General features: G+C 42.4%; 1 long non-coding RNA gene across 1 annotated transcript; it reads right to left on the bottom strand.

Annotated features, from left to right (window-relative positions):
• Positions 1-17,234: 17,234 nt before the first annotated feature.
• Positions 17,235-67,457, bottom strand: LOC142494471 (uncharacterized). The gene is made up of 3 exons (XR_012801459.1): positions 67,300-67,457; positions 18,398-18,516; positions 17,235-17,455 (listed from the first exon to the last, which is right to left on the bottom strand). It is a non-coding gene; the product is annotated as an uncharacterized LOC142494471 (long non-coding RNA).
• Between the last annotated feature and the right edge of the window lie 4,632 nt (positions 67,458-72,089).

Genomic DNA, 72,089 nt, shown 5'->3' with positions numbered 1-72,089 from the left:
CCAAGTGTTTCGCACCTCACGTGCTTCATCAGGGCTGAAGCATGTAAGGTGTGAAACGCGTTAAGGTCACGTAATGTTGCATTATTCTGATAGTCATGTGGCACACCTGTTTACCTTCTGGAGGCTTACACAAACTGTGTGTGTGTATATACATGGATAAGAAATATATAGGATTATTTTTCACCTGTTTATGTCCTGTCATTCTGTATCTGCTGCATCTATAATCCTCTTTAAACGCCTTCTATTCATTCCCTTTCATTGTATGATCGTTGAACATCACATATCTGTGTCTAAGCTCACCCACCAGTTACTGGACAACCACAAAATTATTGTTCCTTTCTACCCATTGCCTTTTGGAGGCTGCTAGGCAGAGCCGAGCTGCAGAAATATATTGCCAGGATTCCACCTCCATAAGTGGTTACACAAATGCCTCGTAAGTGTGAAGCACTTTGTAATTAAAAGATGTAATAGAAACACAATACCTCCATTATTAAAATGATTGTTTTTATCTCTTCTTTTATGGTTGTGCATTGCATGTCTTGTCTTGCTTTGCCTGGAGGAGGCATTTGCCTTTGAGGAGGTTGTGCAATGTATGGAGGATGTGAAAACTGCTCACATGCTTCTTCCTATGCTCTTCCAGTCTGCTCGGTAGACAAATACCAGTGTTGCTCTGGAATGCCTCAAGGGGCCTCAAATCTGAAGTTATTATTACCCCTTCACTGCTTGAAAAACCAGTACATGCTCTCTGCCAAGGAAAATCAAGAGAATTAGCAGCCCTCTGCTCAAAAGGCTTCCTCACTGCTATACAGCTCGATCACTGCTGGAGAAGCTCACACACAGACATTTATGGGTTAACTAAATTATTGTGACTGCGCTATAGAATAAACACAAGTGTAAACCGTTGCGCATGCTCCTCAGTGTCCCCGTACTTTGCACATGCTATTTTATCTCTGGTACAATCGCCATTATTAGATTGTAAGTGCGTTGGGTAGGGATTTATTGCATTTAAAATCTATGCACAGCACTTTGAATGAAGTTATTGTTGTATAACGAGAAAATGGTCGTTAGCATTGCAGGATCACTGAGATATGACTAAACTAAATCAATGCATTGTTGTCACCTCCAGCCGTGATGTTAAATTGTTAATCCCTTCCCAAATGCATTTATAGTGAAGCTCATATTATGATGCTGCCTTGTTTCATAATTTGCTTGCTTCCTTTCAAATATTCCAAGCTCTAAAGGAGTTATCAATGGCCAAGAAAGGGAAACGAAGATGGTGAAGAGAGGTGGTCTTGCAAAGTCTCTTGAATTTGTGGTCAACGGAGATAAAGTCTTTCAGGAGGCAGTAATACAGACAGTGAATTGCATAAATAAGGGTCGAGAGGGAAGCATCTTTCAGAGAACAAGGGGTTTTAAACTGAAAGGTGAAATGTGAGATTGTTCTTCTCTGAATGGCACATTTGGTCGAGGTCGTGTCACCGCTACCAGATCGCCACTGGCGTTCAGCTGACCCTCTGCCACAGCCGATCCACCGCTGGACACTGAGCCACTGCCCAGTTCTAAGAGAAGGTAAGTTTAAGTGGTTGGGGTAGGGGCTTAGGGAAAGGAGGTTAAGGGGCCCCGTTAGTATAAGGAATTTTTAGGGTAAGGTTAGGGACTTACATTAGCGGTGAAGCGGCCGGCAGCTGAGGGTCCTGGAGGCAAAGTGAGTTGCGGCTAAGCGCCAGCTGTCATTTAGTTACGGCGAAACGGATAAAGTCTATGATTTTACTAGCAGTTGGGGAAATGATCAGTCTTGGTAGGCCAAATAGCCCATGTCTACCATCAATTTCTATGCTACTTGGATATTTTTTATTTTGTCCCCCATGTTATATTATCATTGCAATCTCTGCTGGTAATTTTAATCCATCGGTTGTACAGTTGTTTAGGGCTTTTTATCTGGAAATGGAACGTTGCATGAAGACAAGTGTTAGGCTAAGGCCCCGCTCCCTCAGTCAGCGTGCCCGCACTTCAGACAGGCGGCGTGCGGACAGGCAATTAACCGCTACCTGCGGTCTGTAGGGAGCGGGAGAGGCGGCCGGGGGGCGTGGTTTGAGCGGAGGGACCCGCTACTCTCCCCCTCCCTCCACATGCCCTCTCCTGCTCCCGTAAACCCCCCCCCCCCACGGATGGCTGCAGCGGGGGGGGCGTCGGTCTCCCGGGCTGCAGGAGGCGGTCTGAATCAGCTGAATCAGGTTACCAGCGCATCACTACGGCCGTATTCATCGTCTCCGTGCTGACACACACACATACACACACACAACCCCCCCCCCCTCCTACCTTGTGGAGGAAGCTCTCTGACAGCTCCCGCTCTCGCCGCTGATAGGCTCATCAGCGCACCACGTGATGCGTCACCTCTCGGGATCGCAATTTTCTTGCATCCCCTGGCGGCTGACACGTCACAGCGCATTGTGAGCCGTGCAGCGAGGGGGAACTGGGACCGGCTCAGAAGGATACCCCTGCTGGTGAGGAACGCGCACGCGGCCGCGCGCACCGCCGGACGCAGCACGACCAAAGCCTAAATTATGTGCAAGAGTGTAAGACCAGAAGTTTCATAAGATGCATAAAAATGTATAGGTGAGTTTGGTAGATCAGCTTTCTCCATGAAGCAGCATCCTATAGTAAAGAATGTTACCTAGTTATATAGTGTACAGAAAATGAAAACATGAGGTCATGAACTCAGGTGCTCCTTCTAATATGAACCTTGTACGATTTTGGGTGTCTCTTTCCCTGCGACTCATTTTACATTTGCAGTAAATGTTGCATGGTCAAGTATCATAAAACACTAATCCTCCTCGGGCTTTAACACAATACAGAACATTTATTGGGCTAAAATGTTTTTGCATGAAAGGAACACGTAATGTATAACAATGGCAATCTTGACACACAGACACATTGCAGTCGAAGCTTAGGAAGGCACTGTCACTGGAAATGTGCTGGACGGTTTTCCAGCAAGTGGTGGCTGCACGCAGGTATCACAGTTCATTTGGATCGTATCTGGATAAAAGAAATGGTAGAGCAGACAATTGTTTGTTAACAAGACACAAATGATGAACCAATCGCCTTTTTCTATTCATTCAGGACGCATATGGCATATGAACCTCCTTACTTTCCCACTGTAATTGAAACCTCATACCTGGATTGAATTTCCCAAGGGGAGGGCAGGCCTCCCAATCACTCAGGTCACATGACAGTTAGCTTGGAGAGGGGAAACATCACCTGTGCATCATAGTCCTAGTCCTGCATGGCATGGTTAGGAATTGGAGATCTCAAAAGGGCAAGGACAAGTTTATTTCATCACTGAGACAATGCAGGGAGGCAAAACATCTCCTACATGTTCTACATGCTTGTATGGATCCATGTCTCTGAGGAGTGAGGTGAAGTATGAGAAACATACCCCATGTCAAGGTAAGGAGAAAGACAAAAAGGGAGTGATTGGCCTTGAATCAATAAGAAGCAACAGCAATGGATAATAAGGTGCATTTGGAGCCGGTACATTTAAGGTAGGAGACCATACAGTATAACAGAACTGGAGCAATTCTGGACCAGTAGATGTTCAAAAACAGTAACACGGTCTCCGTCAGTTATTTTGGAAAACTATATTTTAATATAAGTGTATATTTCCTGGTCAGCTGTTTTGAAATAACTATTGAGCAGTTTCAAGTGGCTGAATAAGTAGCACAGGTCTATTGCAGCACTCAACTGGGTTAAGAGACATTGTTTTTTGTTCTCGAACTCCCTGTGAATAAGAATTATTTCAGAATTAGCTAGGAAGATATTACATTAGAATTACTTATACAGTACTTGGCTAAAGGGCTGTTCTATTCTGTGCTTCCATGAAACAAAATATCTGTGTCATTTTGTTAATCTCTGCAGATTTCTAAGCTTCCATGTAGCTCCGTGAGGCCTTTGACATTTTATCTCCATGATTGTACGGTAAGCTATTTGTTGCAGGGATTTATTGCACCTGCAGAAACTGCACTATACAAGAAAAAGATTGTGGTTTAAATTGTGCAGCCTTGGTGTGACCACAGATGGAAAGTGATACTTGGTGTTTGAAAAGCATTCATCAGCAGGGAAGAGGTTAAAGATGATACCTTTCTTTACTCTTGGTATCTGGTTACATCCTAATTAGAGATACAGCAAGTGCATGGCAACTTATGAAAGCCTAGATCCAGCATCGTATTACCAGGTGTCTCATAGCAAGATCCATGTTAATTCTTGGGTTACAGCAGCTTTTACTGTACTGTACATCTGGTTATTATAGCATAAACCTGGAGAAAATGATACCCAAGATACTTTAATGCTCTACTGTTTTGTGTACAGGATTATTCTCATCTGTGTTCTTGTAGAATGTCACAAATTGCTTTATTACCATGGGTAAAAGAGCCAGAGGAATAGAACTGATCTTATCAGAATAATATGTTCACAGCAGTCCAAGAGTTCAAGCTATTATGTTTGTCCAGGTTAAAACTTGGAGATGGGGACAGAATGTAAACTATTTGTACTATTTAGAAGCTTCTAAGACCTAAAAGATCAACAATTTAGATTACAGTCTAAGAATGTATTGTAGGATAGTTTATTTATTCGAGATGTCTGTATTTGCAAATGGTCAGTTAATGTATCTATCGGTTTTCAATTAGCTTTATTACATTACAGACACTGAATTCCCCTATCAGTGTCTGTGCAGGTGAATCACTTCTTATAGAAGCTGAAGCTATGTGGGGAAATGAGCTTTGCATTAGACAACATAGAGAGATGAGCCCATTATTAGACATTTAATGATGAAAAAAAGTAAATTATGGGTATTTTACATTAAAATGTGTGACATTCGTTTTAAAAAAAATCAACTGGAACGAAGATATAGCAAGTTACACCTAGAGGGACAATGTATGGGCTAATCGCAGAGTATGACGTATGTGAAGCAATTTGCTATCTGCCAATGACGGGCCAATTATGGTAACTTGAAGGCTAACCTAACGTCCTGATCATGTAGCTTGGCGGTCCGTGGTTTGTGTTCGATTCAGCACCATTGCGACTCATTCTCCAGCCATGGCTATCTTTGCAGAAAGTGCCTCTTCAATTTGTATCAGACAAACAGATGTGTGTTAGGTGAAACCTCTTGAGTGCTGCATGACGTACAGTAACTGATACTGACCTAAAAGTCACAGAGTGGGCCTGCATAACATAACAGTTGGGTCATAGGAGGTGGCGCTTTTTTACCAGTACCTCCCAAAATAAACGGTTACATTTATGACTTCTGCTGGGGACGGAGTCTATAGGAAGTCCTATAACAGTTTTATCACTTTGGAGACACGTGAACACTACTGAAATAAGAAACACGTTTTACAAAATATATACATTAATTGAGTGTATTTTCTAAAAATTGCTGAAACTTTCTTTTCTGAAAATTTTCTAAACTTGCTGAATTTAGGAAAACAGGTTTTTATTTTTACCATTAGATGTGTTTGTCACCATTTCTAGTGCTTTCATACTGCAGAAGTAATTCTTTATAAATATGCTTGATGGGTGGGGATCATAATGGTGTATACATTGTGTAAGTATGTATGTATATCTTTATTTATCTAGCACCATCTGTGTATATAGCGCTTCACAGCAGTAATACACGTGACATAATCATATAACACATTATGGGAATACGCGCTTGAGACATAAAAGTAACATTAGGAAAAAGGAGTCCCTGTCCCGAAGAGCTTACAATCTCAATGGTAGCTAGGAAGAATGTAAAGAGATATCCCGACTCTTGCGCTCTGATCAAGCATGCCTTCTCTCTATCCCTGTTGTATCTAAAGCCCTCTCCCGCCTTAAACATTACTCAATGACTGCCCCACACCTCTGGTATGCCCTTCCCCTCAATACACTTCTAGCACCCTCTCTATCCACCTTTAAGACCCGCCTTAAAACGCACCTGCTTAACGAAGCATATGAGTAGCACCGTGGCTAACACTATACACCTGATACATAAACCTTGGCTCCTGGCAGACACACTTACCTGAACACCCTCCTACTGTATCTGATCGTTCCTGCTACGTACCAATTAGATTGTAAGCTCCTCGGAGAAGGGACTCCTTTTCCTAAATGTTACTTTTATGTCTGAAGCACATATTTCAGTATGTGTTATTTGTATTATTTATTATTTATATGATCGTCACGTGTATTATGGCTTTTAAGAGCTTTGTACATTAATGGCGCTATATAAATAAAGACATACATAAATACATACAAGCATGTCTACAAGGGCCCAAGGGGTATGAGGTATATAGTATTAGCCATTGAGCGACCCGTATGCCAAGTGTGATATTGAATGAAGGATGCATGCAAGTTTATATTTACTTAACTTTATTCAATTGAAGAAAAGGCATTTTTTAAGCGTTTGGGCTGAAATTTCTATAACGTGAGAAAATGACATGAAACCATGGATAACATTTGAATCTACAAGTTATGCAGAAAAAAAGCATTTATGATTTCCCTAGATTTATATCAAGAATGTTATCATTATTGTGGCTTGAACATTGCCAACCGCAAAATTGTATTCAGCACTCAGGGGTACAAACACCCTCCGCACGCAAAGGGTTAAAGTGTAATGGTGGAAGGTGATGATCGAGAGTAGTTGTCTCATTACATATTATTTTTCATTTGCAACAATAGGTAAATTAATTAATTGAAAGCTGCAATCGATAAGGTGGTGGAATACAAATATATTTATATACACTTCTGTGTATGTGTGATACAGTATACTGTATATACATACACACATCAGGGGTTATTACACCCGCTAGCATGTTATGGTGGGATATTCTGCGTTATCACTGTCATTCAATGGAAAATCGGAGATATTCTGCAGTCTACCGCGATTTTCTGCGTTATGAGTGGGTGATTTCATCCTTGCTGCATCTGTATACAGTATGTGAAAAGAAATATGTATCTAAGGCGCCTAACATAAATAATAATATAAAAGGATATAAACAGCCGAGCCTGTTAGTAGTGCAGATCTCGAGGTGACTCCAGATGAAGTGCTGAGTGCTTCAAAAGAATAAAAACAGTGCATACCTGTAGCATAATACTGTTTGATATGGTGACAAACAAAACATACAACACAAATGACAAACAGCTGAGGTGATCAACAGGTGATAATTAAATAAATGAGCATTTAATAAAAACATAGATTGGACACATAAAAAAATAATAAAATGGTACATAAAACAAAATGTGTTTGGTCAGACTGACAAACTGCTGCAATGATAGAAATGCCCACTCACCAGATGGATGATAAGGGCAAGCAGTGGATACAGTAGAGGCAACGTTTATTCTAACATTTGCTGTAAACTAGCCGGGTTACATTCAGGGTATGTGCTGGGTATGTTCTGGGCTAGTTTGAGGCACGTTTAAGGCATTTCTGCAATGACTAACGACCCATAGGATTAACACAGCAGGGATCCCTGGCAGTCCAATTCAGTTTGAATGGGACTGCCAGGGACCCCCGCTGTTAATCTGATAGGCCATTAATCAATGCAGAAATGCTGGGGCTAGTTTAAGGAAAGTTTAAGGCATGTATTCAGAATGTACCTGGGTGCACCTGGGTCTTTTGAGGAATTGCCACTGGTTTTTGTTAGAATAAGAGTTGCCTCTACTGTATATTTGAGAGTATCCCCTCTCCTCTGTGGCTGGCTGCAGCTGGACACGTTATCCTCCGTTGGTGAAGAGTTGCACACACCGGCTGGTGTGTGGGCGGATCGCCTCGCTCAATACACTGGTGAGAGTGTGCAGCTTGTCCGCGAACGACGGCAGCAGATTCGCCAGGAACTGGATGCTAATTTCTCAGTTCGTATGAGCAGATTCGACACAGCAGTCCGTGGAGGGGGGGGGGGGGTACCCCTGAGGAAGGAAGCAGCGCTTCTGAAACGCGTAGGGTGGTCACGCTGACCTTACTGCCGAAATTTTGATTCCCCCCCCCCTCCACGGACTGCTGTGTCGAATCTGCTCATACGAACTGAGAAATTAGCATCCAGTTCCTGGCGAATCTGCTGCCGTCGTTCGCGGACAAGCTGCACACTCTCACCAGTGTATTGAGCGAGGCGATCCACCCACACACCAGCCGGTGTGTGCAACTCTTCACCAACGGAGGATAACGTGTCCAGCTGCAGCCAGCCACAGAGGAGAGGGGATACTCTCAAATATATCCACTGCTTGCCCTTATCATCCATCTGGTGAGTGGGCATTTCTACCATTGCAGCAGGTTGTCAGTCTGACCTTACACATTTTGTTTAAGTACCATTTTATTATTTTTTATGTGTCCAATGTATGTTTTTATTAAATGCGCATTTATTTAATTATCACCTGTTGATCATCTCAGCTGTTTGTCATTTGTGTTGTATGTTTTGTTTGTCACCATATCAAACAGTATTATGCTACAGGTATGCACTGTTTTTATTCTTTTGAAGCACTCAGCACTTCACCAGGAGAACCTCGAGATCTGCACTACTAACAGGCTCGGCTGTTTATATCCTTCTATATTATTATTTCTGTTAGGCGCCTTAGATACATATTTCTTTTCACTCTGTCTGTTTCTGACCAGGGGGTCAGAATTGTATCAGTGGCAGCCACTTATATGGTTGTAATATACATCTATATATAAGGATTTGTTTTTATTATATATACTATCATTATTCATATTGTATTACCATATTCAATCTAGTTAGCACTACCTATCTTGTTTTTTGCTGTATACAGTATGTGCCATTATGAAACGTTTTTCCCCACAAACATATGTGTTCGTTCTATTTTGCATCAGTATAAAAGCTTGATGTAAGCAGAAAAATATATATTGTGCACTCTGTTGCACTTGCTAGGTAGTCTAAAAATATAGATGTTGTTATGATTTTAGACCTTGTATGTACAGAAATGGTCTTTTGTCCCTTGTAAGGTTTAAAAATAAATGGCATTTTTCTGAAATATAACTTGCCCCCTCCCTTGACACAATGCGTCCATTTTTTCACTTCTAGACGTCAATTAAACGCAAGCCTTTCTTTGTTTGTACAGGAACTGGCACATTGCCATCATTGTCCCACTTGTGTGATGGCCATTACAACAGCTTGGTGGGGCGTAAGAGATTATTTTTACTCTAACAGGCTATAGTTACTGTAATAGTTGATCTAGTTTGCAATCATGAATGTGGTGCTACAGTATAAGTGCAGAGTAAAGTGGCCTTTAGACTTATTATTTTATTTATTTATGCAATGTTTTTTTTTTACCAGGAAATAATACAATGAAAGTCGCCTCTCGTTTTCAAGTATGTCCTGGGCACAGCGTTATGGTGACAATACATGGTTACATTAAATGGACAGAGGTTATACACTATACAGACATTTCATGTATAGTTACAGATTTATGATTATGGCCTATGTAACAGTTGCAGATAAAGTCAAAATTGTGTTAGAAGAGGTAGGACAGACCTGCAATGATGTGTGCTAGAAGACTTTACTCAACCCAGTAACCGAGCACCAAACTGCTGACACCCTTTGCTGCCCTTCGGGTGCAGCCAAAGGCTGTCTGCCTTTGGGACGACGCAAATGTAGGCTGAATGGGTTCTGAATTAATTCAGCTGGGCTTTGCAATTCCTTTGTCCAGTCATAAACACTACAGGGGTGTTGCTGACGAAAGACATTGCAGCCAGAAATCCCCGATGTTAACCCTTAGCACGCTGGTTCTGTGCAGAGGGGAGCAGTTCACGGGGATCCCTTTCAGACATCCGCCTTTGGGGCGACGCAGATGTAGGCTGAAGGGGTTCTGAATTAATTCAGCTGGGCTTTGAAATTCCTATTTTATGCTGTGTGGGAAGCGTGAATGGTTTAGAAGTATAACATGCCACCCACAATTTTGTTATTGAACTGAACAAGGATAATTTTTTCTATTTCTGGCACATGCAACTGATTCACTTTTAATGAGCTGACATGAGCTGACTTGCAATTAATTCTAAGAACTATTTGCATTTACCTGTGTTACTCATAAGTGTGTATGTGTGTGTGTGTGTGTGTGTGTATGTGTGTGTGTGTGTGTATGTGTGTGTGTGAGCTGTTTTGAGACTCGTATATGTTTGTGTATATGTGTGTGTTTTTCTATATGTATGTTTCTGGAAGATTTAAGCCAGCAATACAGGAGAGGCAAAAGCGAGCTGTTTTATTTAAAATAAAACATAGATTTTAATAGTCCTTTAAAGTGATCTACAGGTTCTTGTGATCCATTTGTGCTCTTCTACAGGCCTGTACTAAACTGATGTAGTTACTGTATGTGTGTTAACCTGTGAGGATGTTCCATTGACTACCACTGCTGTATGCATTCTCCATCCCAATGCCTTTCCATTTCTTCCTCCATTTTCCTCTCCACCTGCCTCAGCTGTTCCTCATCCACCTCCTTTTTCTCTTTCTTACCGTATTGTTTTAGCATTGTTTACTCCATATAACACACATCTTTCACATGTTTTTCTTGCCACTTCTAATTTTGTTTATTTTTCTCAGGTGTTCTTTCTAGAGCTGAATTTTCTCTCTGTCTCTCTTTATTTTCCTCTATCCAATCTATCTGCTCTACTCCACTTCCTCCAATGAGTTTATCCTGTTGTTTCTTCATCATAGGCTCGTCTGTGGTGGGATTAGTGGGCGACAGGGAAATCAGTCTAAATCCCAGTTGTTGATGTTTCTGGCCAGTCGTGGGGCCTACCAGGGTTGCATAGTAGATGAGGTTGAAAAAAGACGTACGTCCATCAAGTTCAACCTATGCTAAGTTTCGACAACAGATACTTTATCCTATATCTATACTTACTTATTGATCCAGAGGAAGGCAAATAAAAAAACCCGATTGTTATGTCATCCAATGATATCTCATAAGGGGAAAAATAAATTCCTTCCTGACTCCAAGAATTGGCAATCGGATTAATCCCTGGATCAACATCCTTCCCATGTATATTTATTTGGTATATCCCTGTATACCTTTCCCATCTAAAAAGATGTCCAACCTTTTTTTGAACAAATCTATTGTATCTGCCATCACAGTCTCCATGGGTAATGAATTCCACATTTTAACTGCCCTTACTGTAAAGAACCCTTTCCTTTGTTGCTGGTGACATTTCCTTTCCTCCAACCTTAAGGGATGCCCCCGAGTCCTTTGTACTGCCCATGGGGTGAATAGTTCTTTTGAAAGCTCCTTGTATTGTCCCCGAATATATTTGTATATAGTTATCATATCCCCTCTTAGATGCCTCTTTTCTAATGTATATAAATCTAACTTAGCTAGCCTCTCCTCATAAATTAGATTGTCAATCTCCTTTATTGATTTGGTGGCTCTACTCCGCACTGTCTAGTTACAGAATGTCTTTTCTAAGGAGTGGTGCCCATTGTACTCCATGCTCAAGGTGTGGTCTTACTAATGCTTTGTAAAAGGGCATAATAATGTTTACTTCCCTTCCATCCATTACCTGTTTAATGCAAGAGGATCTTGTTTGCCTTTGCCCATGACTTTGGGCCTTATTGCTAAGCCTGCTGCACTCCCAAATCCTTCTCCATCAAGGATTCCCCCAATTTATCCCCATTTAATTTGTAAATCGCTTGTTTATTCTTGCATCCCAAATGCATAACCTTATATTTATCTGTATTAAACCTCACCTGCCATTTACCTGCCCAAGTTTCCAGTCTCTCCAAGTCCTTCTGGAGAGAAATTACATCCTGCTCTAATTCTACTACCTTAAACAATTTAGTATCATCAGCAGAGATGGAGACTTTGCTCTCGATGCCAACCTCAAGGGCATTAATAACCAAGTTAAAAAGCATTGGACCAGTACAAATCCCTGAGGTATTCCACTCATGACTTTAGCCCAACCTGAAAAAGTTCTATTTATGACAATGCTCTGTTGAGCCCAAATTGAGTCAAATTTTCTTTATTTTGTACACCAACCTCTTGTCTGGAACCGTATCAAAAGTCTTTGCAAAATCTAAGTAGACCACATCAACTGCATTACCCTGGTCTAAATTCCTACTTACCTCCTCAAGGAAACAAATACGGTTAGTTTGGCATGATCTATCCTTCATAAATCCATTCTGACTATTTTAATAATGATTTTGTTTTCCATTAGGTATTCCTGAATATTATCCCATATTAAATCTTCAAGTAGTTTCCCCACAATTGAAGTCAGTCTTATTAGGTCTGTAATTCCCTGGTTGTGATCTAGCTCCCTTTTTAAATATAGGCTCCACATCTGCTTTACGACAATCTTATGGTACTGGGCCTGTGGAAATAGAATCCTTGAATATTAAATGTAATGGTTTGGCTATTACTGAATTTTACTCCTTGAGAACTCTTGGATGTATGCCATCGGGGCCAGGTGCCTTATTTACTTTAATTTTTTCAAGCCGCTTATGAACTCCTTATGAACTCAGCTAACCAATTGTTCATTAATATAGAGGTTGTGGCTTCCTCCTGCGGCACTACTATTGAAATTGATTCTTCCCTAGTAAACATAGAGGAAAAGAACTTGTTTAATACCTCTGCTTTTTCCTTATCTCCAATAATCTGCCTGCCCATCTCACACTAAAGGGTCCTATATTTTCTTTTCTCGTTTTTTTGTTATTAAGGTACTTAAAGAACTTTTTAGGGTTGACCTTACTTTCTATTGCAATCCTTTTTTCATTATCCATTTTTGCTAATTTGATTGCCCTTTTGCAATTTTTATTACATTCCTTATCATTATGATACAACGTCTCCGTCCCTTCTGACTTAAAGAATCTAAATGCATTCTTCTTCTTGTCCTTTTCCTCCCCTACCTGTTTATTTAGCCACATTGGTTTTGACTTATTTCTTTTATACTTATTACCCAAGGGTATACATATACCGGAGTGTGCTTTTCTAACACTTTAAAGTGTGCTTTAAAGACTGCCCATTTATCTTCTATATGTTTCCCTGCAAAAACATCATCCTAATGAATTACTTGTAGATTAGACCTCAGTTTATGAAAATCTGCTTTTCTAAAGTTTAAGGTCTTTGTTGAACCCAAGTAATCTGTTTTTTGATAATTTATTTCAAATGAGACCATGTTATGATCACTGTTACCCAAATGTTCCAGGACTTGAATATTTGCTATTACTTCTACATTGTTTGATATGACCAAATCCAGTACTGCCCCTCTCCTGGTTGGTTCCTCAATAATTTGGGTCATATAATTGTCTTTAAGCACTCCAAAAAACTGTTTCCTTTTGTTGTAACGCTAATCTCATTGCCCCAGTCTATGTCTGGATAATTAAAATCACCCATTATGCAAACATGATCTAGTTTTGATGCCTTTTCCATTTGCAAAAGTATTTTAGCTTTCTCAATCTCACAGATATTTGGTGGTTTATAGCATATCCCTACAAATATTTTCTTTATACTTTTACCTCCACTGCTAATTTCTATCCACAAGGTCTCTACATTTTCATCATTCCCTTCATAGACATCATCCCTTATAATAGGTTTTAGATCCGGTTTAACATACTGTATACACATACTCCACCTCCTATTCTATTTGCTCGATCCTTCCGAAAAAGGGAATAACCCTCTAAATTAACTGCCCAGTCATGAGTTTCATCCCACCATGTTTCAGTAATGCCTATGATATCATACTGCTCCCTTGCAGCTATTAATTCAAGCTTCCCCATTTTATCTGTCAGGCTTCTTGCATTAGCACGCATGCAGTTGTTTTTTTCAGCCTGTACTATTATCTTATCTGCTCTTTCCTTTCTGCGCCAACTTGGTTTAGTCTTTTGAAGTTTTCTAGTATTATCTGTATGTACTATAAGTGTCTCACTGCTTGTCAAACTTCCACTTGCCTCTATTCTACCTCCATAATCCCTTGTTTCCTCTTCTATTCTATTTAGTTCGTTATCTGTTTCAGTCCCCTCCCCCTCCATCCTAGTTTAAAATCTCCTCCCCCCTAGCACAGAAGACCCCTCTTCATTGAGGTGCAATCCGTCCCTGGAATATAGATGGCACCTCTCAGAAAAGGAGTCCCAGTGCTCTAAAAACCCAAATCCCTCCTTCCTACACCACTTTCTTAGCCATGCATCAACCTCCCTGATCTCTGACTGTCTCCCAACGATAGTGCATGGCACTGGTAGTATTTCTGAAAATACTACCTTGGAGGTCCTTGCCCTAAGCTTTAGGCCTAGATCCCTGAAATCATTTTTGGGACCCTCCATCTTTCTCTAACTTTGTCATTGGTGCCAACATGTACCAAGACCGCCGGATCAATCCCAGCCCCCCTCCCCCCAACATTCTGTCTACCCGATCCGCAATGTGCCGAACCCGAGAACCCGGGAGACAAGGACCACCAGGGCTTTCCCCAGTTCCCTGGTGGGACAGTCCGACTGTGTATTGGCCTGCAAAATAGAAAGTATACATCTCAAGGTTCTTCGGCAATGGAGCATCTTTGTATTGCAAAACCTTCCAGAAATAAATATATTCCAGAAAATATTACGGGTGTTAAAATAAGCCTTATTTAGCACACTTTTTGCTACATTAGGCCAATAAATATGTTCTATGTCCTTTCAGCAGAGAGGGGTTAACAAACTCTGAGCCTGTCTGGAGAAAGGTGTAGTTGTCACCATCTTTTCTTTCCACTGGCCAAATATTTACGATCACTTCAGTGAAATATGTGTTCCTCAGCAGAGAGGAGAAATGTCTAAGTATCTGGGAGGAAAAACAAAAAAAACAGAGGTATTTGCTAATATTTGGATTCGCCATGCCAAGAAACTGACATTGTCCAGATGAAAAGACCAGTTTCCTGGCTGTTAAGATAGCCCATTAAAGGAAATATTCTATTTGACAGCCGCAAGGAAAGCAAAATGGACTCGAATCGAGTCTCTATGTTAACTTTAATGTTCCTTCATGCCCCACTCTACAGCTCCATTCCTCAGCTGACAAAATAATCAACAATATGCAGTTTTGGACAGGACTACACTAAAGCCGTAGAAAATTATATGAAATAAACGATTCTCTAGCAGAGACTGAAATAAATAGACCCCTTCAGTAGTCCCTCTCTTATGTCGGGTTTCAGAGTGTGTTAATATTATTGAGGACCATTATTCAGGTCACAGTGTATCAGCTGATTCTAAGAAAGTGAAATGTGGAACGATTTTGGCATGTAATACTGTGGCATGCTTTGCCATGTTGCATTCAGATCATTGCATCCCAGGTAGGATCTTCCCCTGTGAAGAATATTCACAAAGCCACGCTAATTGAATCATGTGCAGTAAGGTTATTGAAATGAATAGGCCAAACATGCTACAGCTAGTGTTACTGTGTATATGTCTCTCTCTTAAGTGGGCGATGGAAGAATAACAAGTACAAGGCATTTAATTATTAACCCCCTTCCCCACAGAGCCATTTTAAAAATCTTTCTTCAGATGACTCATGACTTCAGTATTTTTGCCAACTTACCCTATGTGGTTGTATCGGTTAGAAAACTAACAATTGGCCCAACATATGTGGGCAGGTTAATGAACATATATATTCCTATCCCTCTGCTCTGATTAAATCAAAGAATCAGAATATTTGTCGATAGCTGAAACTATAAAGCTTCAGGATTTATAGGGGCCCTGTTTCCTAATGAGACAAGTAATGTTTGCGTCTTCGCTTCCACCAGCTGCGCTTTGTATGTTTTTGGTTTAAGATGGGATGTCTGGATTTCTGTGTGTATCTTAAAGATGCATATGTATACCATTATGATAAGTATGTATATGTATTATACATACAGGTTATAGACCTGCCAGAGGATGGTAATTCACTTTTTGAGGAATCTCTGCAACTGCAGTTGAAAAATTGTGAGATTAATAGATAATGTAGTTAAAGCATCTGAATTATCAATTGACAATGTTGAAACAGACTTGTGGGCAATGCATTGCCCACCTTCTTGGGTGTGGACAAACAAACTCCACTGTTGGCAGGGCAACAGTTGTGCCAGTTGTATCCCTGCCATATCCCAGAAGTCCTTAAATTCCTTGCAATGTGTTGCAACTCGCGTGTCTTAAAAAAAATCCATACAACACAGTATGATCGTAAACAAATTAGAAACAGCAATAAAAGGTATATATTACACAGGTTCCTCTCTGGTTAATATATATTCAGCAGCACCTACAGAAGTACAGAGACAGATTGGGAAGGAAGATGGTTGAGGGGGGAAAAAACAAACAAATGAAATGGTGATTCCAAGAAGCTTAGAATACTAAAATCAAGTGCAGGGGACGGGGAAGGAGCGAGAAATTAGGCCCATATATGGGTTCACAGTAGCATAAGTGATTGTAAGTGCTGGAAACCACAGAGTAACGTTTGCAGAAAGAAATGACACAAAAACATTGCTCATCGGCCTTATTATAAGGGTTATTGCATGTTACTTGTCAATCTTACCAACAATATAAAGACTTAAGACCTCTATTCAATATGTTGTGAAGCTGCCTTTCGGTGAATGGCTTAAGAATGATATTTGGGCTGTAATTCTCCCTGGCTATTTTTTGGTTTTAACATTAGCAAAACAGGTACAGTATGTCTCAAAAGGCATGAAAACCATCAATATCAATATTGTTAACATTATGGTGAGACTCTGATAACAGATGCAAGAGTCAGAAAAAGTAATTGAGGAAAGAAAAGGGTAAGAAACAGGAGAGGTTGCTTAATAATAATATGTTCTTGTATAGTGCCGCTAGTTTTTACATAGCGCTTTACAGAGACATTTTTGCAGGCCCAGGTCCCTGCCCCATGGAGCTCACAATCTATTTGTTAGTGCCTGAGGCACAGGGAGATAAAGTGATTTGCCCAAGGTCACAACACCAGGAATTGAACCAGGTACATGCTTCAAATTCGGCACCAGTCAGTGTCTTTACTCACTGAGCCACTCCTTCTCCTTAAGTTGAGCAACTGAAAGCCAAGGGTTTTGTCAGATGCTATGGCTATCAAAGCCTCTTGCTTGTTAATGGTGCCAAACGTTTGGCTAGCTCCAGGCATCGATATCATTATAATAATCACTGGCTTCTCTGAAACCACTAGAATTACTGAATGATAAACATCGTTTATTATCATCAAACTTTATTTAGAAAGAGCGAGCACGCAGTACTGGGCAGATACAACGTGCAATAGTAGCACCTAAGATGACATGCATATATAACAGTGCAATGGACAAAGAAAACCATACTCAGGATAACACTTTCCTGATTTCCATGCGGAATACAGTATGTATTCAACCGCTGTATTTTAATATTACCCCATAAAACATAAACATCACAATGTATACAAAAATTCGGTTAGTATGCATATGTATGTTTACTTGAAAGCTTGGCGATTTTTGGTCCATCCTGGCCTCACATTGTTTCCTCTGATTATACTGTAAGAGAAGCAGGAGTGATAAAAGTCATTTTATTTGCTTTTCATTCTAGGGTGCAGCACATGCACCTTATTAAACACAGATCGTAATTGTTGTGATATTATTACAGTAACTGGGAAGGGTTATCATGGGTCATTATTGCAATATTTTCACCAACTACTAGTATGCAACACAATGGTTCCAATACATCTTTATTCACCCAATACAAAATGTAGAGTTCTGCCAGCAGCGCAATTGTTAATTTCAACTGTGTGTTCCATTAGCAGAGCTCTGAACAGTCTGCTGGAAGAAAACAATTCTTGCTTTTATGTTCTTAATTTGACAGCTTTGTTCCTTTTCATTGACAAGACACAACTGGTGTCTGTGGTATTCCGCATGGCTGTTTTTGCCAAATGCAGTTGGCAAAATCTCCCGATATTGAATGATTGAAAAAACCACATTATATTACTAGGTATCTCCATTTATAAACCTATATAAGTGTACATTGTGTGTATGTGTACACAGATGCAGTGCTATGGTCTGTTGTGCGGCCGCAGAGCATGTACGGGTGCACGGTGTGCAAAGCCTTTACCGTCCGCAGCACAGTGCATAGCAGTTGGTAATGGCCCATTGGGATTAATACGGCAAGCATCCCTGCGTCTGAATGGGACTCCCGCTTTGTGAATCTTACCGGGCTGCACCTATCTGTAAGAGTGAGACTGAATCAGTCACTCTCCCTGCGCGCCTCTAACAGGCAATCACGCGGCTTTCATTTTAATAACACAGTATTGAAGCAGGGGGTCTTCGGAGCATTAATTTCAGCCTTGGGAACCCCCTGCTTCCTGTGTTTAAGCCTTGGTATGGGGTTCCAGTATCGCCATGCTTAAATTCTCCCGCGTCACGGCCCACGTGAATGGGACATTTAAACAATGTCAAAGGACAAAGGAAAGATAAAGAACTTACAGCAGATTCCTGTGCAATCAACTGAGGATCATGGACTTCTTCACATCATGCTGTTGAAGATCATTGAAACGTGGGCAAGAGTTGGTGCCACAGTTGTATGAGGAGGGTGAATGTTCATCCTGGCAAAGGTAAGAAACACATTAATCGTATTTTATATAAAAGTGTATTTTTTTTAGGATGCTCATTGACTGGAAATGTGTTTATCTATGCCCGTTTCGGGGTATAGATAAGCAAAGGGACAATCAAAGCATTTTGTGACAATCAATGCATTTTTTGTAATGTATTTAATTTTTTTAGATTTTTTTTAGGTTTTTCATTCCTTACCATTGGGGCAATCAATGCCCATACAGTAGCGGCAGCTTTTATTTGAAGTAATGCCGGCGGCATGCCGGGATCTACTCCGGCTGCCGCCAGTCTAAACCGCGCGCCACCGCGTTTCCCCCACGCACCCCCCCTCCACTTCGCGCGCAATTTACCCCCCCTTCCCAAACCCGGCTCCTGCTCTGCCCCTCTGCTTCCCCGCACCCCCGCTTACCTTACTTTAATCTCCAGGGGTGTCGGGGAAGCCCGGGGAAGCCGGGTGCGCACGTGACTGTGACGACACAGTGCGCCGCAACGTGCCGCGTCACCACACTTTGCACCCGCGTCCGGCCGGCGGCATTACTGCAAATAAAAGCTGCCGCTACTGTATTGTGGGCATGGTTTACTACAGTGAAGATCAATGGTAGAGGGGGTGTGGGGTGGGGGTAGTTGTCCCTGGGGAGTGTGGTTTAACCCCTTAATTACAATAGTGGTTAATAATCGCTACAGTCTTTAAGGGGTTATAGGTCAGTATTTAGTTTCTTTTTATTTCCCTGTCAGTGCCCACTGACGACGAGGAGGACAAGGACAGCTTTAATCCTAGCAGGGGTAAGTATAACTTTTATTTACTATATGTTGGCTGGGTAATGTTTTGGTACAGTATTTTTTTTTTTTTTTACTTATATTTTTATTGAGATGTTTCAAATATAAATGGGGAGGGGTACAGAAGGAAAAAATGGGGAGGGAAACAAACATTTTGTAACAAAATATTCTTACAGTCATCAACAGTCACATTACATCGCGTACGTCATTTTATAAACCACATATCATATTTTCCTCACTCCCAAATACTCCTTTCTATTAAAATCATATCTTTATCCCACATCCCAAGGTTCCCATATTGTATCAACATTTCTTGTGATATGATTCAGAAATGAGGTGAGTCTCTCCATTAGTTGGACATCGTTAACCCTTCTAATAACCTCTCTTCTGGAGGGCGGAAGAGTCTTCTTTCACGTTGCTGCTGCTACAGCGCATCTAGCCGCCGTTAGGATATGCATAATTAATTTAACTGTATAGTGGTTCTGTCAGGAATCGGCGTTCTCCACGCTCCCCACACAGAGCACTCCCTCCCCGCAAGGTGCCCCTGGACACACAAAACATTCCTGCCTTACCGGCCTCCACGGCTCCCCGCCCCTCCTGCCGCCGTGGGGGGTCATTCCCCTCGGCGATTCCTCTGCTCAGCGCCGGGCGCGCCCACGCCCTCCGGCACACACACCTGCACCATCCACTGGCTCGGTTCACACGCGTACACGCGTTACGGAGCACGCTCAGTCTGCACACTCTTCTTCCCGTCCCCCGGAACTCAGGCTCCGCCCCCGCACACTGCACGGGCATACTCAGGTTACCAACAAGACTCACCTGGCCTGTTATGCCTGCACCAATCTGCAGTGTCTCCCTGTAGCTCTTCCTGTCCCGCCTCCGTTCCTAATTGGACCTTCCTGCTTTATCTAGCTCCTCTCTGCTCTCAGTCTTTGCTCGACATAGTCTCTGTATGGAAGTACTTCTGGATTCTCTCAGTGTTTTCACAGGTTCTGACGCAGCTCGTACGACTACCCCCTCTGGCTCTCGATCTCGGCACTCCTTGGACAACGCACACTCTGGTAACCCCTTGAACATGGCTTTGACTACGACCTATCTCCACTCTCCACTCCCTGACTTCGGCAAGGCATCCTTCACTCTATCTCTACAACCGGTACCGGCAAGTATTGTCTACCTTACTACACCTGGCCTGGCAACGCTTCATACCACACTCCGGACACGCTCCCTTTGCTGCGGGTGCGTGTATTACCACTTCCTCCTTCAGCTCAGGGGACGGGTCTGGTCTGTGGGCAGCACTGGCGTAACATTATGTCGAGCCCACAAAACGCAGACCAGACCGAACTTCAACAGTTTCTCTCCAATCTGCTTCAGCAAAACCAGGCTATGGCGGATCAAATTGTGGCACTTACACGCCAGGTCGCAGTACTCTCAGACAGGGTACCGACCGCGACCCGCCAGATGTAAGCCCCCACTCCGCAAGCGCAGTTAGCAGCTCAGATGTAAGGATTCCTCCCCCCAAGCCTTATGGCCTTATGCAGGTGAACCGCAAGATTGTAGGGGTTTCATAAACCAGTTTGAGGTGCAGTTTGAAATGGCCCCCCATCTCTACAATACTGATCGCAAGAAGGTAGCCTACATTTATAACCTCCTCACTGGCAGCGCCCTGGCTTGGGCTTCCCCGGTTTGGGAGCGACGTTCTGACCTTACCCAAGATTACCCGGCATTTAAAGCCGAATTTCAACGAGTATTCGATTCTCCCGCTCGTTGAGAGATGGCATCTGTTTCTCTCCTCCAGATCACTCAGGGACGGCGAATGGTGACACCGTATGCTGTGGAATTCCGGACTCTAGCAGCCGAGACTAACTGGGGACAAGATGCTCTCGTCTACGTATTCTGGCAAGGCCTGGCAGATCCCATCAAGGATGAACTCTCTCGCCAATCCAGGCCGGATCAATTGGAGGTCCTCATTGATTTGGCTGTCTGAGTGGATCAACGTATCCAGGTACGCCGCTCAGAGCATCAGCGCACTCGCTTCCATAACTTTCAAGTTCCGTTCTCCAGTACTCCCAGCAACACTCCTGCTTCCCCAAGTGCTACCATACCTCTTCGTCCTGCACTGGAGTTGCCAGAGCCAATTGGGGGTACAACGCATCCGCACACCGATACGGCAGTTCCGCCACGCCGGGGGATTGTGTTTCTACTGCGGATCCATGGAACATCTGGTTCGGGAGTGTCCACTGCGTCCGGGAAACGGGAACACCCAGTGAGTACAGAGGGGCTCTCTCTGGGTGTAATGTCTCCACGTCCCCTTTCTAAAGCTGAACTCCCTAAGAAACTTACATTTCCAGTCTCCCTTTCAGGCGATAAGTTCAAGACTTCTACCGCTGCTTTCATTGACTCAGGAGCTGGAGGAAACTTCGTGGATCTTGAATTCGCCAGGTTAAACCGCATACCACTCGTGAGAAAGAAGGTTCCCATCGCACTCGTCGGTATCGATGGACGTCCTCTTACCCCGGCCCACATCTCCTTAGAGACGGCACCCTTGCTTCTGTCCTCACATCTGCACAAGGAGATCTTAGTTCTCGATGCCATTCACACTCCTGGGATACCCATCACCCTTGGTCTTCCTTGGCTACAGCTTAACAATCCTCTCATTGACTGGACTTCCTTTGCTCCCATTTCCTGGAGGCCGAGGTCAGGCGAGACTCATCAACTGCTGGCCAATACCTCTGTTCCGGAAGTTATTCTACCTTCCGTTTACCATCAATTCCGGGACGTTTTCAATAAGGTACAGTCAGACCTCTTGCCGCCACACAGGACTTACGATTGTCCGATCGATCTAGTTCCAGGTTACTCCCTACCCAAGTCCAAGACCTACCCCTTGTCGTTACCAGAATCTCACGCTATGGATGAATATATCCAGGAGAATCTCAAGAAAGGCTTTATTCATCACTCCAATTCCCCAGCAGGGGCTGGGTTTTTCTTCGTCAAGAAAAAGGACGGGTCGTTGAGGCCTTGCATCGACTACAGGGGTTTAAACCACATAACTATTAAAAATCGTTACCCCCTTCCCCTTATTACCGAACTGTTCGATAAATTACAGGGGGCCAAGATTTTTTCCAAGTTGGATCTACGTGGTGCCTATAACCTGGTGCGCATCAGGAAGGGGGATGAATGGAAGATGGCCTTCAACACGCGTAGTGGACACTCTGAGTATCTTGTAATGCCTTTCGGCTTATGTAATGCTCCCGCTGTCTTCCAGGATTTCATCAACGACGTCTTTCGTAAGGTACTCAATATTTTTGTTATTGTATACTTGGATGATATCCTGATTTTTTCCAAAGATCTCCAGGACCATATACGCCACACCTCCTACGTCCTTTCCCGTCTCCGTGAACACCATTTGTACGCCAAACTGGAGAAGTGCACCTTTCATCAGACCTCTACTCCGTTCCTGGGGTACATCATTTCCGATGAGGGGTTTATGATGGACTCCGGTAAACTTCAAGCAGTCACTGAATGGCCAAGACCCAACTCTCTCAAGGCCATACAACGTTTTTTAGGGTTCGCTAATTATTATCGTAAGTTTATACAGAGTTTTTCTACCATTGTGGCAGCCCTTACTGCGCTCACCAAAAAAGGAGCTGAACCTTCTGCTTGGTCATCCGAGGCCATCTCCGCCTTCGAGACACTCAAGGAAGCCTTTATATCCGCACCTATTCTCCGTCATCCCAACATTGAACTTCCCTTCGTCCTGGAGGTCGACGCTTCTGATTACGGCGCTGGTGCCGTTCTTTCCCCGAGATCCATGCCCCAAGATAAGTTACATCCCTGTGCATATTTTTCCAAGAAATTCTTGTCTGCCGAGAGGAACTATGACGTGGGTAACAGGGAACTTCTGGCCGTGAAGATGGCTCTTCAAGAGTGGAGACACCTGCTGGAGGGGTCGAAAGAGCCGTTTACTATTCTCACGGACCACAAGAACCTTCTTTACATAGAGAACGCTCGACGCCTTGGTCCACGACAGGCTCGTTGGGCTCTTTTTTTTCTCGATTCGATTTTCACCTTTCCTATATCCCCGGGACCAAGAACGTAAAGGCAGACGCACTCTCCTGAATACATTCTACTGAAGAGAGGCCAGAGGAATCTTTGGAGACTATCCTTCCGCTTGAGATGATTCTCGCCACGTCTTCTTTCAAGAATCTTGACAAGATTTTACACTCCCAGAGACGCATTCCCAAGGACTTGGTCGTTCCCGACAACAAACTCTTTGTACCTTCCAAATTTGTTCCAGAGGTCCTGTCTTGGGGTCACTCCTCTAAATCTGCAGGTCATCCAGGTTTTAAGAAGACTACTGATCTCATTCGTCGGAATTTCTGGTGGCCAAGGATGTCTCAAGATATTCTGGAGTTTACCCGCGCCTGCCCCACGTGCGCTCAAAGCAAGACTCTCCGTCAAAAGCCTCAGGGTTTTCTGTTACCCCTTCCAGTTCCCGACCGCCCCTGGTCCCACATTTTGATGGACTTCATCGTGGAGTTGCCCAGGTCCAGAGGAATGAACACTATCTTAGTGGTCGTGGACAGGTTCTCGAAGATGTCCCATTTCATTCCACTTAAAGGATTACCCACCTCGCCCGCCCTTGCTGATATCTTTACGGAGCAGATTTTCCGGATTCATGGGATCCCTTCATCTATTGTTTCTGACAGAGGTTCTCAGCTTGTATCCAAATTTTGGAGAGCTTTCACGAAGAGATTGGGCATCTCTTCTTCTTTCTCTTCCGCCTATCATCCTCAGTCCAATGGACAAACGGAGAGAATCAATCAATCCCTGGAGAAGTACCTGAGATGTTTCATATCCGATTTCCAGGATGATTGGGCTCAACTCCTCTCTTGGGCAGAGTATGCCGTCAATTCTGCCAAAAACGAGTCCACCCGGGAGTCGCCCTTCTTTATAAATTATGGGTTCCACCCTCCCTGTCTTCCCATCCCCAACATTCCTTCTGGAGTACCAGCCGTAGATGAACGCATTTCTTCCCTCCAAACCGCATGGTCCAGGATTCAGTCTACCCTTCTCAACTCCTCCCGCAGATCGAAACTACAGGCCGATCGTCGTCGTCGTTCGTACCCACATAACTGTACCAGGGGATACCGTCGTATCCACATAACTGTTCTGTGTTTCTGAAGAATGTGTACTAGATAGATTATTGGCTTTCCCAATAACAGGCTAGAGGAACTTTTTATACCAAACCTCAGTCTGACATTCAAACATTAACAATTTTAAGAAAATACTTTTTCACCCACATAACTGTACCAGGGGATTTGGTATGGCTCTCCTCTAAGAATATTCACCTCAAGGTACCATCTCCTAAGCTGGCACCTAAGTTCCTGGGTCCCTTCCCTATTTGTGAACAAATCAATCCCGTGGCATACCGGCTCCAACTACCACCCAGTATGAAGATTCCCAATGTCTTTCATGTGTCCCTCTTAAAACCATTCATCTCCAGTCACTTCTTTCCGGATCAGACTCGTAAACCGGATCCCATTACTGTACAAAATAACGAGGAATACGAAGTTCACTCTCTTTTGGATTCTCACCTATCCAGGGGTCAGCTCCAGTTCTTGGTGCAGTGGAAGGGCTTTGGCCCTGAAGAGAGATCCTGGGTACCTTCAAAGGACATTCATGCCCCGGCCCTTGTTAAGTCCTTCAGGAAAAAGTTTCCAGACAAACCGTTCTTGGACCGTCCTGAGGCCGTTCCTGAAGAGGGGGGTACTGTCAGGAATCGGCGTTCTCCACGGTCCCCACACAGAGCACTCCCTCCCCGAAGGGTGCCCCTGGACACACAAAACAATCCTGCCTTACCGGCCTCCACGGCTCCCCGCCCCTGCCGCCGTCGTTGGATCACTCCCCTCGGCGATTCCTCTGCTCAGCGCCGGGCGCGCCCACGCCCTCCTGCACGCACACCTGCACCATCCACTGGCTCGGTTCACGTGCGTACACGAGTTACGGAGCACGCTCAGCCTGCACACTCTTATTCCCGTCCCCCGGACCTCAGGCTCTGCCCCCGCACACTGCACGGGCATACTCAGGTTACCAACAAGACTCACCTGGCCTGTTATGCCTGCACCAATCTGCAGTGTCTCCCTGTAGCTCTTCCTGTCCCGCCTCCGTTCCTAATTGGACCTTCCTGCTTTATCTAGCTCCTCTCTGCTCTCAGTCTTTGCTCGACATAGTCTCTGTATGGAAGTACTTCTGGATTCTCTCAGTGTTTTCACAGGTTCTGACGCAGCTCGTACGACTACCCCCTCTGGCTCTCGATCTCGGCACCCCTTGGACAACGCTCACTCTGGTAACCCCTTGAACACGGCTTGGACTACGACCTATCTCCACTCTCCACTCCCTGACTTCGGCAAGGCATCCTTCACTCTATCTCTACAACCGGTACCGGCAAGTATTGTCTACCTTACTACACCTGGCCTGGCAACGCTTCATACCACACTCCGGACACGCTCCCTTTGCTGCATGTGCGTGTATTACCACTTCCCCCTTCAGCTCAGGGGACGGGTCTGGTCTGCGGGCAGCACCGGCGTAACAGGTTCACATCATCCATGGCTCTAGCCAGGATAATTAAAACTGGATCTAGCAGCATCTTAATCCCCATCACATCTTCTATCAATTTCAGAACTGTCCTCCAATATGTCTTTATAGCAGAACAGAACCACCATATATACGCTAGATCTGCCCACAATCCCTCCAGCGTCTATCAGTAGACTCCGGGAACATTTGCTTTAACTTTTTGGGGGTGTACCTAACGTAGAAGAATTTTGTAAATATTCTCATTTCGTTACAGCACATATAGAGTTCTCTCTTGTTATTTCAGTCTCGAAGTCCAGAGCCCACTGATCCATATATTTATGGTCCAGGGTATCCTTTTGAGGGGTTAACCCCGTATAGAGATATGAGATCAGACCCTTTTGGTATTTTTTTGTTTTGCCCCGATCTTCGAATCATGTTTATCTGGGGAATGCCTCCCCATAAAATCCATGCCAAACAAAATGTTGGACCTGTATATATTTGAACATCTCAGTTGGAGGAAGACAATATTTACTCATCAATTCCTCAAAAGACATCAGCTTGTCTTTTTCTAATAGATCTCCCATCTCTAAGATCCCTCTCTGTCTCCAGGTTTCAAAACCCTGACCCTGGAATTCCGGCAGAAACCCTGAGTTACCAAACAGGGGTGTAAGTCTGGATGGGGTTTATACTTCTTTTTTGCTAGTTGCCAGATTTTTAAGGTGAATCCGATTACAATCGGGTCAGAGTGACTCCCAGTATAAACCCCGGGGCTCAACCAAAGCAAAGAAGGCAGACTGACCAGGCTTTTTAGTGCGCTCTCCAAATCTACCCAATCATAAATCCCTCCCGGGGAGTGCCAGTACACCATATGTCTCAAATGAGAGGCTATATAAGAAGAGGCTCCCTTAAGGATCGAACTCCGAGCGATCCAACAGACTAAGGGGCAGCGATACATAGGAAGAAAGACTCGCAGCTAGAGGCAGCGCCCGCCACACAGAGAATCAACAGGGAATCTTGACTGGCAGCTAGAGGGCGGCGCACGCCATACAGGGAGACATCAGGGAAACTAGGCATGGGTAGAGAATACGCCACAAGGGGGCGTGAAGTTGACTCACAGCTGGAGAGTGGCGCACGCCGTCACGTGTACGTGCCATTTTTAAAAGCGGGACTAGGGGTGGGGCTAGGTGGCGAGTAGATTTTTTGTTCGGCGAGTAGATTTTTGGGTGATTTGTCGAAATATATATATATCTCACACACACACACACACACGAAAGTAGACCATTGTTGAATTCTATGGTTATACATATCAGGACATAATAACAATCATCTGTTCCTTAGCAGGTCTTAAAATTAGGTAAACAACCTCAGATGAACAACAACACATGACATACAGTATTACACCGTGTCATGATTTATTTAATAAAAATAAAGCCAAAATGGAGAAGCTATGTGTGAAAAACTAAGTACACCGTTACTGCTCCCATAGGAATTAAGATGCTAAGTAGCAGACAGGTGCTGCTAATCAAATGCCCTTGATTAATTGATCATCAGCAAGTGTGACCACCTATATAAAAGCCGACGTTTTTGCAGTTTTTGCAATTGTTGCTGCCCATCAATCTGGGAAGGGTTATAAGGCCATTTCCAAACAATTTAAAGTCCATCATTCTACAGTAAGAAAGATTATTTAAAAGTGAAAACATTCCAGACAGTTGACAATCTTCCCAGGAGTGGACGTCCCAGCAAATTCACCCCAAGGTCAGACTGTGCAATGCTCAGAAAAATTGCAAAAAAAACCCAAGACTTACATCTCAGATTCTACAGGCCTCAGTTACCATGTTAAATGTTAAAGTTCATGACAGTACAATTAGAAAAAGACTGAACAAGTATGGTTTGTTTGGAAGGTTTGCCAGGAGAAAGCCTCTTCTCTCTAAAAAGAACATGGCAGCACAGCTTAGGTTTGCAAAGTTGCATCTGAACAAACCATAAGACTTCTGGAACAATGACCTTTGGACAGGCGAGACCAAAGTGGAGATGTTTGGCCATAATGCACAGCACCACATTTGGCGAAAACCAAACACAGCATATCAGCACAAACACCTCATACCAACTGTCAAGCACGGTTGTGGAAGGGTGAGGATTTGGGCTTGTTTTGCCTGGGAACCTTGCAGTCATTGAGTCGACCACGAACACTTCTGTATACCAAAGTATTCTAGAGTCAAATGTGAGGCCATCTGTCCGACAGCTAAAGCTTGGCCGAAATTGGGTCATGCAACAGGACAATGATCCCAAGCACACCAGCAAATCTACAACAGAATGGCTGGAAAAAGAAAAGAATCAAGGTGTTGCAATGGCCCAGTCAACGTCCAGACATCAACCTGATTGAAATTTTGTGGCTGGAACTTAAGAGAGCTGTGCATAAACAAATGCCCACAAACCTCAATGAACTGAAACAACGTTGTAAAGAAGAGTGGGCCAAAATTCCTCCACAACTATGTGAGAGACTGATAAAGTCAAACAGAAAACGATTACTTCAAGTTATTGCTGCTAAAGTTGGTTCTTCAAGCTATTGAATCATAAGGTATACTTAGTTTTTCACACATGGCTTCTCCATTTTGGCTTTATTTTTGTTAAATGAATCATGACACGGTGTAATATGTCATGTGTTGTTGTTCATCTGATGTTGTATTTACCTAATTTTTAGACCTGCTAAGGAACAGATGATTGTTATTATGTCCTGATATGTAAAACCATAGAATTCAAAGAGGGTGTACTTTCTTTTTCACACCACTGTGTGTGTGTGTGTGTGTGTGTGTGTGTGTGTTTGTGTGTGTGTGTATGTGTATGTGTGTGTGTGTGTATATATATATATATATATATATATATATATATATATATATATATATATATATATATATACCAGTGTGTGTATATATATATATGGACCAGCACAGATAACATTCCAATATACACTGTTTATAGTATAGCTTTTGCTTGCTTCATTCATTGTAACATCGCCGGAAGAAGAGATCAGTGTATCTCGAAAGCTCGCACAAATAAAAGCATTTAGTTAGCCACAGAACGGTATCATCTATTTATTTTTTGATTATTGAAGCTCCGCTAACACGGTTCTGATACCTCTACATGTATATATATATATGGATATATATGAAAAAGAAGAAAAAAACAGGCGCACACCTAGTGCATTAACGTAATAACATGTAATTTATGGAACATAAAATCAAACAAATGCCCACTCACAAGAGTACTGTATTAATAAGCGTGAATGAGATTGGCTCTCATGTGCCAGCAACGCGGTCCTCTCCGTCCGGTTCGAGGCAATAACGTCCTCCCGTGTCCCTCCTTTTATTAATTTAATTCCAGTCTAATGCAATATCCCTCTATGTCCTATTTTGGACTTATTCTCTAGTAGCTCAATTGGGTCCTCATAACATTATGTGATTGAAATTGTTAAAATTGTTAATTGTGTATTTGACTAATCATTTAATGTATGCAAATACCTCCCTATAAATACTGTGAAGGGGCGTCTAGTGGTACCCCTGATGAAGTCATCATCGATGTTGAAACGCGTAGGGTGTGGTCTGACTGAGGCCGTCACTTGCCTATGAACTCTGGTACTATTGGAAGTGCGACGCTGGTTCCTGTGTCTCCTGTGGTATTGTTGCCGGCACAAAGATTTCTGAGTTGCTGGTTCCCGGAGGGACTCCTTACATTGAACACCGAGTTGGAAGGACTTCACTTCCGGCTATCCGGTTACACGAAGGAGGGACACGGGAGGACGCCATTGCCTCGAACCGGACGGAGAGGACGGCATTGCTGGCACATGAGAGCCAATCTCATACACGCTTATTAATACAGTACTCTTGTGAGTGGGCATTTGTTTGATTTTATGTTCCATAAATTACATGTTATTACATTAATGCACTAGGTGTGCGTCTGTTTTTTTCTTCTTTTTCACAGATTTGTTCAGGGAGTAGTGATCCCTTTGAAACGGGCTGCAAACACCTGGATGTCATTGCTATTGGAACAGGACTTTGTTTTTTCAGAGGTTTTTTAAAGGTTTTTTATTCATTAATTTTTTAAGAATTTTTTGTATTCACACATTTTTGTATTCACAATTTTTTTACTTTTTCATCTTTATTAAATAATATTGTGTTTAATTAAATAATTTATGTATTACCTTATCTCCTTTGAGATCACAGGTTTTTAGTATTGATATTGGCCATCATCACACCGCCCCACTAGACACATTCATGGTAGGGTTAATTAGTTTTTCATTATAATAGCTTATGTTCAAGGTATATTAGAGGCGCTACGTCATTGTTTTCTGTTTCTTTTGGTCTATATATATATATTAAAACTAAAAGTGGAGAGCACTTCGGGCAGGATTCATCATGCTGTAATGTGGGGGTAACCGCCATACAAAGCCGATGGCAGATACTGGTGGATCACGGTGTGTACTCTATATCAACAAAATGGGTTTCTAACCAAATATATACAAACTGCTTGCTATATAAAAACCAATTGTTCCATTTAAACATATTTTACAGGTGTGGAGTGTAAGTGCTGGAAACATCTACTCGACCAGGAGCACAAGCAATGTCTTTCCAAGTTTCATAGTCCATTCCCACTTTCCATTACCTCAATATGCACAAGGATTGGAGGGTGGAAAATGTACAGAAGTGTTTAGGAAATTGTTGACTGTAACCCTGCTCCCTTTGACTGTATCAGAGCTGTGCTCTCTGTGTCTACACAGCTGACTGCACAGGAAGCCAGGCCTCCGAGTACTAAGAATGCATAAAAACATCCAGTAATTGCAGACAAACAGTAGGTACAGCAGGAAATAAATGGAGAAATCACTGACTGCTTGTTTCCTGGTAAATTAAAAGGGGAAAAGAAACCTGCGGGGGGGATGGGAAACAAAGAGATCAAGAATAAATAATGTAATCAAAGCATGTCATCTTGTTATAAACCAAAGGAAAGGAACACAAATATTGCTACTAATATAATATGCTCATCAATTATGCCATTTTAGTGTTCTCTGATGTAATGTTGTTCTATCATAAAGCAAGATTTGTTTGGGTTCACAACACCATTCAGTCCTTGATAGATGATCATCTCTGAGAAGTTATCTGGAGAATGACGCATTGTAACATTCTTTTCATGGGATGAAAGGCTGTGTTTTCTCTTTAGGCTCCTGCACTTAGTTCTGAGAAGATGAGTCAAAAAGAATAGAACATGCTCATCAGAGCCGTACAAGAGTAGTAGCACAGAGTGGTGTATTGGTCATGTAATGTAGTGAATCTACTTTTAGCATTTGTAGTCCAGGACACAAATTACATGAGAACTTTACACTGTGCTGGGGAATTGTCAGATAGCAGTTGTGTGTTTTGTATGGCAGTCTGATTTATTGCTTAAAAACGTTGTAGTTGTCTACAATTCAGAGCTCCCTTTGGTCAGCATCTGGTGTGTAGTTCTTTCTTTAAGTCAAGTCAAATACAGATCAAATATAGAGACTATTACAGATTTGCTAATACAGCTGGGTTCAGTTTAAGAGTTTCAGACTCAGAGTTAATAGTGTTTTGTAACCATTGAAATGACCATATAGTGTGCAAATATATCTGTAGCGCACTTTCCCCCACCCCCTGGGAGATGTGTGGCTACGGTGTATGTGGTGCGGTGTGATACCTTTGGCTCCGCTGCTGGGAACTTGGGGTGTACCTGAGTTGATCGGTAGCGCCTCTACCTGTATGGGATTCCGCTGTGCGGAATTACCCCATTACAGGACAATAAACAATACACACGTGTAAAGCATAACAGTTTTACTATACACCTCATAGAACCAATAATAATAAGAAGATACACACTCACAGACCTCGCAGGGCCCTAACCCCTCACCGTGCCTCCCCAACACTCTGTCAACACCCCTGTGGGATTTACCCCAATATACTGAGGTGCTCCGGGCACAGGACTGTCCCAGTATCCCCCAAGAGCCAACCCACCCAAATGTGGGAGACAGTGCTGCCCCACTAAAGTGTTGAGTTGGTGCACGTGATGCGTTGGGTATCTGCAAGTGTGTCCACACCCGGGCGCACAGATGCTGTAGAGGTTTATGGAATCCACGGATCCGTTGCAGTAACCCGCGATGCCTCCACCTCTAAGTTGGGTGGATCCCGCATGGACTGTCCCACCATGAAGAGAGTCTCTTTTCTAGATAGTTGATCTGGGACCAGATCACCTAAGTCCAGCGCAGCTGCGTCCTAGCTTTGTCTCTATGGCTCTGGACCGCAGGCCGCAGTCACCGTGCAGCGTCTCACTGTGTCCCTCGCACTGATAGTGCTAAGCGGGGCAATGTCCCTGTCTAAGGGCCAGTCCCTATAGCAGACACAAGCTATGTGGTAGTAGGGGCCTAGCTAGGGCTTAACAGGGGGTATCTGGCCTAGTGCAGGTGCTACAGACACCTGCACACACACCCTACTCCATCCTTGTCCCAGCTCCGACTGGCGTGGTCCTCGCGTGCCAAATGTATCAACTCCCCACTCCAGGGAGCAAGCTGCAGCCCTATTGGCCGTACTGGACCACCTGACCTATACAGAGGCTCATGGGACATGTAGTCCCTGCTGGGAGCCTTCTCCGATTGGCTGCCGCTCACGCCCATGTACTGCACATGCGTGATCTTCTTTAATGACCACCACACTGAGGAACCTATCTGCGCCTGCGCACGCATGCTGAACATGGTGGCACCCTGCACACGGGAGCCGCCGTGGATCTCCGGCGACCCATTCGCCTCTGCCTCAACTTCCCTGCAGCTCCCTGCCTACGGTGGTCTAACCACAGCCTCTGGCGGCCCCCGCGGAGGTAAAGGGGATCGTCAGGGGAACCTAGGGGGACCTCACTACTGTACATATCATATAAAGAAGTGGTATTTCAATGTGTATTACCATCTGTATCTTCACAGTTGAGAAGGGATCTTGGCTGCTGCATTCTAACATCAATTAGTCATTTAAAAAGTATTGGAAAAAAGAGGCGCAAAGCAACCACCAATGTGGAATAAAATTTAAATCAAGTTATTTAAGGTCCCTTGAAAAGGACAAAAGTGTTAAGTTCAATATAGAAGAACCCCGCTTCAGCTAAGTACAAAGTAATAGTGTGGGGGTAAGGTGCTAATGGGTGACGTATAAGGTGAGTAATAAAGAAGCAAGAACCCACTATAAGCACTCAATACCCCCTGATGTATGATGTGAAATTTAAAAATAATTTTTAATGCTATACTAATTAAAATAATGGGTGTTAAAATTCAACAAATGACACACATATATATGATACCCTATGATGAATATATATGATATTCCGGGTAACTAAGTAAGGCGACAATTTGAGGTTAATTGGATCAAACTGTCCCAGGGCACCGGTATACAGTAATCCCTATTAGTGGTTAATTAGGTGTATGCTGGTATCAGACAAAAGTGATAATAAATGTGAATCAGAATTGATAATATACAAAAAATCTTGGGCAAGATGCAGCTCCGTTCAGGATGTTTCCCAATATCCACAGGGTAAGATACAAGCAAATACGAAGCGCAAACTTAAGTTCAAGGTACATGTGAAAATAAAAAGAGAAGAAAAAACATAATGCCAAAAAATACAGTATATAAAAGTGCTGATAATATAGATGTTCAACTCACATGACGTGAGATAAAAACAAGCGTTATTATCACAAAGTAATATCTCCAAGTGGATCCAGGGGGTGTGCTGCGGTGCGTTTCAGAGGTCTGTGGTATATGAGAAGGAAAGAGAAAGACAGGACATAGTGCAAATGCAGCTTTATGTAAAATACAAAAAAGAGCAATGTGCATCCAGACTCACATGCTCCCAGACAAATAAAAGCAATTTGACCACTGTGGGTCCAGGTGTATGTTGACCGGATACTCCACACGTCAGCACTGGTTTCCCGCAGCTCCCATCTGCGTATGCAGCCGGCCAATAACATCAACGATGGAGGCGGGGTGGTTTGCGTTCCCGTAGCAGTGTAGAGAGTGGAGATGTCACAGCAGTCTAAGTATACCTTGCGTTTTAACCCTACTCGTTTCGCTCAAAGGTGATCTTCCTCAGGGGTTCGGTAATTTAAAAAGTATTGGCTCAGTTTAACTAAGTGGTCCTACAGTGGCGAGAAACCGTTTGTGAACCACTTAGGATTTTCACATATTTCAAATGTTATGAGATCTTAATGGAAGTCCTAATAATAGGAGCTACCGGTAGTACCTTAATTCTACCCAGCGAGCAGCCATGATTTGCCGGTACGCGAGTAGAATTACACCGGGACTGTCCAGTGTCCCCCAGACTCCTGGTTTTAGAGCCCTGATATCTCCGTTATAAGTCCCTTACAGTCATGAGCCCCATGTACTAAAATATGTTTTCCAATGTTTGATACATTTATTATAAGGCTCTATGCAGTCTGCCCGGGCATCCAGTTAAGGTGCCAGCAAGTATGCATAGAGTCCGTAGTTCAAAGGGGAGAGGATGTCCAGAGGTATGAAAACATTTGGTGGGCAAGAAAAGGTGAATTGCCAAGTCCGGACTACAAAGGGCACCCCGTGGTGGCAACTTTTTGTAGTTGCCAGACTTGGTGGAGCTGGCCCTGTGGGTGGCAATGAGTAGCCAGGAAGGATGCAGCCACAGAGTCTTCTACCCTTGGCTAAAATCATATTTCCCTCTCATCCAGCTTTTCGAGCCTGCTTTGCACGCCTGCTCCTCTGATGTCAGCCGAGGGACAAGCCCCGATTGGCTGCTCCTTTCCCCTCTGGTCTGGAGATAGCCCAGCCGAGTGTATGTAAGGTGCAAACCAAGAGAGCGAGGGTGCGCAACCAATGACTTGAGTCGATGATGCTTTTCAAAGTTGCTCTGTTCGAAATAGCAGAGCAACCGTCTTCATTTTGAAGCCTGAAAAGTTTGCCTAGCAGAGAGGCGAGGATCAAGTTCTCATTTTAGAATGCCTCAGTCACGGATGGGAACTGAAGTTGAAAAGAGGACCAGGAGAACCAGGTGTATATCCCGGTCAGGATAAGCTCATCCAAGCAGGCGCCCTGCACCTAGGAAAGCCTAGATTTTTCCCCTAGACTCCCAGTAAGTGGATTTTTCACTGTTTCTGGTGTATCTCTTCTTGTTGTAAGTGGGTTTACCAAAATAAACGCAATTGGTTTGTACTACATTGCTTTACCTAATGAATGATCCCGGTAATGTATAAATGGTGTAAAAAGTACCTGGTCTCCCATGACAAGGACTTCTGTAACGTGTACTGTATATAGATAAAAAGAGCCCTAGTAAAAGAGGGCAAATAGAGAGTGTTTGTACTACAAAAGTTTCTGGCATTCATCATTTCTACCGTTTCTATATCATTGCCCAGCTGCATGAAGCCTGCACATTAGTACCGTAATGTATCCTGAGCAGTCACTAAAGAGACACTGAGACGTGTAAATGAATTAATGAGGAAAGATATGTGTTTAATAGAGAGATTGGTTTGTAACTACTAACTTGAGCAGGGGTGTGCAAACTTTTGTTGCTGCACCTCCCTGCCTTTTTTTCCCTGGTGATCACGCCCCCCCCCCCTTACCTGACTGTGGCGCCAAATGATGCCGTGGGTCGTGTGACGTCATGTCACTCACGGTGCCATTTGACGCTGTGTTGTCATGGAGACGCATCCAGAAGCCGGCTAAATCTCGGTATGTTCAGGTTGCAGAGGCCTCACGCGATCCCCAGGCATTTGATTTAAATGCCTTGGGGAAGAGCACGGGCCACTGCAACTGCCGCACCCCCCCCCCCCCTCCTGAAAAATCTCGCACCCCCCAGTTTGCACACACCAGAACTGGAGCACCTTAGAGGGTTTTTACCAATTTTAGGAATTACATTAAGCATGGCTTCTGAAACACCCCCGGGGAAATTACTGGGAGTTGAAAAATCATCTTTAATTAGGGAGCCAAATGGGAGCAAAAGATTTATAATAAAAATTAGAAAAAACATCCCTACCCAGGACTTTACTTTGTAATTTGTAATTACTTCTAATAGTTCTTCTGTCTCAATAGATCAGCCTACAGCACTTCAGCACTTTTATCTTTGTGAATAGGTTTTAAATTACAGATTTTTAAGTGTTTTGTTATTTTCCTTTGTATAACTTCTTCTGAAGAAGAGAACATTTTATTATTAGGGCTAGAAATATATTTGAGATCTGTAAGAATGTAGGACTACAGATTGCCCTAAAATGGTTCCTTCATTGAATATTTTTATAATTTTTTTGCAAGCATTTTATCTGCTCTATCTCATTTATCAGAATGTTTTTCTTTCAACTAAATCATGGCTTTTACTAATTTATGGGACATTAGCAGATTAAATTTGTATCTCGCTACAATTAAGACCAACTTTGTTTTGTCCAGGGTTTGCCTTGTTTTGGACTTCCAATTTTTGAATGAGAGTTGAGCCTATAATTTACTTTTGATGTCTGCTTTGTTTTTTGAAGCACCTATGTCAATCGATTCTCAGCTGTTAACATATTTTATGGATTTTCAACATAATAAAGAGGGGGAAGTGTAAAATGAATTAAAATACATATTATAGAATGAACTGTTCAATTTCTTAATGTTTCAATTGCCCCAAAAATGCTGTAACCATAGGTATAAAATAAAAGTATTGCTCATTATTGTGAAGTTCATTGTGCAATTTCTATAAGCTATATTAATCTGTCAGTATTTGAAACATAAATGTATAAGAAAGGGGTTAATTCTATATAGTCCAAAGTGGCCATTTGAGCAGTTTTTGGCCCAAAATACACATTGACTTCAATGGGGATCTTCGGCCTAAAAAGGTTCAAAAAGCTGCTTCAGACAATGCAGAATAAGGCCCATAAACTATGAACATACAAAAAAGTGAGGGATATGCAGCGCACCAATTGATATAAATAATAATAATTAACCCAGTGAACAGTGTAAAGTGATAAAAGGTGTGAATCCACCTGAGTCAAAACCTATATACAACAAGACCTTGTATCAAGGATTAAATGTAGTGGAGTCTGCTGATTTCAGAATAGAAGGCTCATCTCAAGGAACTAAGAGAATCAAGATAAAACAAGCGCACGACTCAGTGTAGTATAAAAGTATAATGTTACAAACGGTGAATGGTAAGTATTACACGTACAAGAACAAAGATCTTTTGGGCATATCATGTAACTTTGACATGGGTTACCGCAACGGGTCCGTACGCACCCCGGGAAGACCGCGTTGTTAGCGTCGTCAGCCTTGGCATCCAGTCATTGAGGGACTTTTTGGAGAGAGCTTCTTAAGCTCAATAGTGCTGCGATGTGGTGTTACTGCGATCTCCAGCATCCAGCGTCACAGATCCTGAGGTAAGGCACTGCCAGAGTAGTGGTTGTGATCCTCTCACGGGAAAAATCAGCTGTGAGCTGCAGCCAACGGCAATCAGTGATGTCACCGAAGTGTCACAAGTGCAACAGTACGGTGAGACGTCGGGAAGCCTCACAAATTTAGCTGTATAGCAGTGAGAGTCTGTGGACTCTAAAGTACATAAATAGTCAAATGTGTTTCGTAGAAGAACTTCTACTTCATCAGGGAATAAAATGTCTAATGAATATGCTGGTATTTAAACCCCTTTCTTCATTCTGAGTGACTGAAAAAAGTGTGTGTGTGTGTGTGTGTGTGTGTGTGTGTGTGTGTGTGTGTGTGTGTGTGTGTGTGTGTGTGTGTGTGTGTGTGTGTGTGTGTGTGTACCAACAAAAGGCAACCAAGCTAAACCTTCAAAGCTGTCTCAGGTTACTCATAATTAAAACACTCTATATACAAATATTTAATGACGATTATTATAAATTTGTCACTGATAAGAACAATATCAACAATGGATATAACAATTTAAAAAATTACCATATACTGTAGTAATACAGAATCACTGAAACGAAAGAAAAAGAGTTTAGGGCACTAGAAAAACAAATAGGAATATATCATGCCAAAAATTACACATCGACTAAGAGGTCATGAAAAATAAAAACCTACATAAATGCTAAAAAAGATGAATAACATCGGATTATCATGAAACTACAGTAGGAGAAAGACACTTGAGAATAGCTATATATGCCAATATGGATGTAACCATTTAGTGCCCAATCATTAAGGACTGGAGTATAAAACAGTGATGAACAATGAATTGCTTGGATATTAGGAATTGTCTAGTACGTACATAAAGGATTAATTAATGACCAAATACTTAATGAGGAGACCAAATGTCAATCTCCTCATTAAGTAGAGCAGATAAGGGTCTTAATTTATAAATCCAATACCTCTCTTTTTTGGATAAAGTTTTTAATCTGTCGTCTCCCCTTCTACAGTATTTACGGGAACAGTTTGTATTACCTTATACCTCATTCCAAGACTACACATACAACGTACATACAACGTACATACAAAGAACATACAAAGAATACCCGCAACAGCTGTGCTAATGAACCATGGTGAGGTGCTCACTAGGTAGGAACATAAATGTATGCTAAAGAAAAAGAAACCTAGTATGCAAGCACTCTATCACTGCTAAATGTATAATGATTTAGTTAAAATACTTTATTAATAACCAATGAATAAAAAAAGGGGGTTTAAAATAAAATAAAATGTATATCAAACAGCACGTGACTGTATCATTAATAACATAACTATGAGTAGTTAAGTTGATGGTAATAAAGTATTTTAACTAAATCATTATACATTTAGCAGTGAGAGAGTGCTTGCATACTAGGTTTCTTTTTCTTTAGTATACACCTCATTCCAAGAGGATATTTCTGATGATGGTTTTTAAAATGACTTGACACACTGTGTTTCTCGTATCCTATTTTTATGTTCCTTACATGTTCCAGAATTCTTACTCTCAAGAATCCTTTTGTTCTCCCAATATATTGAAGGCCGCATGGGCATTCTACGTGATAGACAACAAACGTTGGTTTTACATGAAATACAATCTTCAATGGTGAATTGTTCCCCTGTGGCTGCAGATTTAAAAGATTTTCTGTCGAGATGTAACAATTTACAAGCTGTGCCGCTTCCACAGTTAAAGTTGTCTACTGGTTTTTGTGTTGTTGTTAACCAATTTAAGCCTGATCTTACATCTGGTCTTATTCCTATATCACTAGGCGCTAAGAAATGTTAAAGGTTCTTAGCTTTTCTAAAGATTACTGTGGGTATTTTATTTACATGAGGACTTAAAATAGGGTAATTAATTAAGATAGTCCAAAAATGTATCAAACAAGCAACAAGACTGTGTCTCAAAGTCGGTCACTGTACTACTCTTTATTTTAATGCGCATGAACTGGCCAAGGGAAATGTTACTAATCCAGGTGTTTTTATGATTACTTGTAGCCAGAAATAGGCTGTTAGTATCTACCTTTTTGAAAAAGGTTCTAGTTTTCACTAAGTTCTCCGGTTTAGCCTCTAATTGTAGATCTATAAAATCAATACATGTTATGTTATTAGTTGAAGTAAAGGTTACATTCATAGTATTATTGTTCAGGTACTTTAAGAAATTGTCCAGAGAATCTGTGTCTCCCTCCCAGATGACTAGTATGTCATCTATATATCTGACGTTATTTGCAAATTAATTATTAGACCGGATGTACTGTTGTTCCCTTATCCCCTTAAAAATATTGGTATACCTAAGGGCAAAGTGTGTCCCCATTGCTGTGCCACAGATTTTGAGGTAATTTTGAGAAATAAAAAGAAAAAAAATAGAAGGGGAGGCGACAGATTAAACACTTTATCCAAACAAGAGAGTTATTACATTCATAAATTAAGAACCTTAGCTCTTCTAGGACTTAATGAGGAGATTGACATTTGGTCTCTTTATTAAGTTTTTGGTCATTAATTATTCCTTCATGTACTTGACAATTCCTAATATTCAAGCAGTTCATTGGTGCATCACTGTTTTATACTCGAGTCATTTATGATTGGCCACAAAATGGTTTAATCCACATTGGTTTATATAGCTATTCTCAAGTGTATTTCTCCTAGTTTCATGATAATCCGATGTTGTTCATCTTTTTCCAGCATTTATGTAGGTTTGATTTTTCATGATCTCTTAGACAGTGTGTCGGTTTTGACATGATATATTCCTATTTGTTTTTCTAGTGCCCTAAACTCTTTTTCTTTCATTTCAGCTATTCTGTATTAGTATATGGTAATTTTTTTAAATATTATATCCATTGTTGCTATTGTTTTTATCAGTGTCTAATTTATAATAATCTTGTCATTAAATATTTATATATACAGTGCTTTTATTATTAGTAACGTGAGGCAGCTTTGAAGGTTTAGCTTGGTTGCCTTTGGTTGGTTCACACACACACACCCTTTTTCAACCAATCAGAATTAAGGAAGGGGTGTAAATACCAGCATATTCATTAGACACTTTATTCCCTGTTAAAGTAGAAATTCTTGTACGAAACGCATTGGACTATTTATATACTTTAGAATACACAGACTCTCTCTGCTCTATAGCTAAATTTGTGCCCGCTGTGACTTTGAGGCTTCCCGACGTCTCACCGTACTGTTGCACTTGCGACGCTTCGGTGACTTCACCGATCGCCATTCACTGCGGCTCACAGCTGATTTTCCCTGCGAGAGAATCACAACCACTACACCGGCAGTGCCTTACCTCAGGATCCGTGATGCTGGAGATCACGGTTACACCGGTGCTTAAGTAGCTCTCTCCAAAGTGTTCCTCAATTACTGGACGCTAAGGCTGATGACGCTAACACTGTCTTCCCGGGGTTCATATGGACCCGTTGCAGTAACCCATGTCAAAGTTACATGATATGCCTAAAAGATCTTTGTGCTTGTACGTTTACCATTTTTTTAACATTATACAGTACTTTTATACTACACTGAGTTGTGTGCTTGTTTTTTCTTTATTTCCATAAACTATGACTAAGATCAACATGACATACATTAGTGGTGCAGCTCTCTCTGGGTTAACAGCCTTAAAGGTGTTAACCAGTTGGGATCACTCTGGTATTGCCTTTCCCTATCATGTGACCTAGGGTAACTGTATAGAATTGATTGCAATTCCCTTGCAGGTCTTGTGTCCAGTGATGTCACCATAGAAAGATAGTAGGGTGTATATGCTCTGCAAGCAGGTGCCTCGGGGTTCTGCAAAGGGTCTCACCATGAATCCTGTAAATATGTTTAAGTGTATAGCTACTGTGATACCATCACTGTCTCTAGGTGCTGGAATAGGGCAGCTATGGGACTTTCAGCATACATGGAGTTAATTTCCCATGGATAAGCTACCCTCAGGTGCAAGTAATCAGCATGGTCTGAATGAACAAGGAAGTGTTTTAAGGCAGACACAGGAAGCTGCCATGCTGAGTGACACAGGGAGCTGCCATGCTGAGTGAGAGAGACTGATTTTTCCCCAGAGAAGGGGAGAGATAGAAAGTGCTACCCAGCTAAAGAAGAGGCTGGCACAGTTCCGTAGACCCGCTGGACAGTGGTCACGGAATCTGCTGGGACTGCCTGGGTATTAATCCCAGGAAGAGGAAGGAAGGACGCGTGACCGTGCTGAAGTGGGGTTGTCCTGTCCTTTAACATTGGACTTACAGAGGATTCTCTGAGCTTCCATAGGAAGGAAGGACGTGAGACCGTGCTGAAGTGGGGACATCTGCTCCATAACCTTGGAACAACAGATAAAACAAACACTATATTGCTGTGTGCAGAGACTGTGTATGTTTAGCTATAATAGTACCTGTTTTGAGGTGGTAACCAGCTTAGCTGTCCATTCTGTTTAGTAAGGGCTGATGCTGCATGTGTAGTTAGTCTCATAAGAGGAGTAGGCATTTTTTTTAATGATTTGTTTTGACTTAAATGGATGTTAGTTAGTTAAAGGGATGTGACTTAAACACCTGTTAGTGTTTTATTTATCCCTGTAAATAAACCCCATACAGAGAAATACTACATTTCCTGCCTTAATCTGGGGCTAAAAAGAGACTGCAACGTGGTGTGGGCATCACAATATGTATTTTAAGAGTCTCCTGTCCCTTATTTTCAGTTAAGGAATGTGCCCTATATAGTTGAGTTGAGGCATTATTGACGCTATGCAGGATGTTGCCAGTCTAACTAATAGTAAGGGAAACAAGCATAAGTACCTCCCCAGCATAGGAGTCTAACTAATAAAAACTAGGGAGAAAAGGACCCCCATAGTGAGAGCACTCAAGGATAGGTGATACTGGAAACTAATTAACCTGATAGAAAATCGTAACATGTAATGATGGGTAACTTAAAAACTATTTTATTAGGAGAAATCCTCAAATAAAATAAAGTTTATATGGATAACCTTCTGTGTGAGGTGATCCTAAACAAATGGCGAAATTAAAATAAGGTAAGGGGATAGGAGAGGTAAGTCCTATTGGTGTAATAGGTGCTCCTCAATCCTTCACTCTTCATTGTGTAGGTCACAATGATGATTACAAAGGTAAGTGGAATATGTATGGTTGGTATTAGTGCTGTAATATACTATAAAAACAGACACTGGGTGAAATCTGTATGAACACCCACAATACAATAGTGACTCCAAGAGTCAGATAACGTACTATGATGATTGGGCACACATGATAGCTGATAGCCAAGGACCTGAAACTAAATAATTATTCTAAGTCCAGTGCTGCGAGTCAGACAGATTGGCAGGCAATAAGTGTCTGCCAAAGTGTCAGATGATAACGTCTTGTGCCCGGAGCCCTGTCTAATGCTATGGACACATATTCCCAACAACAATTGTGAACCAGTATAATTCAGGTAGTGAAGGCATAAAAGCAGACAGCACATAAACACTGTATAGCTGGACAGTATAGCTTTGTTGAGCCTCGACAGAGCATTCCAGCGAAACGTACGTCGGCAAGAGACGTACCCTGACGTCACAGGTGACGCCTCCCCGAGACCTCCGGGCCGTCACTACCGCATACCGCAGCAAACTTAAGTATTCTTTCCTTTGTAAAACTCGTTTTGTTACACAGACTTCCACAGTCCGTGTCTCTTGGTGAGGGGAAGAAGCTATACACTTGCTAAGAGGGTAACTGATACACATTGTATCCAAGTGTCAGCACATGAGAAAACGCAGGGTTTGTGATACACTGTTTGCAGACACATTCAGTCTGCTACACTGTCCAGCTATACAGTGTTTATGTGCTGTCTGCTTTTATGCCTTCACTACCTGAATTATACTGGTTCACAATTGTTGTTGGGAATATGTATCCATAGCATTAGACAGGGCTCCGGGCACAAGACATTGTCATCTGACACTTTGGCAGACACTTATTGCCTGCCAATCTGTCTGACTCGCAGCACTGGACTTAGAATAATTATTTAGTTTCAGGTCCTTGGTTATCAGCTATCATGTGTGCCCAATCGTCATAGTAGGTTGTCTGACTCTTGGAGTCACTATTGTTCATACAGATTTCACCCAGTGTCTGTTTTTATAGTATATTACAGCACTAATACCTACCATACATATTCCACTTACCTTTGTAATCATCATTGTGACCTACCTTAGAGAGTGAAGCCATTGAGGAGCACCTATTACACCAATAGGACTTACCTCTCCAATCCCCTTACCTTATTTTAATTTCGCCATTTGTTTAGGATCACCTCACACAGAGGGTTATCCATATAAACTTTATTTTATTTGAGGATTTCTCCTAATAAAATTGTTTTTAAGTTACCCATCATTACATGTTACGATTTTCTATCAGGTTCATTAGTTTCCAATATCACCTATCCTTGAGTGCTCTCACTATAGGGGTCCTTTTCTCCCTAGTTGTTGTTCAGTCATTTCCCCTGATCGTAGCACCAGTGCCTAGGCAGTAGCGAGGGTTCCCCCGTCCTGTCCTCCCCCCACCTTCCCTTTACCCTGGTTTACAGTCTAACTAATACTAATGGAAACAAGCATAAGTACCTCCCCAGCATAGGAGGGAGAGCTACAAGGCAAAGAAGCACAGAGTAACTCTATGATTTAACACCAGTTAATATGTTTAACATGACGTATGTCCTCGTATGGCAAGCCTTATGAACGGATGCTGAATAAATCTCCTTTGTACTATAAAAGCTCCTGGCGTCTATCCTTATTCTATCTGCATATTCACACCCAGCCTGCACCGATCTAGCACCCTGAACAGATATGAGATAACGTGCACTGCCATATATAGTCAATTGGATGTAAACTCCTTTTTGAGATAGGCAATTGGGATTACAATGGGAAGAGCATCAAAAGGCTCTCAACTTTCAAATACCAAGAAACTTACACATATGAGTACCCTTTTGGGCAGAAACAGTAGAAAAAAAGCATTATATCTCCAAATATTTTTTCTTTTTCTAAATCGCAATTCCAGATAATTTTTTTGGTCTGAAAAGTGTGTTTTGTTTGGTCACGTCTAGTTCTAAAGTACAGTACCAGAGAATAACCGTTCACTGCATTTCTAGTAATGCATTGCAAGCCACTCTGGCAACTAAAATGTTAAGCGGAGCAGGCAGTTAAAGTCCTGTTTCTAGCGTTACCTGGAGATCTGTTTGAAAGTGTATAGCCAAGCTGAATTTCATGAACACAGTGCCAAGCGTATCAAAACACAGGAAGCCATACTGCCTGTGTACACACAGACACCAAGTTTAGGAATTTGGAGGATTCCCATTCTTTGGTTCTGGTTCTATCTTCCCTTAAAAGCATAATAATATAATAGTAATATGTTTTTGTGTCACAGCCTCCTTTAAAATTAGCAGGGCTCTTAAACTTTTTCTAATGAAGAGATTTAACTCTTCAGCAATGCTATCTTTAATGCAACAAGGCATTATGTTGTTGGTTCCACCTCAGATAATGGCACATATATATATATATATATATATATATATATATATATATATATATATAAATATATATATATATATATATATATAAATATATATATATATATATATATATATATAACCGCTTGTTGTGGTATTTAATGATAAAATCTGAAGGTCTGAGTGTCTTTGTTCTGTTAGCAATACATTGTTGAGGCAACAATGTAAATATTAAAAATAACCAAAAAAAGACAAAAGTAGGACTAACTAGCACTGCAGCTTGCCCCCAGAATAACAACAAATATATTTTTTTTTTATTCAAAATACCATATATTTATTATTTTATAATTCATCCATTGGTTGGAATTATTTTATCAAAAAACAAATATATGATAAAGAAAAAAATGTTCACAATAACTAAAGCGGCAACTTGAAAATAACAAACAAAATAAAATACTTCAACTACAGTACAAAATATCTATACGCTTCACCTGCAGGACTTAATGTGCAGATTGTATACAATTCAAAAAGATAGTCCAAAATTTACATGTGCAACTTTCGCAATAATAAATAGTAATGCTAGTAAACTGGGTAAAGATGACTCAAGAAACGCCATGCTCTCTCTCACACAGCTAGTGCTAGTATGAAAACACAATAAAATCTGAAAAAATATATGATGTATGTATATCTTTATATAGAGCCATCCAGGTACATAGCGCTTTACAATATACGTGACCTAATATTATAATAATGGGAATATGCGCTTCCGACATAAAACAATAGGAAAAGGAGCAATGAGGCTACTAGAGTACATACTGTGGAAGGACGGCCTCGCGGCGGGGTCAGTAAGACGCTAGACACGGTGGAAAACGTTCAACTATAGTGGTTTATTAGCCACAACCAAAATAAAGTACGGGTGCACTGTCCCTTTAAGAAACTACTTTCTTGAAAATTAAAGCCTGTTCCCTTTAGGGAAACTAACTCACTTCTTGAGCCCTTACTAACAAAACAGCCAGCTAATCTGGTCATGCCCAAAACATATGCAACACAAAGTATAACCAATAAGTGTAATAATAAAGTCTTATCTGTTGCAGCTCCAAACAGCAAACAGGAACACAATTCCGGGGAGCAGGCTGTGTCCAGCCTCGCACCAATGTTTATCTTTATCCTGGGTTGGGGTCCCAGCTGGTCCCAGCAGCAAAGCTCCTCGCAGAACTGGGGACCAGAGAAGCAGCAGCTGCTACGGCTTCCAAGCCGGGAGAGTTCTCTCCACCTTCCTGTGGAAAAACAAGCTCACCTCGTGTGAGCAACTTCCTGCTTTTTAAAGCACTTGTTTCACTCATGAGTTCAGCCCCTGTTTAATCAGTCTTCAGCTATGCTTTCTCTGTCTGAGGAGATTAACACTCTGTGAACTGGCTGCAGCATCTCTCCATTCACTGTCACAGCCTACTGAGTCAGTGACTCTGTCACAATACATAGCACCACAAACTTTCATAACTTCATGAAGTCCAGTCAACTGAATAAGTTCTTTACTATAAACAATATAGCAGTGGAGTTAATTCTCTTAGTCAAATTCCTGTGATGTATTTGATCATATCATGTGTGTTTTTCCACTTAGCAGTAGGGTTATTCTTAATAAATCACTATTTCAAATAAAGCGTTCACAGAAATGAGAACTGCACAAAGTAGATATCTTCTCTAGGTAGAAGTGGCTTAATACTGTTGAAGCAATGATGCAGGTTGTAATAAAAATAGCAGGGGATAGTAAGTATTTTAATCAATCTGGTACTTCAGGGGTTAACATCAATTCCAAATTGTGTTAAAAACACAATTATTTTTTTTTGCCTGTCAAGGCAGGTCTGGGTTGTATAGGACGGATCGAATCTAGAGATAAGAACATCTGCTTTGCCAGAGATGAGATTGAAATATAACCATCCTATCACTAAAATAAATGGACCCTTGTAAATAACCTTTGATAAGCTTTGCTGGAAGGGTTCTACAGAGTGTCAAGGGACATGACTAACCCTACATTTCAAAAGTTATGAAATATGGAATCCTCGACCTGGCACCTATTCGGAAGTATAACTTTGAGATATTTTCAATTGTTGAAAGTAGACAGATGCAATAAGGCCAAACTCTTCATGGTTAGAAGGTGGAAAGGGGAAGGAAGAGCCTGGGCACTACGGATTTCTGCTTGTGAAAAAAAGAATTTATTAAGCCAGTATGATCATACTGATCATACTGATCATACTGATCATACTGATCACACTGGCTTAATAAATTCTTTTTTTCACAAGCAGAAATCCGTAGTGCCCAGGCTCTTCCTTCCCCTTTCACTTGGAATACCACCCAGAGATTCCTGAACCAGGAGCACCGGTATTTATCATCATTGTTGGGGAGTGCAGCATTCATCTTCCTTTTTAGAAGGTGAAAAGGGACAGTTATCCTTTTGTCGCTCAAATTTAGCAGAAAGCCGATCAAAATTGTCACATTCAGCAAACTCGCCTGAACCTATTGATATGAGTCGCGTGTGACTAAGGATTATGGCCACAAAGTTATGAGGCCTTTTATATATTCAGACCACATTTAAACGTCGCAAGACATTTTTGTTTTTCTTTCAAGTCTTAAATGTCAACCCAGTAACATATTTACGACAGGGGTGGGTTTTATGTGTGGTCTAATGCAAGAAGGTCTGGGCATAAATGTTGGCATGTTTTGAATAGAAAAACAGAATTTAACATAGGTGTGTTGGGGATCAGACACATGATTTTTCATCTTTTCTACACCAATGACCTCTCTGGCAAAAACTTATGATGTGTGGTAACGTTTAGGGAATTCTGCCATGTTTATCCTTTTATTTTTAGAAACTTGTCTACATTTATTGTAACTGTATGTTCTTGTAATAATCTTTTTTCGGTAATCTAAGCACTGTATTTTTTTATATTAAAACAAAATTTTAACATGTACTGTAATGCTTTGGGCTCTGATTTGAACTGTTGCACGCTTGGTAGAGAGTAGAGCGTAAAGTTCATTTTTCGGACACATTTTGCTATTGCAGATTATTGTATTCATTTTTTTTTTAATAGACAGAGACCACTATGCAAATTTTATCATCCTCATCATTTATTTTTTTACTTAAATACAGGCCTCCACTTAAGAGGGCATCACAATACTTTACAGTCAGTGTTAGGACAAGTGCAATTAAATACAATTACTTTGTTACACAAGAGACAGACAAGAAAAAAAAGAGCTACAGTATAATAATAAATGGGTACATTAAATGGACAAAGGTTATACACATTCAGTTTACAAATATTTCATGCATATTGATAAGGGGATAGATATGATTGCAATGGACTAAGGGTTAAATAGTCTCATTTGAAGTTCCATTGCGTAGGCGAAAGGTGCGTTGGTTTGTTTAGCCTTGTGTATTCACTATGGTTGTATATGAATGTACAGTTGTGTGAAAAAGAAAGTACACCCTCTTTGAATTCTATGGTTTTACATATCAGGACATAATAACAATCATCTGTTCCTTAGCCGGTCTAAAAATTAGGTAAATACAACCTCAGATGAACACATGACATATTACACCGTGTCATGATTTATTTAACAAAAATAAAGCCAAAATGGAGAAGCCATGTGTGAAAAACTAAGAACACCTTATGATTCAATAGCTTGTAGAACCACCTTCAGCAGCAATAACTTGAAGTAATCATTTTCTGTATGACTTTATCAGTCTCTCACATCATTGTGGAGGAATTTTGGCCCACTCGTCTTTACAATGTTGCTTCAGTTCATTGAGGTTTGTGGGCATTTGTTTATGCACAGCTCTCTTAAGGTCCCGCCACAGCATTTCAATCGGGTTGAGGTCTGGACTTTGACTGGGCCATTGCAACACCTTGATTCTTTTCTTTTTCAGCCATTCTGTTGTAAATTTGCTGGTGTGCTTGGGATCGTTGTCCTGTTGCATGACCCAATTTCGCCAAGCTTTAGCTGTCGGATAGATGGCTTCACATTTGACTCTAAAATACTTTGGTATACAGAGGAGTTCATGGTGGACTCAATGACGGCAATGTTCCCAGGTCCTGTGGCTGCAAAACAAGCCCAAATCATCACCCCTACACCACCGTGTTTGACAGTTGGTATGAGGTGTTTGTGCTGATATGTGTTTGGTTTTCGCCAAACATGGCGCTGTGCATTATGGCCAAACATCTCCACTTTGGTCTCGTCTGTCCAAAGGACATTGTTCCAGAAGTCTTGTGGTTTGTTCAGATGCAACTTTGCAAACCTAAGCCATGCTGCCATGTTCTTCTTAGAGAGAAGAGGCTTTCTCCTGGCAACCCTTCCAAACAAACCATACTTGTTCAGTCTTTTTCTAATTGTATTGCCATGAACTTTAACATATAACATGGTAACTGAGGCCTGTAGAGTCTGAGATGTAACTCTTGGGTTTTTTGCAATTTCTCTGAGCATTGCACGGTTTGACCTTGGGGTGAATTTGCTGGGACGTCCACTCCTGGGAAGATTGGCAATTGTCTTGAATGTTTTCCACTTTTGAATGATCTTTCTCACTATAGAATGATGGACTTTAAATTGTTTGGAAATGGCCTTATAACCCTTCCCAGATTGATGGGCAGCAATAATTGGTTCTCTAAGATCATTGCCGATGTCTTTTCTCCTTGGCATTGTGTTAACACACACCTGAATGCTCCAGACCAGCAAACTGCAAAAACGTCGGCTTTTATAGAGGTGGTCACACTTGCTGATGATCAATTAATCAAGGGTATTTGATTAGCAGCACCTGTCTGCTACTTAGCATCTTAATTCCTATGGAAGCAGTAAGGGTGTACTTAGTTTTTCACACATGGCTTCTCCATTTTGGCTTTATTTTTGTTAAATAAATCATGACACGGTGTAATATGTCATGTGTTGTTGTTCATCTGAGGTTGTATTTACATAATTTGTAGACCTGCTAAGGAACAGATGATTGTTATTATGTCCAGATATGTAAAACCATAGAATTCAAAGAGGGTGTACTTTCTTTTTCACACAACTGTGTGTGTATATATATATATATCAACTGTAAATATTACTGTATGTTCATTTGCATGTCTTAGACAGGTCTGCAACCCTGTCTTTCCCCATTGTCACCCAGCATACAGCGCTTCCACTGCAGCAAAGGATTCTGGGAAATGACATGCTTTATGCTTTATGCTTTACTGTGGAGGGTTTTTGTCACTTTTGTTACCCACCATAACCTTAATGACAGTGGTATATATATATATATCACATGCTCACAAGTGTGCTGTTCATGACAGATGGATATTGGGACAGAGTGAAGGGAGATATAGTTCATTTGAGGGACCTTTGCGGAAGGTGAAAAGTGAGTCAGCTACGTAGCTGTGTATTAACCCTTGTCTCATATTCAGGTCACATGCTCACAGGTGTGCCGTAAGTGGCAAAGGTGTTGACAATAGAGGTTATACTTGCTAATGCCAAAATCACCACATGTCAATCCCATCTTCAAAACCACCAGTGTGCGTTTCACTTCCTCCTATGAAACATTTTCCGAGTGAGGTAAAAATTGAATTATTGCATAAGTACCCACTAAAATGTCACTCAGGTTGTGTCCTTTATGTCTTTTTCCCTCATATCAGTTACACATACGTTCCCTATTTAATATGGTAGAGTGTTAACACTGAGCTATCATATATTCACTACAATATAATTTGTCTTTGCTGTAAAACCTGATTTAATGAAGTAGTAATCAAATGAATCATTGCACTTACACAGCACGTAGGCATTGAACACACACACAACTATTTTCTATTGAAAAGTCACCCCTTTAGGTTATTGGTGACTAGGGTTTCTGCCCTGTATTCAGCTGTTGGATAGAAGATGATGGTGCTTATGCATCTTGGAAAGAAGTAGCTTTTCTTACTTCTCGTCACAGTGTTTTTCACAAGTGTTGAAGAGGCGAGTGTAAATGTTAGATGATGCTGTGAGCACAGGAAACAGAAAAGCAGCATGAAAAGCAATCCCTAGATATTCAATTCTTGAGCTCCTGATAAGATTTTTTTTTACTTCTAACATAGAGAGAGAGAGAGAGAGAGAGAGAGAGAGAGAGAGAGAGAGAGAGAGAGAGAGAGAGAGAGTTATATAATCAGTAATGTGCTTTTCTGAGTGATTGAACCCTCTTAACGGGTACATTGCATTGTTTGTGCTGAATCCACCACCGTACCGACATCTGGAGAAAGGCTGGTTTTGCAGACTGCAGTGGAAATAATTATCATGGTTCAATTTTAGATCAGTATTTCAGAGCAGGTGCTTAGGTTGTCGGGTGTCAAAACATTAGGTTAGAATTAACAGAGTGAGGAAACCCCATAATGGAAATGTCACATGGATGACTTGCAGAGCGAGGATTGCCCCAGGAGACTGCAAATTGCCACTTGCAACTTTACATATCAGTCAAATCTGTAGGTGAAATTTAACTTTTCTTGAGCTTCTACGTTTTAACAAAAAGTGCTTAATAACATGTAACACTGTCTTAAATAAGTTCTATCCAATGATACTAGAAAGTATTTTAGTACTGTACCTTTTATTGTACTCATGTTTTTTAAATCCGGGGATTCACGTACAGTACTGTACTTAGAGTAGATAACCACAGAACTATGAAGGTCCTGTTTGTATGTGGTCTCTTATGGGCCTATGTTTTGTATAGCTCAGGGTGAATGGCTCATAATTTGCTGAAAAGGGCATTATTATGGCAGCTTTCCCCCTGAACAGAGATCCCTCAGCCCAACGCAAGTGAATGAAAGATGATGTCTCCTACATTTTCCCAGCAGGAAAAAAAAGAGATGTGGCTCATCATGCATAGTTTACTAATGATGTCAGGGCTTGTTAATGATGGACTGTGGCTTGGTGCATATGAGATCTACAAGCAGAAGTGCAGTGACTTGTCTGGGTTTATTTTGTTTATTTGTGTTTATGTTCCCTGTGTAAATGTGCATTGTGAGATTTTAAAAATGCATAGACTTGTTTGTACCAGCTACACTATTGTGTCTCTTTCCCCAATCTTCCCTGAGATTACCTGCACCCATCAGATCACACACACAGAAAGTACCACAGTTTGAGATGTGCCTTTTTATATCGGAGAACATGTGAGCAGATACTGTACTTCAGAAGATACAGCGAGATCCCATCACATTAATGTTTCAACGTTATTATGATATTATTTTTTTCTGTGTTCTTTCTTCTATTTTCGGTGCTGTCCTACACTCCCCTTCTTTTTGGAGAAAGTAGCAAAATAAACCCTGACAAGTCACTGCACTTCTGATTGTAGACCTCATATGCACCAAGTCACTGTCCATCATTAATAAGCCCTGACATTATTCGTAATGTCCTAAGCTCTACTTTTTGGAGAAGACTAGATGTACAAAGGAACTCGGGTGATGGTTCCTTATCCTAGGGTTTGAATGGAGAATTTTTTAATTGTATTACTTTTTACACCATCACTTACATATGTTTTTTATTTCTATAAATGTCATATTCACTATGAAGCTGTGTACGGAATAGCATTATATTTTCATTGCCACATTATTGTGCATAATTTTGTCACCGTATTAAGTATTCATTATTATTTCATGGATATACACTGTGGGAGCGCCGGCCAAAACATTTTTTGGTGTCAATTTATTTTGTTTCTTACCAGAAGTGTAAACCTCCCACAAATAATGTAGCATAGCATCCCGGCCGCTATGCCTTTTCCTGGGCCCTATCTGTTAGGTGCAGGGAGTGGATGGGTTAATTCCTTCTCTAAGGCATTGTGTGCTTTTTGCAGCCTTTGATACAATTGTAGGTATCCAAGGGCGGGCCATAGCAACAGCCAGAGAGTGTCAGCCTGAGGCAAGGATACTGATTAGGTCACACATTTGATGTGATGACCTATCAGTATTCAATTCAGAAAAAACAGAGACAGGTCTCCTAATCCAGTGCTCAAGGCAATATCAAGGTAGTAGGTCATGTCTTAGTATTAAATGCACATATGTTGTGGTCACAAGGTTAATGAATGTGAGTATGAAGCAGAATATAGTCTTAAATGCTCAGAGTTGAGGGTATAACATGGTGCATACAGTAGTATCCTAAGGATGCAAGGAAACCAATAATAAAAGGAAACTTTACCCTGGAACTAAAAATCCATAAACCTTTAGAGCTAGACCTTCCACAGTACAATATTGATCCCACAAGGGTACTCACAACCTCCGTTTGTAGAGTCCTGGTGACAGTGTGTTCTCAGCCCAATGCGGAAGCAGGAAGGGGTGCCTTCCAATGTAGGAAGGGAAGTGGCGGTGCACTGCGTTTCAACAATGAAAATTGCGTTCCAAGTAAAGGAAGTGCGACGGATGCTGGGTCTTCGTATCCAAAAAACAATTTATTGAACGTGTAGCAACTGTGACAGAAACCAGGGGTTGGTAATAAACTCCATATACAGGGCTCCCAGGATACTGAACAGTTTCTGTCCTGTCTAAGCTGAACAGGGCAGCCTCGTGGTACAGGCACTCCATTCCACAGTTTGTCTGCTGCCTGTTTTCTGTCACCTGTCATGCTGATTAGAGTTCAGGTATATAAGACCTGTTTCCTGTTTCCTCTGAGCCCCGCCCAAGAGCCTGGAAGGCTGCTGAACTGCAGAGGGGTGAGAAAGCCTCTTTCCCAAATCGCTTCATTCATTCTGTTAGTTTGTCTAAAGACTGCAAAGGTACTTATTTTGTTGGTGGAAGTGGACAAGCCACTTCCAACTCTGAGTCAGGGACATCTAAGTTTAAGTTATCGCTCAGACGAGCAGCTTTTTGTTTGGCTTTGTTTTCTGTTTAAACTGTGGCAGTCTCAGTGCCTGGGACTGAATAAACCAGGCATAGCCTGTTTAAAGGAACAGTACGTGACGTCTCATCATTTAACCTACCCTAAAAGACCGTGTTCTAACAGTCCCGGACAGACGGCGGAGCCCCGGAGTAAGCCGTTTGTCACATATGGTGGAGAATGCGGGCAGAACACTGAAAGGTCTGGGGGTTAAAAAAAAAAAAAAAAAAAAAAAAAAAAAAAAGAAGGTTTTTTTTTTCTCTCTCTCCAAACAAGATGGAAGACGTGGTGAGTGCGCTGGTACGCAATGTCGCTGTCCAGAAAGACGCGAATGAAGCCCAGCAACAGGCGAATGAAACCCAGCGACAGCTGTTAATAGCCCAGCAAGAGACTAATGCAAACCAGCAAGAGACAAACCGCCTGCTGAGAGAGGAGCAAAAGCGGTTCGCTCAGGGCTTACAGCAGGAACTCGAGATCCTGAGGGGGACTATCAGTAACCTTCCACTGGCAGAGGCAGCCCCAGTTCCGAAAATGACCAGGGCAAGCCACTACCTTCAGAAGATGGGACCCTCGGATGATGTGGAAGCCTATCTTCTCACGTTTGAACGCACGGCACAGAGAGAGGGATGGCCAGAAGCTGAGTGGGCTGGTCTAATCGCACCCTTCCTAAGCGGCGAACCCCAGAAGGCTTACTTTGATCTAGAGCCAGCCGAAGCTAACGTCTATGCAAAATTGAAGTTCGAGATCCTCGCCCGCCTCGGCGTAACCACGGCTGTTCGTGCCCAAAGGTTTCACGCATGGTCCTTCACGATGGATAAAGCCACCCGAAGCCAGATGTATGACCTCATCCACCTCGCCCGGAAGTGGCTACAACCCGAGATCAACTCAGCAAGCCACATCGTGGAACGGTTGGTCATGGACCAGTTCTTGAGGAAACTTCCCTCTGCCTTACGCCGTTGGGTCAGTCGGAGTGACCCCCACAATGCGGATGAGCTTGTGGCCCTTGTAGAAAGGTACAGTGCAGCAGAAGAGCACCCGCAACCCACAGTCGTGGAGCAACCCCACTATCCGAGGTTCCAGGACTCTTCCAGAGACGGTAAAAGGGTACCGGGGTTAAGGGGCGCTGAAGAGCGGCGACCACTTTCACGCCGCTCCAGCAACAGTGGTTCGCACACTAAGGGCAATAGCCAACATGGGGAGCCGGGAAAAGGCTCTAAGTGGGACACAGACTATGTACCTAAATGTGTAAATTGTCATGAGAGGGGCCACACAGCAAAAATCTGCCCGCTAAATGATGAGCCCATGCAATGCAACAGCGTGGAACCTTATTCGCTGTTGTCCCAATGTATGGGCCCTAGCCCAGAGGACCCCTTGAATAACCATCTGTGGGCATTTGTAAAGGTTAATGGTAAGAGGGTTCGGGCACTTCTTGACTCTGGGAGTATGGTCACACTAGTGTCCGAATACCTATTGCCCATTAAGAAGAAACAGGTAAACAGTTCACAAAGAGTGGCAATTTGTTGTATACATGGGGATAATCATGAATATTCCACTGTTGATGTTTTTTTTGAAACAGAATTTGGTTCTTTAGATTTCAAGGTGGGTGTTGTACCCAAACTGGCACATGATGTGTTAATAGGGACCGACTTTCCCCATTTTCTAAAAATGTGGTCCCCAGCTCAGAATAGCGCCCAGAGTTCAATAGCAGACCATAACGAAGTGTTAGAAGAAACAAATCCTTTCCCTTTTTCAGAAATGGAGGTTGACGAGGGCCCAAATAAGAAGGGGGAAAAGGAGGAGTGCTGTGAAATTCCCTTCCCCATCACTACTTTGGTAGGGAATACCCCAAATCAAGATGTTGATCAGGCACTTACCACCCCAGTACAGGATAAGACCCTCGCTGACCTAGAGGTCAGTCCTGGGAGTTTTAAGAAGGCCCAGTGGGAGGACCCCACATTAGCGGTAGCAAGGGGAAATATACGGGACCAGAATAGTACTCATGGCCAACCAGATAGGTCACTTGCTTACCCCTACTTCGAGGTAGAGAACGACCTAGTATATCGGGTTGATAAAAGAAAATCAGTTACAACTAAACAATTGTTGGTACCACGGACATTCCGTAACGTAGTATTACACCTCGCACATAGTCATCCATTGGGGGGACACCTAGGGGTGGAAAAGACAAAAGAAAAGGTTCTCCGAAGCTTTTATTGGCCTGGGGTTCTGGCAGAAATTACAAACTATTGTTCCTCATGCCCAGAATGTCAGATCACCGCCCCGTTCAAAGCATACCGCAGCCCATTGGTACCCCTTCCCATAATAGAGGTACCATTTGACCGGATTGCTATGGATCTAGTAGGACCCCTAATAAAGTCTGCTAGGGGACATCAGCATATATTGGTAATATTAGATTATGCTACCCGATATCCGGAGGCAGTTCCCCTACGTAGCACCTCTGCTAAAAACATAGCAAAAGAGTTAGTACTTCTGTTTTCCCGGGTCGGAATTCCTAAAGAGATCTTATCTGACCAGGGAACACCATTTATGTCCCAAGTAACAAAAGAGCTATGTAAACTCCTAAAAATCAAGCATCTCAGAACCTCAGTCTATCATCCACAAACAGATGGTTTAGTGGAAAGGTTCAATAAAACCTTAAAGAGCATGTTACGCCGGGCGGTCGATAAGGATGGGAAAAACTGGGACTGTTTGTTACCATACCTGTTATTTGCCATTAGGGAAGTTCCCCAGTCATCCACAGGCTTCTCCCCGTTTGAACTATTGTATGGCCGACATCCAAGGGGCTTACTGGATATAGCCAAAGAAACTTGGGAACACGAGGTTACCCCTTACAGAAGTGTAATAGAGCATGTTGCCCAAATGCAGGACCGCATTGCTGCAGTCCTACCCATAGTGAGGGAACACATGGAGAAAGCTCAAGAAGCACAAAGGAATACGTGTAATAAGGGTGCTAGGGTCAGAATTTTTTTTCCAGGTGATAGGGTACTAGTTCTGGTTCCCACCGTGGAGAGTAAATTCCTTGCTAAATGGCATGGGCCATATGAGGTCTTGGAAAGAGTGGGAGAAGTAAATTATAGGGTAAGGCAGCCAGGTAGGAGGAAACCTGAGCAAATTTACCATATAAACCTACTCAAGCCCTGGAAAGATAGAGAGGTCTTGTTAACCCTAGTACCCCCAGGTCCGTCAGAGAATCAAGAAACTGACCCAGAGGTTAGCATAGCTGAAACACTGTCCGTGCATCAGAAACGAGAGGTCCAGAGTTTAGTGAGAAGGAACAAAGAAATCTTCTCTACACAGCCAGGTAAAACTAACGTAATTAAACATGACATAGTCTCTGAACCGGGGGTCCGAGTTAACCTTAAACCGTACCGAATCCCAGAGGCCAAGAGAGAGGCTATAAGTTTAGAGGTTAAAAAAATGCTAAAACTAGGCGTAATTGAGGAATCCCAAAGTGGGTGGAACAGCCCTATAGTTTTAGTCCCAAAGCCAGACGGTACAACAAGGTTTTGTAATGACTACCGGAAACTAAACGCGGTGTCAAAATTTGATACTTATCCTATGCCCAGGGTGGATGAACTTGTAGAGAGACTGGGCAAAGCCCGATATCTCACAACCCTAGACCTAACAAAAGGGTACTGGCAGGTTCCCCTCACAGAAAGGGCAAAAGAAAAAACAGCCTTCTCAACCCCAGACGGCCTCTTTCAATATAAGGTGCTGCCTTTTGGCTTACATGGAGCTCCCGCCACATTCCAAAGAATGATGGATAAAATTTTAAAACCACATGTTCGGTACGCTGCCGCCTACCTGGATGATGTGGTAATCCATAGTGAAGATTGGCAGTCCCACCTTCCAAAGGTCCAAGCTGTGCTCGACGCAGTTCGGTCTGCTGGACTAACTGCTAACCCCGCTAAATGCACTATTGGTCTGGAGGAGGCCAAGTATCTGGGGTATTCTATTGGTAGAGGGTTACTCAAACCACAAACACTCAAAGTAGAGGCGATACAAAATTGGCCAAGGCCAGTCACAAAAAAACAAGTAAGGACCTTTTTGGGGTTAATTGGCTACTATAGGAGGTTTATTCCCAATTTTGCAACTAAGGCAACCCCACTAACCGACCTCACAAAAGCAAGAGGACCGCTAATGGTAAAGTGGTCCCCCGAAGCCGAACAGGCCTTTAGAAGCCTGAAAGAAGCTCTCTGTGCCCAACCAGTGTTGGTCACACCTGACTTCTCCAAAGAGTTCGTAGTCCAAACCGACGCATCTGAGGTAGGGCTGGGGGCGGTACTCTCCCAGGAGTCTCAAGGGGAGGAGCACCCCATCCTTTATTTAAGTAGGAAACTAAATCCCCAGGAGAAAAATTACTCCATAGTCGAGAAAGAGTGTCTCGCAATAAAGTGGGCTGTAGAGACACTCAAGTATTATCTGTTGGGGAGAAAGTTCCGATTGGTCACAGATCATGCACCCCTTACCTGGATGTGTCAAAATAGGGAGAAGAACGCTAGGGTGACCAGGTGGTTCCTAAGCCTACAGCCCTTTAAATTTTCTGTGGAACACAGGTCGGGGCACAAACATGGCAATGCCGACGGGTTGTCAAGGATGCACTCCCTAATATCCATGGTCGCTCACCCCTCGAGGTCTGAGCTGGGGGGGAGGATATGTGACAGAAACCAGGGGTTGGTAATAAACTCCATATACAGGGCTCCCAGGATACTGAACAGTTTCTGTCCTGTCTAAGCTGAACAGGGCAGCCTCGTGGTACAGGCACTCCATTCCACAGTTTGTCTGCTGCCTGTTTTCTGTCACCTGTCATGCTGATTAGAGTTCAGGTATATAAGACCTGTTTCCTGTTTCCTCTGAGCCCCGCCCAAGAGCCTGGAAGGCTGCTGAACTGCAGAGGGGTGAGAAAGCCTCTTTCCCAAATCGCTTCATTCATTCTGTTAGTTTGTCTAAAGACTGCAAAGGTACTTATTTTGTTGGTGGAAGTGGACAAGCCACTTCCAACTCTGAGTCAGGGACATCTAAGTTTAAGTTATCGCTCAGACGAGCAGCTTTTTGTTTGGCTTTGTTTTCTGTTTAAACTGTGGCAGTCTCAGTGCCTGGGACTGAATAAACCAGGCATAGCCTGTTTAAAGGAACAGTACGTGACGTCTCATCATTTAACCTACCCTAAAAGACCGTGTTCTAACAGTCCCGGACAGACGGCGGAGCCCCGGAGTAAGCCGTTTGCCACACAACATACAGATAAAAAAACAAGAGCCTTGAAGGGAAACTCTGACGCGTTTCATGCAAGGTATGCTCTTTGTCAAAGAGCATACCTTGCATGAAACACGTCAGAGGTTCCCTTCAAGGCTCTTGTTTTTTACCTGTATGTAGCTACACGTTCAATAAATTGTTTTTTTGGATACGAAGACCCAGCATCCGTCGCACTTCCTTCACTTGGAACGCAATTTTCATTGTTGAAACGCAGTGCACCGCCACTTCCCTTCCTACATTGGAAGGCACCCCTTCCAGTATTCAACCTGCAGGGGCAGGGTTACAGACACAAACTCAAGGCTATACATACTGGCACTTTCCTAAAGTGGGGAGCTCTCTATCCTCCCCTGCGGAGTGAATACAGCTACCCTCTGTCTCACTAGGTGACAGAGGAGGAGTCCTGAAGGCCTGGTCTGGGCCTCAAGCCCTAATCAGTGCACCTTCATTAGGGGAAGTTAGGAGAAGAATTCACCCGCTTTGTACATCTGATCTAACTGCAATAAATACCATTGAACTATAAAGAAGTGTGATTTACTGTCTTGAGCCGGAAGAAAGGTGTCAGTCTGGGCCATCCTGCTGCTATCCAGAGTATCCATGCTGACTGGTTACGCTGCACCAAAGAACTAAGGTACCCTGAAAACCTGTCCTGCCTGTTCTCCCCACAACACCGCGGAGCACTCAGCCCTCCTGCTGCCACACAGGTACAGCCCACCACCTAAATGGAGTAGCCAGAGAAGCAGATGACCCCAATCTCACTTAGGGTGGGGGTACAAGGGCTCAATTATATGGACAAAAAACGCCTAGATCTTAGAGCAAGCAGGAAGGGCTTTTGCTTGGCAGATAACAGCAGTTCTTGAGTCAGTAACACACAAATATCCCCACAGGCAGTTGCATTAACTTTTTCAAGCTGTCAGTTTTTGTGGAAGTGTACGTAAAAGAGAGGCCTACTGTACAGGGAGCTCAACGTGTGGGTCATCATGCAGCCAAAGCACATAATTGTTTGTGTTTTTGTCTTCATCTGGGAGCCAACATTAACAAACAGTACTACGTCTTGTTCTTTTTCCAGATTTTTTTTTTTTAAATGCACTAGGAAAAAAAAACCTCCTAGTCTGTAGATCCAAGAGAACATATTGTCTTTTTCACGGTAACTTACTCATAATGAGAAGAAAAAAAAAGACCTTTACCACCCCTTGCCTGGATGTATCCAGCAGGAATGTAACCCCAGTTTAACCTTAGGCATAAATGCCATGAAAATATACTATGCCTGGACTCTACTATAATTTGCACAACTCGGTCTTGATGGAACCATAAGATTCTGTTAACCCTTTCAACCTTGAAAGGTCAATTTGGGGCTGGTCGGTGGCAATCCCAATTAGGATACGTTATTGTTTTAATGAAGACACAAATGCATCTTAGTGATATGTATCCTAAGAGGACTTGCTGCTCAAGCACTGCACTTGGATTGATCATTTAAACATAAAAGGCTTGTCATTTCCAGCAGCTATATACCATTATGTAGCCATAGTTCTTTGGAACTAAGTAAAGCTACAGTAATTGGCTCATTACATGTCAACCCCACCACTTACAGTATTTATTGTATGTCAGATATTGCATTAGGAAAAATACATTGACATTGTACTTTAAAATGTGCATGTACTACATCACACAGCAAGAGGTGGAGCGCAGGCCCTGAAACCTCATAGTATGTTGGTGTCCAATTTTCATATCTTACTGCAAGACCCGAGCTGCACATCATCAGTGTCACTGCGTCATTTTTACACACTAAGCTAACTTCGATTGCAGCAACCTCCATATTCCCCCCACTCCCATCTCTCCCCCATTCCCCCTTTCTTTATCTCCCTTTTCCATCTCCTTTCTCTCTCCCTCTTCCCAATATATCCTCTCCCCATCCCCTTTCTCTTTTTCTCTCCCCCATCCCCCTTCTCTCCCTCTCCCCCCATATACCTTCTCTCCCAATCCCCTCTTTATCCCCTCCCACCCCCCACATTTCCCATCTCCACTCCCCATGCCTATCTCTGCAGCAGGGCATTGAACCCATTATTTTCTTTTGGTCACAATACCATTCAGGATCCTTGCAGCTTGCAGTGAACATCCATGCTCTAAGTTTTAGGAATATGGAGGTTGCTAGAGCTACCAAATTTTAGATCACCAAAAGAAGGGCGTCATTAATTTTGCGAATAATAGCTCATCACTATATGATGAAATACACCTGTTCCCAAACTTGCCTCCAGATACTCACCCAATGACGGTCACAAATAGATACCTGCATTCACGCACTCATCAATTCACTGCACTCATTTAGTCAGTCTTAGACAATTAAACCATTGCAATAATATTCCGCTATTTTTTTTTACTATGTATTTTAATGCATCAGAACATAGTAACACTTTTTAAGATTTTTTTTTTATAGGGGGACGCAGGATCTGAACCGTGTTATTTTCAGCTCCGGGACCCCTGCTTCCCGAGATACTTACCTTGGAAGGGGGTGCTGGTAGCATCTCCAGTTGGGCTTGAAGGAGCTATCGAAATGGCAACTTTAAATGTCCCACGTCACGCGGGCCAATAGGAAGTCGGGGAGTCCTCACTTGCGGCTTGCTATTGGCCAGCTTGACCACGGCAAGTGGTTTACCTGCTGACAAGACCATTATACTAATGCTTATGTCCTAGTCACTTTTGGTGAGTAGGTTTCCAATTTTACCAAAGCGGAGCAAGTTTCAAGACTTCTGGTTCTAATGCAGAGGCACAGATAACTTTTTAGTGTAATTCATTGTATTTTATAATGTGTTTTTTTTTAATATGTATTAAAGTGCTCTCTTTATATATCCTTGTTGTCCCTGGATAATGCACTATTGCAGTGTGTATGCTTGTTTTTTCTTCTTTTTTTCTTGAGGGAATCCATCCAGAAAAGAACCTTGTCTACAACCTTATCCATACCTTGCCTCAGCGCCACAGGAGGTGTTTTTTCCCCTACGTTACCAAATCTGGGTAGGATTCTTCTTCTTTGGGCAGCTCCAGGACTACCTTTTTGGACTATATATCACAGGTTTTAAATTATCATTGTTTGCATGAGCGCTATTGTTCACCTATATTTCCACCAGAGACAGTCCAATGGCAGAACAGCAGAGTGGAGGTGTGTGCAGAGGTGAGGCTGTGATAGGAGGCAGGGAAGCAGGTACAGGTGAGCTCCCTGGGGTGGAGCTTGAGAGAGAGAGATGCGTGCGTGATTTGCGCGGCCTGCCGTCCTTGGGGTGATATGCCTTTAAGAGGCTGGGGCGGGTGCACGCATTTGTGCCAGAGCTGTGACGGGAGTCGGTGGAGCCGGCGGGACCTGTGGAGGTAGGAGCGGGACCGGAGAGAGTGCCGAGTGCAGCAGTGGATGAGCGGGGAGCGCGCCGAGGGCGGCGTGGCTCCCCGTAACTTACAAACATTTGCTTTAGGAGCCTCTGTAAAGGTGGGGCCTCTGTAAAGGTGGGGCCTCTGTTAAGGTCTCTTATCACCTTCAAGCCGTCCTCCTCCTTCTGTAGCATAGCGGCGTCAAATGATGCTGCGACATTACATTGCCATGACAACGTGACGGATATACATTAGTTTTTGTCCAAAATCCAGCCAAACAATTTCACAGGCCATTGAATGAGAGTGTCTGGATAAAAACAGACAGATTGTATCCCTCTGAATTGGGCTACCATGATCTAAAACAGTGATTCTCCAACCTCTCCTCAAAGCCCTGAGCCATCCCAGGTTTCTGAGGCTACAACTCAACATTATAAAAAAACAAGAATAAACTGTGCGCTACTATCTAACTCCTACTTATAAATAAATGAAGTGCAGTGACTAAACCATAAAAATACTAAATAAACCACAATACCAAGTGAATAAGTGATTGTATAATAAATTATATCATAACCGTGTGGTTGATAAGGGCGTCTGCTGCTATAAACATTGGGGGTGGCTCAGCACCCCACACACTCTAAGAAATGGAAACAAAAAGAAAACAGCGCACAACGCCAAATAGTGAAGCAAGTAATAAAAATGTATTACAATATTAAAGGGGTATAAAATCTGCGTACATCAAATAGAAAATTCATAAGCATTTAGTGTATATCACACTTGTTTACCACTCCATGGTTGTAGACAGGGGAATCTGGTACTCAGCTTTCTCTACAGGAGCCTCTGTGGTGGTTGTGGGGCACAGGATCCCTCATACACTTTTCATCCAGCAGGATGCTGCTTTCAAGGGAGTTCCTTAACAGCAGTCTGGCTCCACTGCAGGTTCAGGCACTCAGTGGAACCGAGTCTCAAGCGGCAATATGCCTCTTCCAGGGGGTTATTTCCCTTACAGTCCTTCGTTTCTCCTTTGGAGATTTCACCGTTTTATCAGCTGCTGCAATGGCAGGGCAGTTCAGAGCCGATGGAAAGGCTCAGCAAACACTTCCGCAATTGCATGCGCCTGCACAGCGTGCCACGATGCCGCTCCGTCACGTGGTGTAGCGGAGTGACGTCACAGTTCCCGTGGCAGTGGTGAAGGAGCAGGAGAAAGTCCCTTAGAGTCTCTATAGCGGCGCATAAACCGCTCAGTCAGCACAATAACACCAAAAGATAATGGATTAAATGCAGATCCAGGGGATAATAAAAAACAATGTAATGGCATAGGTTAAATACATCCAACGCGTTTCGTACATCTAAGTACTTCTTCCCTGAATCTTCCACGAAGAAGTACTTAGATGTACGAAACGCGTTGGATGTATTTAACCTATGCCATTACATTGTTTTTTATTATCCCCTGGATCTGCATTTAATCCATTATCTTTTGGTGTTATTGTGCTGACTGAGCGGTTTATGCGCCGCTATAGAGACTCTAAGGGACTTTCTCCTGCTCCTTCACCACTGCCACGGGAACTGTGACGTCACTCCGCTACACCACGTGACGGAGCGGCATCGTGGCACGCTGTGCAGGCGCATGCAATTGCGGAAGTGTTTGCTGAGCCTTTCCATCGGCTCTGAACTGCCCTGCCATTGCAGCAGCTGATAAAACGGTGAAATCTCCAAAGGAGAAACGAAGGACTGTAAGGGAAATAACCCCCTGGAAGAGGCATATTGCCGCTTGAGACTCGGTTCCACTGAGTGCCTGAACCTGCAGTGGAGCCAGACTGCTGTTAAGGAACTCCCTTGAAAGCAGCATCCTGCTGGATGAAAAGTGTATGAGGGATCCTGTGCCCCACAACCACCACAGAGGCTCCTGTAGAGAAAGCTGAGTACCAGATTCCCCTGTCTACAACCATGGAGTGGTAAACAAGTGTGATATACACTAAATGCTTATGAATTTTCTATTTGATGTACGCAGATTTTATACCCCTTTAATATTGTAATACATTTTTATTACTTGCTTCACTATTTGGCGTTGTGCGCTGTTTTCTTTTTGTTTCCAACTCAACATTATGTCAGGTCTTGAACCCTGGTTTCTACGTTCCCAGTTTGGAGTTCTGCTTGTCTACCACCAGGACTGTTGCTTATGTGTTGCTGTTTCTGTGGAGATGAAGCTGCTGATTATCTCCTGAGCAACACCTGTTCCCTCTCAGCAGCCAGGTCTTCATTAGCCCTTTCCAAAACCTGGTGTGGTTGCTGGTCCATGAGGAGAGGTTTGAAAACCACTAATCTAAAAGATTCAGAACCCCTGGAGTTTAGAATAGGGATTTCATGGTTTATAGTAGTCAGCAAAACTGGCGTTTGGAATAGCTTCATACTGTTGTTTACATTTCTCTAGTATCAAATGAGGTTGAACCCAAAGAAAAGCGAACTCAAAAAGTGAAACTCCTAAATTAAAGCTGTATCTTGTTCTACCCCTGCAGGCATTTTGGATGAATGCTGGGACACTAGGTCTGCTCTATGACGTTGGTTTTCTTTGATTTGGGAGAGGAACCAAATCTTGTGGTTCTCACAAGGGGCTAAATAAAAAGGCGAGATCGGGCCATGAATGTGTTTTTGAAGGATTTTGTGTAGACTCCATACAAAGAGGCTTTCATTCCTTTTAGCACTGATTCAACAAGGCATGTGTCCCAAGCTTCCCTCGAGTTCACTAACAAACGTATGCAAGATCTTCTAACCTTACAAATCATTTGATTTTAGTTCACATAACAAAAATAGTTACCATTTTAAAAACTAAGCGATAACTGATTATTCTTTTTATGGCAATCAATCTTTCTTCAGCAAAGCCTGCTCATATTCATTTAAATGAACAGCCCATCTTAGGATGAAAGGGAGTGAAGAACAGCGGCATGTTTAATACAGTAGGTTAAATAGTTATAGGTATACAGTAGTCTGTTGACATCTATTTAAAAAAACAGGCAAATAGAAGTATTATTAAATAGTTTTTTTTAAACTTTTAACTTTTCCATGGTAAACAAAAGCAGTGAACAGTTGGACTGAACTGGACTGAAACGTGTGCATTGCCATTGCATTTAATAGGGTTACCTTTTTGAAATTCACTTGAGAGTGCCCACAGAATCATTCTTCTGTTCCACATAAGGCTTGAATGGCAGTGACCTAGGCATTATGCTCCAGTACCTAGAAGCAGAGATTAGTGAATCCCGGCCAATGAAACTGGTGCCATACTCTTGCAACAATTTCCCCGGCGCCAGATACTGAAGTGTACCGGGGGTGCAGCCATATGTGCAGCCACGGTCACAGAGATTTAACATACGTCCAGCTAAATCTGAATATTAGGGGAGGGTTTCTTTAAGCTGTGAAGCTGTTTCAGCTCCAGTGCCGAGCAGGCACATTCTAAATTCTAGTGCTGACTAGCAAACCCCTCACCTTCCTGATCACTGGGACTTTGACTTGTCTGTATTATTCCTCATACTAGACTGTTTGGATCCCCTGGCTTAGTGTCAGCTGCACCAGACAAAAAAAATGCAGAAGACGGATGAGCTCAAGTCAAGGGTCACATGTGGAAAATATTGCATCTACTGCTGTTTCATTGTACTTGTATCTCTTTTACTGTTAAAAATATGTAATGGAGAGAAGTTTTGTGACGTTTCAGAAAAATCTAAATAATTTCTCTCTCTCTCTCTCTCTCTCTCTCTCTCTCTCTCTCTCTCTCTCTCTCTCTCTCTCTCTCTCTCTCTCTCTCTCTCTCTCTCTCTCTCTCGCATTCCACACATTCCTCTCTTACTGATACAATTCATCAACCACTTAATGTGTCACTCTTAGGTCTGGGACATAGTAAGCACTTAGGTGCTGCTGCTCGCTCTTGCTTGCTGCCGCTCGCTCTACCAGGAGCTTTTTGCTGTCCTGGCAGAGGAGACAGCAAGCGCGCTTGGGAGGCGGGTATCACTGTGTGTGTGTGTGTCACTTGGTAGCTGTCAGTGTGTGTGTGTCACTTTGAAGTGGTCTGTGTGTTTGTGTGTCACTGGGGAACATGTGTGTGTGTGTGTGTGTATATGTGTGTGTGTGTATATTATATAATATTTTAAATTTTTAAAAAAAAGACATGTTGTGAGAATAAATTATTTATTAACATTGTGCAACTTTGATAAATATATTCACGCACGCGCACACACACACGCACACTCACACATGCACACACACATGCACACACAGACACACATACACACATACACACATACACATACTGCTGCCGCTTGGCTCTGGCAGCACTCACCATCGCCCCCGGCAGCGGAGGTAACGAGGGGGGGTCACGGTGCACAAAGGGGCGCAGAGCTACACAAGTAAAAAAGGTGGAGCAGAGTTCCTACTAAAGCTGCAGTTCAAGCAATGTCCTTCATGTGTGTGTGAGTGTGTGTGTGTGTGTGTGTGTGTGTGTGTGTGTGTGTGTGTGTGTGTGTGTGTGTGTGTGTGTGTGTGTGTGTGTGTGTGTGTGTGTGTGTGTGTGTGTGTGTGTGTGTGTGTTTTAAATAAATCAGTTCTGTACTATGAGAAACTACTCGTAGCATTTAAAAAAAACTATTTTTAAAGATATTTTAATGTATTCTAATGTAACAAGCATTTTTGTTTCTATAGCAACCATTTACAAAGTCACATCCCCTTCCTCTTCTGAGACAGGCACAACTTTGCATGTTGGGTAATCTTCTGCAGCCCCAACAGGGAAATATCTAATTACTTATTATTGTGTGGATTGTATTGATGCACATATTAAAGGGAACATTTTCAGCTGCTTGGACTGCTGCATGAAGTCCCCCATGCGACCAATTCCCAAAAATATTTATTAGATTATTAAATAGTTCTTAAATGTAATAATCGGCTGACAGCAAATTCTTCCAAATAAAGGGAACGCAGCTTGTCACAGCGTGAATATGTGAAATAGACAAAAAAACAATAATGGTGTAGTATATTGTGACAATTGGTGAATATGAATAGAGGGTGTGTAGTCCCACTCACCGATTTTCCTCGATAATCAAGCATATCAGAGATACAGAGGCGCCAGCCTTTATTGTAACACCTCACCCATCGTACCGCTCTGAATACCGGGTCATGATGAGCTATGTCTTGCAACCGTATAGCAATTGACTCGGGGTTCTATCGGTTTTCTATCGGGCACAGAAAATTGCATTTTAGCGATGTCTGCAATACCGTCTAGAAACTCAAGTGGGCGATTGCGAGCTGTTGTCTTAAAAGTCTAATAGCAATTCAACCTACTGTACAGCCATACAGTTCTGCAAGTCTGTGTGTGTGTGTACAGTAATTGTAATTTGAAGATTTATATTTGAAGCAGAGATAAACGTTACGAGTTCATACTGTATACAGTAGTCTGAGGCTCCTTAGCCATACATATAAAAAAATATGAGGACACATACTGTACTGTATACAGAAGTACAGTATTACAAAAATATAACGTTACGTCTTCTTCCGAATATAAAATATTTTTTCCGCTCATGCGGATTGGAACCTTGCTGAAAATCATACTGTATGTGTGTCATCACATTTCTATATGTATTATTTATTAATCAATGCTTTTGCTAGGCTTGCTCTTCTTTTCATACTGTTTTTATTTTATGCGCATGCGTGTACGTCTCATTGGAACCTTGTTGAAACGTATATGCGTGTCATCACATTTAGGCGCATGCGTGTATGACTTCTCATTCAATGTGAATTTCAAGTCTGAAAAAAAACAACCTTTTTTTTCCGTTTCTCGACATGGGCTTAAATAACAATTCTTTGTGTTCTCATTAAAACTTATTGCATATTTCAGACATACTCTTGTAGTAGACCTTTTCTTTATAGACAGTGAGTGCTGGGACACCTTTGTATTTTATATATGATTTAGGGGAATTAGGGTCCCCTAGGTCTCATTGCACCCTGTACGCACATTATTTATCTCTCTTGAGTGCTGTCTATCACTTGTTTTATTGTTATACTTACTGTCACAGCCCCTTTTATTCTCCAACATCTCTGATTTTGTCTGGGTATTTTTTCCAAATGCCACGCACTTCACCGCGTTCATGCCGCATTCATGCCGAGCCAGCGCTAATACAAATGCACGCGGCCGCGGCTTTAAATACCGGAACATGCCGCATCCAACACTGCATCTGCCCGCGGTTTTAAAAGTCACGCTGAAACGGCCGCACGAGGCTAAAGGCGGCCGCCACTGTATGTTTTATTAAAGGTGACACAATAAAACAATTTTAAAAAATCAACTTTTTTTTATTTTTTTTGAGTAAAAACATTATTTTATAACTTTTGAACAACAGAAGAATCAAGCAGCAGCAAAGTCGATCCCAAACGGTCTGTCCTTCCAGGGACGAGCTCTTATATGCCTCAAAAGGCCACTGATGGTGTCTCTCACGGTTCTCATTAAATGATCGGTAACCGTAAAATAACGCTGCACTTCCTCAAAAATTGTTCTCTTTAAATTTTCTGGCAGAGCCTTCATGATTCTATTCCTTTCATAATTAACGTTGTGGGTCCACCCGCTGTGCACCTCATAACTGACGTGGTGTTTAAAGATTCACAGGGCATATTTCTGGGCTATACCAGCACTTCCGATCATGTATTTCTCCCGGACTTGCTGGGGCAGGTCAACCAAGATAATGTCTGGCAGCGTTTCAATGCAAGCATGTGTGCTTCTGGGAGCGGGTGTGCTTCTGGCAGCGGGCGAGGGTAGGTGGTCTGGGAGGATGCTTTCCTCCTGTAGTCGTGGCCTGTTGTCATCTCCTGTCGTGGTCTTACCGGGGTTGTCATCTCATCAATGGCATACAGGTACACGTGTTCTGCAGACGGAGTGGGTGCGCTTGGTGATGGAATCGTGAAGGTCACATCCAGGCCACCCTCCTACTCCTGCGTCCGACATACAGGGGTAGGAACTACAAGCAAATAATTGATTCCAGCTATGTTACTCTCCATCTTCTCCATGTTCCTCTCCAACTTCTCCATAAGCCTATCCATACTTAACATGGTCTCTAAAAGAAGATCAATCTTTTGCACCATAGAGTTATCAGGGATATCGACACAAATTGAACCATTCAGCATGCGGGCGAACAAACTGATCTTGTGCGAGTAGTGCTGTAGACATCTGCGTGGATGGGTGCTGGAGTGGATGAGATAGAGGTTCCCAGCAGAGCATCGTAGGGGATGGGTGCTGGAACAGGTGACCTGGGAGTTCCCAGCAGTGCATCATAGGGGATGGGTGCCTGCAAGGGTGAAACATGTCAGTGTGATTGCCATCAGTGAATACATCGGTTCAATTCCCCCTCTTTGGCTGATTATTTCTGCAATGCAGCATTTTTTCTGCCTGTGTGCCAAGTTTTGTTCCTGGGGATGTACTCTGCGCTTTGCATGCCCGGACTAACACCCTGCAAGTTTGGAAACTTATCAACACTCATCTCATTGATCATATTTGGAGGTGTTATATTTGTACTAGGATATACAGGACTCATACCTTTTCTATATAGAGTGGGAGTCCAATCTGGTACTAACCTGCTCAAGATACAAAGTCATCATTCTGTACACTTGCTAAAGGGTCAGGTCCTTGAAGATAATCATCAATATTATTGAAGGAATTCTATTATTACATTCTGTTTTTTCTTCATATTTTGAGTCTATCCCATTTCTCAGTTAACCCCTGATGAAGCCGAAACAGGACGGTGAAACAAGTAGGGTTTTTGACCCTCCAAGGATCCTGTATACCCATGACAGAAGACCCATACTCCTCAGCGAGCCACCGTACTGCAGCACTCGCAGACCCGGAAGCGACACGCTGATGCCGACAGCATTGAGGACCGCAAGATCCTTGATTTAACAACTATCTGGTTGGCGTGGCGTTTTTCATCACACTGGGACTGTCTTAGAGGATTCTGGTGATCCGGAGAGGTGCGAGTGTGCCCTTATAGCACTCAACGCTTTAAAGGACTGGGCGAATGTGAGTTTATTTTCTCTCCCACCCTATGTTTGTTGTATCCATTAAAATTGTGTTACGCTATGTTTTCTCCTTTCACTTTTTCCATATGAGAGGAGGACCTGCCAAGACATTCATCTATCGATATCTGTGTGAGTGATTCGTTCATTGCCCTTGGTTCATCACTTTACATCATATTGCACTTTATTGCGCTTTATTGTCCACATTTATCCATGTACACAGTGTCTAGAGACTGTTATTTTTAGCTGCACGGAGGAACATTTATATATTTTAGTTTGCGCTTTCTATATTTAATTGTATGTCACCATTCCCTTGAGCCCCAGTTTATCCCTCATAGGGAGATCCCAGTTCATGCCCTTGGATCTGCTTTTGCACGGTTTCCTCTCTCTGTTCCTCCCATCAGCTGTTCCTGATGTCACTGAGGTGCATGAGATTCAGGCGAGATAATGGCAATCATATACTGTAGCTGAAATCTGCTTGTAGAGATAGCTTTCTATTGGAATTGATTACTATCTATGATAGCATGGATATAGGGTATGGATAGGCAAGAACACTGTACGCGTTTCGTCTTAGTTCAGACTTCTTCAGTGGTATATACATGTATAGTTGGAGCATGTTATATATAGGTGCACATGTATTTTGATAGGTTGATTGCTGATCCCTGTTGGACCAATCATGTGGTCTGTATAGGGTCCAATCATTCTACCAAATTGCAGGGCATGATTAAAGGTTAACCATTGTGTTCACAAACATAAAGCAGTACATTAATAAAATATATTTAAACTAGCTATATAAAAAAACAATTATAATAACATAATACTGACAGTATTAACATAAAATAAGGCACTTTTAGTGACCTTAATACTCACAATATAATATATATGGACAATCTGTATCTATAGTACAGTATCAAAAACTGAATACTAATATGATATGTCAGCATACATACAGTATAGGACATATTGATTATATAATATACAATTTGTTATATATTACAACAGCATGATAATACTAACTAGATGTTTTTATGAATATGAGACAGATAGACAGGTATAGGAACATATGTAAATGATAATATTTGTGGGAACTGAGCTTGTCAGTGGATAAAGTGATTATGGCAGGAGATATGAAGGGGTGATGTTTTAATTGATGAGAAAAACTCCAAAATCAATGTCCACATGTTAACCCTGTGGAATCAGTGTCTTAAGGGTGTGGATCCACATCGTTTCTAATTTTGAAATTGTGTTTACCATATCTCCTCCCCTCCAATCTGATTCTAATAAATCTATTCCCACACATATAATCCCTGTTGGGCTTTGACTATGAAATTCTTTGAAATGCTTAGATAAATTGTGTTGCATAAAAGTCCTTTGTATTGTAACGCTGTTTCCCCCACCCTCTGGGAGATTCTGCCATTACATGGTGTGTAGTGCTGACTACCTGTTGGCTCATAGGATGCTAAGTGGTCCACTGATTGTAGTGGGGATGTCTGGACAGGCTTCTGGGGTACATTACTGGTCTTTATCTCTTCTGATACAGCGCCTCCATCTGCTGCAGGCTCCATTAGTATGAAGGCAACTCCTGCAGAAGAACTACTCCTCTCCCCCCAGACAGTTTGCACACTAGGCAGAAGTATATTAACTGGAACCTCTGTATTCCTTCTGCTTCAGCACAGTATAAATCAACTGCATCTGCTCAGTACAGTTCACACAGGTCTCCAACCTCTGGATGGTCCCTGGACATTCACCCCCAGCCAAGGGCACCAGAAGCAGTCCTTACACTTCCCTGTCTCCCTAATAGAGTCAGGGAAAAGGTA

This window comes from Ascaphus truei, chromosome 5, assembly GCF_040206685.1.
Source record: "Ascaphus truei isolate aAscTru1 chromosome 5, aAscTru1.hap1, whole genome shotgun sequence".
Taxonomy (NCBI): Eukaryota; Metazoa; Chordata; class Amphibia; order Anura; family Ascaphidae; genus Ascaphus; species Ascaphus truei.
Note: the sequence above shows the minus strand (reverse complement) of the source record. Positions and strands in the feature narration are given on the sequence as shown.